At 40.1% G+C, this 60,948-nt stretch overlaps 2 protein-coding genes across 9 annotated transcripts; one reads left to right on the plus strand and one right to left on the minus strand.

Moving 5' to 3' along the window:
* Positions 1-2,684: 2,684 nt before the first annotated feature.
* On the minus strand, positions 2,685-36,817 carry IFT25 (intraflagellar transport 25). Of its 7 annotated transcripts, XM_082613986.1 has the most exons (9): positions 36,684-36,817; positions 23,717-23,943; positions 21,787-22,204; positions 20,869-20,941; positions 20,055-20,167; positions 9,600-9,706; positions 7,910-7,978; positions 4,957-5,000; positions 3,132-3,749 (listed from the first exon to the last, which is right to left on the minus strand). In XM_082613986.1, exons 5-9 carry the CDS (start codon positions 20,150-20,152, stop codon positions 3,522-3,524), a joined length of 546 nt encoding a protein of 181 aa, XP_082470112.1. In that variant the 5' UTR covers positions 20,153-20,167; positions 20,869-20,941; positions 21,787-22,204; positions 23,717-23,943; positions 36,684-36,817; the 3' UTR covers positions 3,132-3,521. The 7 variants fall into 7 exon arrangements, with proteins under 7 accessions (XP_082470115.1, XP_082470112.1, XP_082470109.1 ...); XM_082613989.1 differs by lacking the exons at positions 3,132-3,749; positions 21,787-22,204 and adding an exon at positions 2,685-2,884 and having other exon boundaries at positions 36,684-36,804; XM_082613983.1 differs by lacking the exon at positions 21,787-22,204.
* Positions 36,818-37,248: 431 nt separating this feature from the next.
* LRRC42 (leucine rich repeat containing 42) lies at positions 37,249-56,563 on the plus strand. Of its 2 annotated transcripts, XM_082614592.1 has the most exons (9): positions 37,415-37,512; positions 38,790-38,822; positions 43,375-43,861; positions 48,017-48,148; positions 49,550-49,668; positions 50,909-50,997; positions 51,170-51,283; positions 54,620-54,704; positions 56,067-56,563. In XM_082614592.1, exons 3-9 carry the CDS (start codon positions 43,389-43,391, stop codon positions 56,339-56,341), a joined length of 1,287 nt encoding a protein of 428 aa, XP_082470718.1. In that variant the 5' UTR covers positions 37,415-37,512; positions 38,790-38,822; positions 43,375-43,388; the 3' UTR covers positions 56,342-56,563. The 2 variants fall into 2 exon arrangements, with proteins under 2 accessions (XP_082470719.1, XP_082470718.1); XM_082614593.1 differs by lacking the exon at positions 38,790-38,822 and having other exon boundaries at positions 37,249-37,512.
* Positions 56,564-60,948: the final 4,385 nt, after the last annotated feature.

Raw genomic sequence — 60,948 nt, forward strand, 5'->3', positions numbered from 1 at the left:
CTGGTTGGGGAACTAAGATCCTGCACATGGCCAAAACAAACACAAAAAACAAACAAACAAAAAATGAAGCTTTATTTATCCTTCTATGTGTACCTCAGATTGACTGGGACCTCTGCTACCTGTTATCACCAGTCTCACTCCCAGACCTAGAATGATGTAGTTACTGTGGAGAATAACACTGCTGGTCATTGTGGGAGAGAGAAAAGAGCTTTGAAGTGTCTCTTGAAGGCAATTAAATGCTCAGCCTAGAATTCAACTACCCTTCATCTCATTGGCCAGAATTGGTCACATGGCCCTACCCAAAGAAGGCCAGGAAGTATATCCTACCCTGGGCAGAGAAGGCACAGATCTAGGCATTTCAGTGAGCTGCATTAATGGCTACAAGTCTATTTGCTTCCTTGTGGTGTCATTTTACTTGTTCCTCTCTCTCTTGAACTTCCTGAAAGTGAAAGATAACTCTAGTACTTGATTTGATTCAGGATCAGTAATTTTGGCAAGATCACTTCATAGGTTGGTCTACGTGCTTCATATTGCATCATATCAGGAGGCACCATGTTTAATTGTAGTAGATTCTAGCAGTAGTGGCCACCACTTCCTCCCCACTCCCAATTTAGTCACACCTCCTTATATCCATGCCCTTGGGTAGACCCCTCTTCTTCTGACTCTGGGCTTGGCCATATAACATGATTTGGGAAACAGGACAATAGCAAATATGATACAAGCAGAGACTCAAAGTGTTGGCACTTTGTGGCTGTCCCTCTTTTGCTACTTTTTTAGAATGCTGAGACTAGTAAGAAAGTATCATGTGATAACAAGAAAGCTGGCAAATCCAAAATTTGTAGGGTTGTTCAGTGACCCAGGGAAGAGCTGATGTTGCAATACAAGTCTGAAGGCCCATCTGCTGGCAGAAGCAGAATTCTTTCTTGCCCAGGGGAGGTCAGTCTTTGCTCTACTAAGGTCTTCAACTGATGGATGAGGCTCACCCACATTATGGAGGGCAGTCTGCTTTACTCAATGTCCACCAATGTTACTGTCATCTAAAAGATACCTACACAGAAACATCCAGAATAATGTCTGAACAAATATCTGGGCACTGTGACCCAGTCAATATGATACATAAAATTAACTATCACATATATGTTTCACTAAGACTGTGTTGTGGCTTGAACTGCGTCTCCCAAAAGATATGATGAAATCTTAACCCCTGGTACCTGTGAATGCAACCTTACTTGGAAACAGGATCATTGCAGATGTAATTAGTTAAGATGAGATAATACTGGAGTAGGGTGCACCTTTAATTCAGTATGACAGTGTCCTTATAAGAAGAGAAGACACAGAATATGCACTGAGGGAAGATGATGTGGAGAAACACAGAAAGAATGCCATATGACGATGGAGGCAGAAACTGGGGCTACGGTGCCACAAGTCACAGAATGCCAAGGACTGCCGCAAACACCAGAAGCTAAAAGAAAGGCATGGAACATATTCTCCCTCAGAACTCTGGTAGGAACAAACCCTGCCAATACCTTGATTTCCAACTTCTAGCCTCCAGAACTGAGAGAATAGATTTCTATTGTTTTAAGCTACCAAGTTTGTGGTACTTTATTACAGCAGCTATAAGAAACTAACATACCCAAGCACCGCGATGAAGAGTGGCCCCCACTTGCCGCAACTAGAGAAAGCCCTCGCACAGAAACGAGGTCCCAACACAGCCAAAAATAAATAAATTAATTTTAAAAAAAGAAACATAGACTGCATAGATAAAATACTATATTCTAATGCCATTTTTTTTTCCTGTGGGTTTATTTTATCAATCGTATCAGAGTTAGGTTCATGCATTTCTGTTGTTTTCAACATTTTGGAATTGCTTTTTAACTTTTGGTCATATTAGTTATTTATGTCTTCAAATTCAAGTTGTATAATAAGATATATTCAGAGAAGTCTTATATCCCCAGCCGAATCTGTCCTATCCTGTTCCTTACCTTCCCCAAATATAAAGAAAATCAGGGCTTCCCTGGTGGCGCAGTGGTTGAGAGTCCGCCTGCTGATGCAGGGGACACGGGTTTGTGCCCCGGTCTGGGAAGATCCCATATGCTGCGGAGCGGCTGGGCCCGTGAGCCACGGCCGCTGAGCCTGTGCGTCCGCAGCCTGTGCTCCACAACGGGAGAGGCCACAACGGTGAGAGGCCCATGTATCGCCAAAAAAAAAAAAAAAAAATCAAATAATATCAATAATGGTTGTCTCTGGGAAGTAAGATTATATGTTTCCTAACTCTTCTCTGAGGTCTTGAAATCAAAAACAAAATAAAATGAAGAGAAAAACATAAAAATGATTTGTCCTACAGGGCCCAGTTCAAGTTCCATGACCTCAAAGAAACCATCCCATAAATACTTTCTCTTTTTTGAACTTGTACATTGTTTACTTTTCATATTGCTCCCTTAGCCCTTTGCATCAATCAATCAATAAATTTAAAAATTAATGCACTGATATCTGAAGGGTACTATGTTAGATACTGTGGGGACACAACAATGTATTATCAGTTGTTTTCATGTATAGTCACGTCCTTGATTAAGCTGTATACCGAAGCAAAAGCTTTCTTATGACCTACATGGTGGCCGTCATTGCTGTCTGATGAACAAAATTCCTACAAAATGTTGAAGAGAAAATAAATAAAAACTGAAACAGACTGATACAAATACCTTTAATAATAACAACTTCATGTTTAAATAAATATATTGTTAAAAAATAGTGCAAGAGTATTTTGTTATAATTAAGGAAGATTTGAGACTGCTGTTCCCTCTGCAGAAACACTATGCACAGATGCAAAATGATCAAAGGCTGATACAATAATGAATCTCAAGTAAGTGGCGTGGCCATCACGTACCTGTAGGGGAAAAATCAATATAGATGATTTAGAATTCTAGTTAACTGTTAAACAAGCAGTTAGCAGAAGAAAGTGTTTGATACAAGAATAATATTCTAAATATATAATGATTTATAAGATATAATGTTCAGAAGAGAAGCCAGCCACATGTAACAGTACAGTTATTCTGATATGTAGCAGCCAAATATCAGCCTTAGTTTGAGGAAGAATAGCAGGTGGAGCTAAAAATTGCACTGTACAATTCTGATTAATTTTTTAAAATTAATTTATTTTATTTATTTATTTTTGGCTGCATTGGGTCTTTGTTGCTGAGCATGGGCTTTCTCTAGTTGCGGCGAGTGGGGGCTCCTCTTTGTTGCGGCACGCAGGCTTCTCATTGCTGTGGCTTCTCTTGTTGCGGAACACGGGCTCTAGGCACACGGGCTTCAGTAGTTGTGGCTCACGGGCTCTAGAGTGTAGGCTCAATAATTGTGGCACACGGGCTTAGCTGTTCCGCGGCATGTGGGATCTTCCCGGACCACGGCTCGAAACTGTGTCCCCTGCACTGGCAGGTGGATCTTAACCACTGTGCCACCAGGGAAGCCCTGATTAATTTTTTTAAAGTGTTCTTCTGAAGTATTTTTCATAATAAGAGATTTCATTTGTTGGATGATGCCTCAGAATACACTACCCTGAATATTACTATACTTTTACATTTATATAAAAATGTAAAAAAAGTCTCTGAAAAGCAATTTGGCAGTATATATAAGAAGCTATAAGTATGTCTATACCCATGGACCCAGTAATTCCATTCCTTGAAATTTAATTTTAGAAAATAATTAAAAAGGTGAACATTGTGGTAGCAGGAACAGGCGTAAGATGTCCCCTGTAGTATTAGTTATAATGACAGAGAGAGGAAAAAGGAAATCAGTTAACATCTGTCTCTCTGCATACACTTAATTTTAAAATTATAATTATGAAGCTTTTGATACAATACTAAATTTTTAAAAGATACAAATTTTTTCATACATACTATTATAACTATGTAATGCATTTGGTTAACAACTAGAAGAAAATAAGTATAGTAAAAGTTGTTGTGACAGGGTACTAAACTTTGGGTGATTTATAGCCTTCCATTCCCCCTTACTTTTCTCCAAATGCTCTATGATGCTGCAACCCTCCCTGATCCACAGTGAGTCCTGAAACAAAATACTCAGCAGACGCTTACTAACCATAACCCATTAATAAAGATGGAGAAAAACAGGAAGATAAAATTCAGTCTAATTAATCATTTTTCTGGTCCCCACTGGCCTCCCAGTCATTGGGCACACTTAGGTGGTAGAGAAGATAATTAACAAGATTCAAAAACTCCTACAGAATCATTTGAAACACCGATTTCATAGCAGCTTCCAGTAAGTTGTGAAGAACGAAACCTAATGGACAAGGTACCTCTTTAACCCTTATTTAGAGACACCTTAGTTAAATAAACACTACCACCTAAAAAACACATATTCACAGTTGTTTGGCTTTTTGTGTTTGTCTAAAACCAGGGCCTGACAAACTAGCAGGAACAGAGGAACTCCTGATGAGGCAGCAGCTTCCTCATCAACGGGCATTCATTCCACTTGACAAGCAAAGCCCAATGGAATGTTGTTGGAAACTGCTGGTTCTCTTTTCACCTCATCTCTCTTTGGCTTATTTGTTGCTGATCCTATGCTCCAGTTCCCTTATCTGAATCTCCCTTGTCCTTTCATGCTTAAATTAACATCCGATTTTGGCATCTCAACCTTTTTTGATTCCTATTCTATAAGGCCTACAGAATCAAATGACAGGAAAGCAAGTACATACTTCAAAATAAATGAATAAACAAAATAAAACAAAAACAAGTGAATTCTGTTCTATCCTTGCTGTCATATTATTATTATGCTGTCATATATTATTGAGAATAACCTTCTCTATTGGTTGATGAGACACAGAACCTATAATATTATGAGGGTATTTATTAACTTTATGACTATGGAGATAGGTTTAAAATTTAAATATATTGTGCTGGCTAAAGATAATGTTTATCTCTTCAAAGTATATTTACTTACCATAATTTCTTCATTTTGAAGCTGCCCCTCTGTATGTACCAGATCTAAAACACAAATTCAACAGAATTGAGGTAGGGCTCAAAATGCATGAGGACATATTGAAATTTATATTCAGCAACACATGATATCTGGTAAACTATAGTCAGACCAGATTTACCAGTGTTTTGGGGTTAAAATTCAATATAAAAATAGAGATATTTGATATAAAAGGTATGAAAGATAAACTATGAGCTATAAAATATCTCTAGTGAGTATAAATACAAGTAAATGTAAATGTAAATTACAGCAAAGGAATATAAAGTGAAGAATTGATAAAATGTGAAAGTCCTTTTTAAGGATCAAGTTACTAAGAGTAATTGCAGGCCTGAAAGGAGCCATCTTACCGTTCTCATGGGTACTGACTAGGGCTCAGTTTCTCACAATGAATTTTCACTATGATGCTGAGTTACGCCACCCATGAATTGATCTTTTCTGGTGTCCAGCTTTAGAAAACCTTTACTTGTGTAATTTTAGGACAGATTAACTTATTTGGTCATGAGTTAATCACATCAAACATTCTTTTGGAAACATGAAATATTTAATTGATATACTAATGTCGACATTATTTAGAAATTAATTTTGTTTGTACCAAAATAGTGTACATAATTTTAAAAGGCATGTAGTACAAAAAGGGAAGTTTCTGGGAAGTAAGATTATGTATGACTTTCTTTCTGTTTCCTAACCTTTCTCTGAGGTAATGAAAAATAGTAATTCCCTGCTTGACCCCTTTTCCTCCAGTCCTGCTCCCTAAATGTAAATGTTTTCAACACTTTAAGCTGTTTTTCCTGGAATTATGTTTTATACTCCTTTTCTTGATTTATCAATTTTTTACTGACTTTATATTATGGTAGGTAAAATTTATGTCTATTGGACCAATATCCTCTTCCTCCTCCTCCTGCAAATGTTCCCTCCTGCCATCCTCCCAATTTTGAAATCAATACTTGATGGTTATACTATTACCTATATAAACATTATTTACTGTTGAAATAAGTAATAAATTGTGACACATTTTCTTTCTTGGACAACTCCTCCTCTACTAGAAGTTAATAATAACCTCTTCTCTCATTTGCTTCATTTTTTTAAATTATGAAAAATTGGAAAATCTCAAACATACATAAAAAAGACAGGATATAACTCTTATATATACCCATAATCTTGAATTTGCAATTACTAACATTTTACCATACTTGATTTATCTAATTTTTTTTGCTAAAGTATTTTAAAGAAAGTCTAAGACATAATTACATTTCATCTTTAAATATTTGGTTATCTATCTCTAAATAAGAATATTTTCTTATATAACTACAATGTCATTATCATATTACAATTAAAAAAATGCTTTAATATAATATCCAGTCCATACTCAAATTTCCCCATTGTCCCCCTAAATGTCTTTTTATAGTTGGTTTATTCAAGTCAGAATTAAGTCTCTTTTAATCTTGAACTGCTTTCTCTCCCACATACACATTTTTTTCCCACACCATTGACTTATTGAAGAGAGCAGGTCAGTTGTCCTGTAAATGTCCCTCATTTTCTCATATTGCCTCCTTGTGGTTTCATTTAATTTGTTCTCTATCCCCTTTTCCTATAGATTGGAATTAGAGCTAAAGGCTTGATTATATTGAGGCTTTAAGGCCTTCATCATATGTCTGGTGATTTTTGGCTTCTGTTACTCATGAATAGATCATTTGAAAAATGTGCATAAGCCAGGTTCGTTGACTACTGGACTTTGATAGGGTGACCAGGAATGAGCTAGCCTGTGTCAGTATCCATAGATTTTCTGGGACCATTCAGTTTCTCCAAAGATGAATCCTCCAATCTCCTGGCTGGGGCTATATTCCTGGTTGCTGACCAGAGCACAGCAAGGAGGCTGGAGTTCCCACTACTCAATATGTAGGCTTCCACTTAAATCCCGTTTTCTACTCCGTGTTTCACTCACTCTCTTTACTATGCCTCGTCTCCCTGAGTCCTGAGCCTCAACATTCAATATTCCTAGTCACCTCTTGGGGGTGGTTTGTGGGAGGAAAGACTGGTCACTAGCTTTATAGGGTAGGAGAAGGTACCTAGGGTCCTTTTTAATATATATATATACACGTGTGTGTGTGTGTATACATGTATATATATACACACACATATATATACTTTGTATATAGATGTTCAACTAATCACCTTTGTCTTCTGGCCCATGCCTCACTCACACTTTCCACGGTACCTTTGCCTTCAAGTTCTAGACCTTTCTGGGATTCTGCTGGATAAACTGGTTTGCTTCTCAGTTGATATTCTCCTCGGCAGGTACTTAGGCTATACTCTACTCCATTCTGCTACAGAAGTTACTACTCCTTCATCTGCCCCCTCTCTTCTATAATATATATTGATCTCTCCCACCTGTTTTGGTTTCCTGGCTTTTTGTTTGTTTTTATTTTTCGCCCTTGTAGGTTTATGCCTCTTTTTATTCCTTTATTATTATTTTCATGGTATTTTGGGAAGGAACGGAGATAGACATATAAAGGCAATGTGCTGTTTTTAACTAGAGGCTACCGATTCTGTTGATGATATTTAAATAGTACCTACCATTAATCAGGAAGGAGAGAAAGACGAAAAACTAGTATTTATTGTTTGTCTACCATATGCCAGACACTGTGTTCTCAAAAACTTTAAATAGTAGGTATCATCTCCATTTTTCAGATAAGGATACTGAAACTCAGAAAAATTAAGTAACATGTTAACAATTACATAACCAGTAAGTGAACAAGTATCTTTGCATTCAAACCTGGGTTTTCTAGGCTCTAAATATGTCACAAGAATCATTCAAGTCATCTTTTTTCACCAAAATGCAGTCCAGTTGGAAATACAGAGTAAAGGACAATTCTCTACTTCCTCATGATCAGAACAATGTTGGTGAAACAGCACATACCTCTTTCAATCCACTGCTCAAAATCAACTGGCTCTTCAGAAGTGCTCTTTTCAATCCTCAGGGTCCGTACTGACATTGTAAATAAACAAAATTAAGTGTTAATTATCTACCTAATTCTATGTTGCTGTCCCTGTATCCCTTTTTTCCTTTGTCTGAGACCGTCAGGCATTGGTGGGACTGCACAAAGTACTGGGATCAGGAACAACATGTTCTGAAAATCACTCACTCACTGTTTTTCCATAAGTCCCTACGGTAAAATGCAGACTGTGTAACTGTAATCTTACAAGTGTTTGCAAGCATACAACACAAAGCTAGTAGGGCCTTTCTGCATTTGGAATCATCTAGTTTTTTGTTTTGTGTTTTTGTTTTTTTGTACACTGGTAAATAATACCATCTGTGGTCTTGATCATAAAACTTTATGGAGAAACTACTATGAGTCAGACATATTCATTGACTCTTTTGACTTCAATCTTAGGAGAAAGGTATTATTAACTTACTTTACTGATGAGGAAACAGGCTTAAAGAAATCAGGCAACTGAGAGAAGCCAGGTGAAATGTTCAATGATACAGAGCTAGTAAGTGCTAGAACTGGAATTCAGACTTTAGGTCTGACTCCAGAGCCTTCACAATTAATGACAGAAGAGAAAATGCAGTCATGTTCCTTCTGCACTGGTTTTTTCCTTTACCCCTAAATCAGTTCCCTTCACCCTACATCCATTCTTCCCCTTCTCTGTTCTGTGCCCTGTGGGGAGGACCCCTGGGGACTGCATCACCTGGACTCACTTGCCCACTGACTACTGGTTGGATTTGGCCAACTGGAGGCACTGGAAGGAAACTGAAGAGCAGTGGGGAAGTGACATCAGGTTGTATTTTCTCCGCGCCCTTCCCATTTCAGTGCCGTGTCTGACAGTTGTTATGTCCGTTCATGGTTACAGCTCCTGTTCGGCAGGCTCTTATGCATGGGCTCCAGCACTCACTGGGCTCCAGCAATACTATTTCCTTCCCTTGGTCCAGGGGAGGTAATGGCTTACTGCTGCAGCCACTTTCTGGGTGTCTCACCATCCCTAGTTTGTTCCCTTAACCCAGGCCATAATTCTGTAAGTAGTCCCATCAATAATGTCTCTTCATTTGAGTCATCTGGGATATATCCTGTTTCCTGCCATGATTTTGTCTGACATACTTTATCCTTAAATAAACATAAGACAGGATTAGGATGATGTTCCAGTGGGAGATATTCTTCCTAACCCTCAGAAAATGCCGTTATTAATAAAAGAATCAAAATTACCAAATGCAAATAATCAGGGTTATCAGATTTTCAGAAAGAATTTGACAGAGAACCCCTAGCCAAAAGAATCTGGAATAAAGATGTCAAGAAACCTAGTGTTCTGGCAAGCTGGCTTCTTATATTCATAACATGGTCTTTTGCCAAAGGCTTTCACGTAGTAAATTGCATGGAAATTATTATGTGCTTTGGAAGGGTTTCAAATTTGCAGTTTCAGAGAGGCTAACTGTGCTCAAGGCAGTTAACCCATACTCCCCACCCACCAACCCCAGCGATAAAACTGGATTCCATGCGGTAAAAAAAAATCAGTGTTTTGCCAAAAGTTTACATATGTGCCTTCTGCCTATGGAAAAACTGAAAGATGATGAAAATTAATGAAATGAAGTGAAATGAAAATATCATGCTTACCAAAGTAACTCTGGATTAAAAGCCTTTCAATCCTTACATGTTTGTGAAAACAAATAATGAACTCTTGGGGAAACATTCCTGTGGTGGTCCAAAATGTTTCTGGATTTCTATTGTTAATTTTAAAGAAAAAGAGAAAAGAATAGCCAAATGTTTAGAAATGTTTAATCACAAAATTCTAGTGAATAACTATTTAAAAAAAATAAACGACCACTGGAATCTTGCAACCCCTTTCTTTCTTTTTTTTTTTTTTAATATTTATTTATTTATTTGGCTGCACCGGGTCCTAGTTGTGGCACATGGGATCTTTACTTGTGGCATGCGGGATCTAGTTCCCTGACCAGGGATCGAACCTGGGCCTCCTGCGTTGGGAGCACAGAGTCTTGACCACTGGACCACCAAGGAAGTCCCACAACCCCTTTCTAACTGTTCATTCTGCCTCTAATCTCTCTTCACCTTTAATAATTCTTTACTACTACCAGATACATTTTTTTTTAAATGGAATTGATGTCACTCTTGTCTAAAAGCAGTGACCCCTTACTGCCTATGAATCTAAACTCCTTAGTATGGCATTTTATGACCCTGTACAATCTGGTCCCATCGTTAAGTATATCGTCCCCCATCGTGATATCATCTCCCATTATTGTAGTCACGTTGGACCAATTAAAATTCTGCAAATACGTCATGTAGGCTCATGCCTCTGTGCCTTAGTTCATGAGGTTCTCTTGAACCTAAAAAGCCCTTCTTCCCGTGCAAAAGTTTATTCACTTTTTGGTCACATCTCTCCAACCCCAACAAATCACAATAACTTTCTCCCTCCTTTGCACTCACCTCACACACAGCATCCATTTTTACATTAGCACTTTCCTCTTGTGTTTTTATCACTCCAGCTACACCCTCTTTAAGTCCAGTCACTTTCTCTTAGTCACCTTTATATCCCCAGCAACTATCACAATGGCTGACCCACAGCAGATACACAACAGATGTTTGTTGAATAAAATTAAAACATGCACTCAATGTTGGTCATATACTATGTAAAATTACATATATACCTAGACACACACACACATATATAGTATTGACTACAGAAATAATCACTTCTATTTTATTTTATCTGTTTGTTTGTTTGTTTGTTTGTTTAATTTTTTTTTGCGGTATGCAGGCCTCTCACCGTTGTGGCCTCTCCCGTTGCGGAGCACAGGCTCCGGACGCGCGAGCTCAGCGGCCATGGCTCACGGGCCCAGCCGCTCCGCGGCACGTGGGATCTTCCTGGACCAAGGCACAAACCCATGTCCCCTGCATCGGCAGGCGGACTCCCAACCACTGCACCACCAGGGAAGCCCATCACTTCTATTTTAATTATAAAAGGTTCTTCTTTCTTTTTTGGAGGTAAAATTTACCTACAGTGGAATTTCTCTTAAGTGTGCAATTCAAAGTTTTGATAAATGTATATGCTTATGTAACCAATATCACAAGGTAACCAGTACCCTAATCAAGATAAAGAACATTTCCATCACTTTAGAAACTTCCCTTCTCTTCCCTCCAAACAACCTCCCTTATACAACCACGGCTGATTCCTATCACCATAGACTATGCTATAGTTTGTTTATTCATTTTTTGTTTGATATTTTCATTGAATAGTTGAATTGCTTCCAATTTTTTACTATTATGAGTAAAACTTCTATAAACATTCTTGTACAGGTGTTTTTGTGGATATGTTTTCATTTCTCTTGGATAATTACTAGGAGTGGAATTGCTGAGTCATAAGGTAGAGGTATGTTTAATTTTATAAGATGATGTCAGACTTCCAAAGTGGTTGTGCCATTTTCCATTCCTAACAGAAATGTGACGGAGTTCTAGTTGCTCCACATCCTTGACAACATTTGCTATTGTCAGGCTTTTTAGCCATTCTAGTGGATGTGAAATATCTGACTATGTTATTAATTTGCATTTCCCTGATGACAAATTATTCTAAGCCCTTTTTCATGTGCTTTTTGGCCATTCATATATTTTCTTTTGTGAAGTGTCTGTTAAGTATTTTCTCATTTTTAAAAAAGCTCTTTTGGACTTCCCTGGTGGTGCAGTGGTTAAGAATCTGCCTGCCAATGGGGACATGGGTTCGAGCCCTTGTCCAGAAAGATCCCACATGCGACAGAGCAACTAAGCCCGTGTGCCACAACTGCTGAGCCTGTGCTCTAGAGCCCGTGAACCACAATTACTGAGCCCGTGCACCACAACTACTGAAGCCCGTGCACCTAGAGCCCATGCTCCGCAACAAAAGAACCCACTGCATTGAGAAGCCCGTGCACTGCATCGAAGAGTAACCCCTGCTCGCCACAACTAGAGAAAGCCCGCACAGCAATAAAGACACAACGCAGCTAAAAATAAATAATAAATAAATTAAAAAAAATTTTTTTTTGCAGTACGCGGGCCTCTCACTGTTGTGGGCTCTCCCGCTGCGGAGCATAGGCTCCGGACATGCAGGCTCAGCGGCCATGGCCCACGGGCCCAGCCGCTCCGCAGCATGTGGGATCCTCCCGGACCAGGGCACGAACCCGCGTCCCCCACATCGGCAGGCGGACTCTCAACCACTGCGCCATCAGGGAAGCCCTTAATTGTGTCTTTCGATGAGTATTAGTTTTATTTTTGGTGAAGTCCAGTTTTATTACTCTTTTCTTTTATGCTTAGTAATTTTTGTGCCTTCCTTCCTTCCTTCCTCCCTCCCTCTCTTTATTTTTGGCTGTGTTGGGTCTTTGTTGCTGCGCGTGGTCTTCCTCTAAATGCAACAAGCGGGGGGTACTCTTCGTTGCAGTGCACGGGCTTCTCACTGTAGTGGCTTCTCTTGTTGCCGAGCATGGGCTCTAGGTGTGCGGGCTTCAGTAGTTGTGGCTCGCGGGCTCTAGAGTGCAGGCTCAGCAGTTGTGGTGCACGGGCCTAGTTGGTCCACAGCATGTGGGATCTTCCCGGACCAGGGCTTGAACCCATGTCCCCTGCATTGGCAGGAGGATGCTTAACCACTGCACCATCAGGGAAGCCCTGTGTCTTTATTAAGAAATCTTTGCCTACTTTATTGTCACAAAAGTACTTTCTTGTATTTTCTTTTAGAAACTTATTTTAGCTTTGAATTGAGTTCTATTATCCATATTGAATTAATTTTTGTGTTTAGTATGAGGCAGGGGTTGAGGGTTTTTTTTATCCACGTTTATTCAGTCATTCCAGCACCACATTAAAAAGACTTTCCTTGGACTTCCCTGGTGGCGCAGTGGTTAAGAATCTGCCTGCCAATGCAGGGGACACGGGTTTGATCCCTGGTCCAGGAAGATCCCACATGCCACGGAGCAACTAAGCCCATGCACCACAACTACTGAGCCTGCACACCACAACTATTCAAGCCCGTGTGCCCTAGAGCCCACATGCCATAACTACTGAGCCCGTGTGCTGCAACTACTGAAGCCTGTGCACCTAAAGTCCGTGCCCCGCAACAAGAGAAGCCACCACAATGCGAAGACAGTGCACCACAATGAAGGGTAGCCCCTGCTCACCACAGCTAGAGAAAGCCTGCACACAGCAATGGAGATCCAGTGCAGCCGAAAAAAAAAAAAAGACTTTCCTTTTCCTATTGAATCACCTTAGTGTCTTTTCCTAAAATTAATGGACTGTCTATGGGTGTATGTACTTCTGCCCCTCCATTTTATTCCATTGATCTGTTTCTGTATCCTTAGCCTTTTGTCAAAAAGCAATTGACTTTATATGTGTGGGTCTATTTCTGGGCTCTATAGTCTGTTCCACTGATCTATATAGATCTATCTTTACAAAAATGCCATGCTATTTTGATTACTGTGTATTTATTTTAAATCTTGAAATCAGATAATTTAAGATTTCTTCTTTTCAAAATTAGTTTGACAAGATTAGTTTGCATTTCCATACACATTTCAGAATCAACTTGTTAATTTCTATGTAAAAGTCTATTGAGATTTGCTGAATCTATAGGTCATTTAAGGGAGAAACAGCCACTGTAACAATATTGAGTTTTCCAATCATGAATGTAGTATATCTTTTCATTTACTTAGTTCTTTAATTTCTCTCAGCAACGTTTTACAGTTTTTAGTGTAAAGGTCTTGTATGTCTTATTAAATTTATTTTTAACTATTTCATGTCTTAAATGTTAATGTAATTGGAATTTTTTAAAATTTCATTTTCTAAATGTTTCCTACTAGTATATAGTAATACAATTGATTTTTGTGTATTGACCTCACTAAATTTACTTATTAGCTCTAGCAGTTTTTTGCAGATTCCTTAGGGTTATGTAGATTCACATAATCTGCGAACAAAGGCAATTTTTTTTTTAGTGGCCAATAGCTCTTGCTTTATACACACACACACACACATACACACACACCTGGAGAAACTGAAACTCAAATAAATATTATGAATAGTTCAAAAGGCTACTTGGTTACAAGATATGTAAAGAGGACTCATTCCAAAGCTTATTTTTCCTTGTTGCCATCTGGAAGAGGAAGGCTCTTTGGGGAAATACCACAAGGGTGCATTGTGATCATTATCCTCATTATAATATGTCTAATAATTTTCTTAAAAAAATTTTTTTTAATTTTATACAATTTTAAAGGTTACTTTGCATTTACAGTTATTACAAAATATTGGCTATATTCCCCATGTTGTACAACACATCCTTGAGCCTATCTTACACCCAACAGTTTCCCCCTCTCCTCTCCCCACTGGTAAACACTAGTTTGTTCCCTAGATCTGTAAGTATGCTTCATTTTTTGTTATATTCATTAGTTTGTTGTGTCTTTTAGATTCCATGTGTAAGTGATATCATACTATACTGAACAAAGATAATTTTGCTCTCTTTCCAATCTTTATAACTTCTATATCTTTTCTTGCCTTATTGCATTGTTTAAGACCTCCAGGACAATACTGAATAGAAACTGTGAGAACAAACATCCTTGATTTGTTTCCAATACTGGGGGGGAAGCATTTTTTTTTAACCAAACATAGTTGATTTACAATATTATATTCGTTTCAGGTGTACGGCACAGTGATTCACTATTTTTATAGATTATACTCCATTTAAGGTTATTACAAAATAATGGTTATATTTCCCTGTGTTGTACAACAGGGGTCCCCAACCCCTGGACCATGGACCAGTACTGGTCTGCAGCCTTTTAGGAACCAGGCCGCCCAGCAGGAGGTGAGCGATGCTCAAGTGAGTGGAGCTTCATCTGCCGCTCCCCATCGCTTGTGTTACTGCCTGAACCCCCACCCCCAACCCCTGGTCCGTGGAAAAATTGTCTTCCACAAAACTGGTCCCTGGTGCCAAAAAGGCTGGGGACCGCTGCTGTACAATATATCTTTGTTGCTTATCTATTTTGTATGTAGTACTTTAAAAATATATATATTTATTTATTTATTTAGGCTGCGCCGGCTCTTAGTTGCAGCACGTGGGCTTATAGTTGCAGCATGTAGACTTCTTAGGTGCAGCATGCAGAATTCTTTGTTGCGGCATGTGAACTCTTAGTTGCAGCACACATGCGGGATCTAGTTCCCCAACCAGGGATCGAACCCAGGCCCCCTGCATTGGGAGCGTGGGGTCTTATCCACTGGACCACCAGGGAATTCCCTCCTTTCCTATCTACTTTTGAGTGAATCAAAAAAAGTTTTAATGCTGCTTAATTCCTTTATTAATTATTTAACTATACCTCTTATTTTTAGTGGCTGCTCTCAAGGTTATCAAACCTCATGACAGTCAATTTGCACTGAACTCCACTTTTGTGCCATTGTTTTAATATATTTTATACACACATATATAATAAATCCCACAATACAAAATGTTTTTTCCCATTAAGTGGTTAGTTGTCTTTCAAAATTATTAAAAGATAGTCTTTTATATTTACTGAAATATTTACCATTTCCAGTGCACTTACTTTCTTCCTGAATGTTTGAATTTCCATCTAGTATTTTATCATTTCAACCTGCAGAACCTTCTTTAGCATTTCCTGTGATGCAAGTCTGTTTGTGGTAAGTGAAAAGTCTTTCTTATATCCTATATTTTTTAGTGATATTTCAACTAGACACAGAATTCTGGGTTGACAGGTTTCTCATTTGTTTGTTTCTCCTTTTTCCCCAGCATTTTAAAGATACGGTTCCATTGTCACCTGAATTCCATTGCTTGTGATGCAAAGTTGGATGTCACTGGTACCACTGTACCCCTGTATGTAATGTATTTTTTTGCTCCAGTTGTTTAAAAATTTTTTTCTATCTTTGTTTTTCAGTGGTTTGGCTATGATATGGTCTCTTATTCATCCTGCTTGGGGTTTGCTGAGTTCCTTGGATCTGTGAGTTGGTATTCTTTAATAAAACTGGGGAAAATTCAGCCAAAAAGTAGAAACAATTCCGATATCCATCAACTGATGAATGGGTAAATAAAATTTGCCATATACATACAATGAAATTATTTGGCAATAAAAATGAATGAAGCACTGATACATGCTACAACATGAATGAGCCTTGAAAACATGTAAGTGAAAGAAGGCAGTCCAAAGACAACATATGTATTATTCTATTGATATGAATGTCTGGATAAGCAAATCTGTAGGGACAGAAAGTAGATCTGTGGTTGTCTAGGGCTCATGGGGATAGGGGATGACAATGAAATTGTGTGAGGTTTCTTTTTGGGGTGCTGAAATGGATTGTGCAGATGGCTGCATAACTCTGAATATGCTGGAAGCCACTGAATTGTATATCTTAAATGGTTGAATTTTATGGTATGAGAATAATATGTCAATAAAGGTGTTACAAAAAAGAAAAAAACAGAATCCAGGTCTCTAACTCACAATTCTTGATTTTTTTATACTATGTTTACTATTTCACAATTTCTTTTTATTTATATTTATATGGTTTAAAATTTTATTTATTTAAATAAATTAAACAATTTTTACTTGCCCTGTTTTTTCTTGGGTGCTTTTAATGAACATGATCAAAGTAATAACATAAAGATATGTAGAGATGCACTTGGATTTTAAAATAACATAACTGAATTCCTGTAATTAAGTAAAATGAAGTCATCAAAATACTAGTTTCCTTTAAAACAAGGCCTTATAGCCATTGACTGTTCAACATCTATCATCTCATGTGATAATAAAAAAAGTCATGTAATTTTTTCACAACTCTGAGGTAGTCAGGGAAGGTGGTATTATCCCCATTTTTCAGACCAGGAAACTGAGGCTCAAAGAATAACACATATGTTCTTAGCCCAAAGTAACACACATAGTTCACTTACCCAGGAATTTTAACTATAAATCTCTCATTCTTTTACATTATGCCAAAGGAACCAATTCTCTCTCTCTTCTACTTTTTCTAACTCATTTTTTTTATGTAGAATTTTTCTCCTTTTTCATTGACATGTTAAATACCAGTGGTCAAAAGTAGAGTCAAGAGGAAGTAGAAATATAATCACTTTTTAAAACTCTATTTCTGAGGAAATTGAGAATTGGGAGCACTATCCATTAGGGGCAAATTTATAGCACTGTTTTCTCCAAATAATTCTATTGTTACTTCCATTTAGATAAATCAACTTATGAGCAAAGAATAAATTTTACTATCTACTATATAAAATCTAATTGTATTTGTTGGAAATGCATATGAATTAAAAGTCTCTGATGTGCTCTGTTCAGTTATCGGGTCAGTAACTACTTTACTCCATATAGTTTTCTGTATTAAGGGTCTTTGTCTAATCTAAAAAATATTATGTACTTATTCATTAGTATGGACTGATAAAGTCTAAAATATTATGTTACATATAACAGCCAATTTTAATGATCTATAAACATATTCCCTTGAAAGAAAGGTCACCAAAAGGGTGTAAGGTAAATTGATCTTGCCTTGAAAATTTGATTTATCTCCAATCAAAGACAAGGAGTATTTTTGGAAAGATCTCTATTTCTGGCAAACGATTTAAGGTAAATCTCTATAGGTCTGTGATCCTCATAGCAGTTCCCACATTTATATCTCTACTCTAAGGCAGAGTGAGATAAATAACTATTACCTGAATTTCAGGAAATAAAAAACTAAGAAGGATTAAGAGGCACATATATTAAGTTTTTTATTCAAACCTTAAGTTTTAGAAACTGGGAGTTAGAAGACATGAGTGTTAGCTTTGATTCTGACACTTGCTTATCTGTATGATTTTGAGTAAGTCATTTTACCTCTAATCATTTTTTTCATCATCTTTATAATGAGGTTGAAAACACTTTTTTTTTGGCCTCTTACTCCCCAAGCTTACTGTGAGGGTTAAATGACATAACACCTATAAAACTATAAAGCCCTATGCAAATATATATTAACAGATGCATATATGTAAGTATGTGTGTATGTATATGTGTATAAGTGTGAGTGTATGTATGACTAATCTTTGATGGTCTAATTCACAAGCTACTCCACAAATATTTTAAGACACTGTGGAGCCAAAGATGAAGTCATAGTCTCTGACTTCTAGAAATTTCCAGTTGAGAGGGGAGACATACATTAAAAATAAATAACTATATAATAAAGGAATAAATAAGATAATAGAGGTATATATCAAATTCTACTGGAGCCCACCAAAAAGGGAAACTATCCTACCTGAGGGAAAGGGACAGATGTCAGTCAGAGAGGAGGTAAGAACTGGGCTTAAAGGAACAGGTCCAATTGCTAGAATTTTATACAGATACATGGACCTCACAATAGAACGCAAAGAGCCGTGAGATCTATGTTACAACTGGCTCTGCCTTCAATAGTTAAAACTAGTACCTGACCTCTTTAGATCTCTCTTACCACAAGTCTAAATGAAAGGTTTCAATAAGATGAACTCATAAGTCCTTCCAGCTCTAAAATTATGATTCCAAAGTCAAACTCAGATCACTGTACAAATACCAAGAAAGAGAACTCAAGAGGGTAATAAAATTGCCAGAACTATTAAAAAAGGAGTTTTTCTTGGATGGAATTGGAGGGTATTTGCTTAATGAAATAAGTCAGACAGAGAAAGACAAATACTGTATACCACTTATATGCAGAATCTAAAAAATAAAACAAACTACTGAATATAATAAAAAAGAAAGAAACTTACAGATAAAGGGAACAAACTAGTGGGGAGAGGGAAGTGGAGAGGGGCAAGATAGGGCTGGGGGACTAAGAGGTACAAACTACTATGTATAAAATAATTAAGCTACAAGGATATATTGTACAACACAGGAATTATAGCCAATATTTTATAATAACTATAAATGGAGTATAACCTTTAAAAATTGTGTATTGCTACAGTGTACACCAGAAACTTACATAATATTGTAAAGCAACTATACTTCAATTTTTAAAAAAAAATTTTTGGCTGCGGCATGCGGGAACTTACTTCCCCAACCAGGGATTGAACCCACACCCCCCTGTAATGGAAGTGTAGAGCCTTAACCACTGGACCACCAGGTAAGTCCCATATACCTCAATTTTTTAAAAAAAGAAGTTCTTCTATTAACTACTTTTTTCCTGGAATTTAAAAGTCTGAGAATGATATCTATCCCTACCTAGAACAGTGAAGAGTGGTAACTGGAATGATATCAAGAGGCTGAGAACCAAACAATGCAGGTGGATAGCAAGAAGTGAAGCATTCAGTTCAGCAAAGATGTTGCTTAGACCAGAAAGAAAATAGGCAGTAGATAGTAAGTCATACTGTTTATATTCCTATTTACCAAGAAAAACTTGGAATAAAACCATAACCAGATATTAAAATGTATACTTCCATAAAATGAGGTAGCTGTTGTTTGAAGTTTTGCCTTGTTAGACTACATCTTTAAAAACTATTTTTATAAAAAGTTCAGTTTAGGAATTCATAAAGAAAAGGATCAGGGACTTCCCTGGTGGCACAGTGGTTAAGAATCCACCTGCCAAGGCAGGGTACATGGGCTCGAGCCCTGGTCAGGGAAGATCCCACATGCCGCGGAGCAACTAAGCCCGTGCACCACAACTACTGAGCCTGTGCTCTAGAGCCCACACACCACAACTACTGAACCCGCGTGCTACAACTACTGAAGCCCACACACCTAGAGCCTGTGCTCCACAATGAGAGGAGCCACCGCAATGAGAAGCCCATGCACCGCAACTAAGAGTAGCCCCTGCTCGTCACAACTAGGGAAAGCCCACATGCAGCAATGAAGACCCAACACAGCCAAAAATAAAGAAATTAAGTAAAGAAATTAAAAAAAAAAAAAGGATCAAGACCCTAAATATAGACAACTGAATTAGCTCCAGGGATGGTACTAAAGTGGGTAGTCAGGTAATTTAGTTCACCAGACACTTATTAAACTATGTTTAACAGTGCTAGTTGTTGTAAAACACATAATCTCAGTACTCAGGGGGTTCACTGACCTAATATTAAGACTTTAAGGAAGAAAGAACAGTAACTCTTACCCATCAATTATATTTTCAGGTGGGTGTTTTTCATCACTTGATGTAGCTAAAATCACTTCAGTCCCTTCAGAGCTCAAACAAACATCAGTGTTTCTCATCTTAAAGTATTTAACCTGCAAGGAAAACAAAACAAAACAACAAAAGCAACCTTTTTATTCTCTGAATTTTATCTTGAGCAAAGGAAGAGAGAGAAAGCCTGTTGCCTAGCACAAAGCTTACCAACCAAGTTATTCAACAAGTGGGAGGGACTCTTAACATGTTTATTTACTTATGTAAACTTCTGACCTCTCCCAGGGATAACCTGTGAGATATGAGTATTTGCACTACTCTACTCCACAAAAGAAGTCCCTGACACCAACATAATTTTTCTGTTTCTAAAATTAAAAACCCTCAATAATTATATGGAAACAGTTAATACGCTAGAGTGACACGACTTAGTAGGTAAGATTTTAAAAAGTGTTTATATAGTTATAATTCAGAAATTTAAAAAAATGAAGAGTATAAAAACAGACGCTTTTTAACTATTTATCCATACACTTATCAATTGAAATAGTAAGCAATATTATTTACATCTTAAAAAATACTTTACGATCGGTTTTTTTTTGAGCAGAAATGTGAAATGAGAGAAGATAACTTTTCACTTATTTTTAAATTCTGAATCAGTCACTTGGTTCATGAACTTAAATACATTTCTGTTTGAGAGTAATATTTTAAGTCTGATAAAAAGAATAGTGAAAAGATATTGTTGAGCTCTACTATGAACCCTGGAGGGTAAGACACAAGGAAGACCATAGAAGATTAAATCAGAACTCACCGTTCTCCTTGATCAATACTGGTGGTAAGGCACAAACCAATATATAGATGCAAAGTGATGGGGAAAGCTGTATCTATAAAGAATTAAAAGACGAAGAGTGTTTGGAAAAGGAAGAAAGGCTTCCAATACACCTCACAGCCTAGCCCCAGTCTAACTTAAAAAAAAAAAAAAAAGAACTATTTCAAATAAACAAGGTAGAGCGAATATTACACTTATTAAACAGCTATGTACTGACTTCCCAGATTTGATGTTAACATTTTTCCATAGGTACTTTTTTTTTTAAAGAAATAAGTAGACCCTTACTGTCCTTATTCTCTTCCTTGTCCAGTGGTAACAGCTATTCTGAAATTGGTGAATAACCTTCCTATATTTTTATTTATTTATTTATTTATTTATTGGCCAAGTCACGCAGAATGCGGGATCTTAGTTCCCCAACCAGAGATTGAACCCGCCCGCTGCAGCGGAAGTGCAGAGTCTTAACCACTGGACCGCCAGGGAAGTCCCTGACTATATTTTTATACTTTTACCATATATGTATCAATATGTACTGTTCTTTTAAAACTTAGATGTTTTCACAGTATATATACCCCTTGCTACTTGCTTTTTTCATTCAATATTATGTTTTCAAGATTTTACTATGTTGATACATGTAAATCTACTTTATTCATTTTAACTGCTGTGAGGTATTTCTCCATTTCTCTAATGATGGATATTTAGGTCTGTTCCCAATTTTTTGCTACTATAAACAAATTTGCAATCCACATCCTTGTGCATGTATCCATTGGCAAATGTGGGAGAAGATCTTTATAATAAAGAGTACTTTCTTTGTAGAAGTAGAATTGTAGAAATTTAGAATCACTGTATCTCCAAGTCAATAACTGATCTATTTGATCTCTAAATTATAACAATTTACATTACCATTAGCAGTGTATGAAACTTTCTGCTCCCTCATATTCTCACCAACTTGGCATTGTTAGACATTTTAGCTTTAGCCAATCTCACTGGTGTGAAATGGTATTGCAATAAGGTTTTTTAAAAAAATTATTTTATTTATTTATTTTTGGCTGTGTTGGGTCTTCACTGCTGCATGCGGGCTTTCTCTAGTTGTGGTGAGCGGGGGCTACTCTTCATTGTGGTGCGTGGGCTTCTCGTTGCGGTGGCTTCTCTTGTTGTGAAGCACAAGCTCTAGGCACACAGGCTTCAGTAGTTGCGGCACATGGGCTCAGTAGTTGTGGCTTGCGGGCTCTAGAGTGCAGCCTCAGTAGTTCTGGCACATGGGCTTAGTTGCTCCGCAGCATGTGAGATCTTCCCGCACCAGGGGTCCCACCCGTGTCCCCTGCATTGACAGGCAGATTCTTAAACACTGTGCCACCAGGGAAGCCCTCAATAAGGTTTTAATTTGTATTTCCAGGATTACTAGTGAGGCTGAATACCTTTTCATGTTTATGGGCTATTCAGGCCTCTTCTTCTCCTATTTGCTTTTTCTTATCCTTTGCTCATTTTCTATTGGGTTGCTTTTTCTCCTTCTGTCCTTTTCTTTTTGATTTGTAGAAAAATTTAAAACAAAATATCCTGGATACAAGTCCTTTGTTATAGCATTGCAAATATCTTCTATTCTACAGCTTGATTTTTCTTTTTAACTTTGTTTTTTTGTGCAAGAGTTCCTCCCCCACCATACACACTTTCTCTTTTGTTTTTGAACTGTAACACACAGAGAGAAATGAACACAAATCATAAGTATATGGTGCAATAGATTTTCACAAAGTAAACACACCCAGGTAACCAACACCCAGGTAAAGAGAGAGAACATCACCAGCATTTGAGACAAGCCCTTCTTATGCCCTCTCCTAGTCACTACCCCTCTCTCCTTCCCAAAGGTAGCGTGGTTCTTATTTTTAATCTACAGATTAATTTCACCTGAACTTCATGTACATGGAAATCATACAGTTTGTACTCATTTGTATCTGGCTTCTTTCACTCACCATTATGTGTTTGAGATTTAGCCATTTGTTATGTATAGCAGAGTTGAAGTGCAACTAAGTAACCCAGCCCCCACCCAGCTCAACACTTAATCAGATCAAGGAAATCAACCCCTAAGTGGAGTTTCACAGGAAACTGGGTGTGAGCTAAAAAGCAAAGAAAGATTTCTATGGTCTTGAGTACTTAGATCCCAAAGCCCTGATGAAGGAAGGAACTGATCTCACTCTCAAATATGTGAAATCAGAGGTAAACTAAAACAATTTAAATAAAACTACAACTCGGTACAATCCCAGCATAACCCTTAGTTGGACTGAAATAATCTGCCCCTTATCCTAGCTACCAAAGAAAATGGTGTGTTCTCTCTGGGAAAAAAACATTATCTACTTCAGTGTCTACTGTTCTTTTAAACACAGTGTCAAACATGCAAAGTCATCTGAATAGCACAAGGAATTATAGCCATTATCTTTTAATAACTTTTAGTGGAGTATAATCTGTAAAAATACTGAATCACTATACTGTACACCTGAAATTAATATAATATTGTAGAGAAACTATAGTTCAATAAAAATATAAATATAAAAACATTTTAAAAATTAAAAACTTAAAATAAAGTCATTTGGAGTCCTGCCTTTGTGCTAAAGACAAAAGCGAGATCGGAGCCTAGGCTGCTTTCTCCAGTGAAACTGTCTACCTACTCCAGCATTTAGACTTCCGGGGAAGATGGCGGAAGAGTAAGATGCGCAGATCACCTTCCTCCCCACAGATACACCAGAAATACAGCTACACGTGGAACAACTCCTACAGAACACCTACTGTACGCTGGCAGAAGACCTCAGACCTCCCAAAAGGCAAGAAACTCCCCACATACCTGGGTAGGGCAAAGCGGAGAGATTCCCGCACAGAGGATCGGTGCCAACCGGCACTCACCAGCCCAAGAGTCTTGTCTGCTCGCCCGCCGGGGCAGGCGGCACTGGGAGCTGAGGCTCGGGCTTCAGTCGGAGCACAGGGAGAGGACTGGGGTTGGCGGCGTGAACACAGCCTGAAGGGGCTAATGCGCCACAGCTAGCCGGAGGGAGTCCGGGAAAAAGTTTGGACCTGCCGAAGAGACAAGAGACTTTTTCTTCCCTCTTTGTTTCCTGGTGCGCGAGGAGAGGGGATTAAGAGCGCTGCTTGGAGGAGCTCCAGAGACGGGCACGAGCCGCGGCTGAAAGCGCGGACCCCAGAGATGGGCATGGGACGCTGGAGCTGCTGCCGCCGCCGCAAGGCCTGTGTGCGAGTGCAGGTCACTGTCCACGCCCCCCTTCCAGGGAGCCTGTGCAGCCCGTCACTGCCGGGGTCCCGGGATCCAGGGACGGCTTCCCTGGGAGAACGCACGGCGTGCCTCGGGCTGGTGCAACGTCACGCCGGCCTCTGCCGCTGCAGGCTCCACCCGCACTCCGTGCCCCTCCCTGCCCCCCGGCCTGAGTGAGCCAGAGTCCCCGAAGCAGCTGCTCCTTTAACCCTGTCCAGTCTGAGCGAAGAACAGACGCCCTCCGGCGACCTACATGGAGAGGTGGGGACAAATCCAAAACTGAGACCCGGGAGCTGTGAGAACAAAGAAGAGAAAGGGAAATCTCTCCCAGCAACCTCAGAAGCAGCAGATTAAAGCTCCACAATCAACTTGATGTACCCTGCATCTGTGGAATACATGCATAGACAACGAATCATCCCAAATTGAGGAGCGAGGAGTCAGTGCTGTGCCTCTGAGGTGGGAGAGCCAACTTCAGGACACTGGTCCACAAGAGACCTCCCAGCTCCAAATAATATCAAATGGCGAAAATCTTCCAGAGATCTCCATCTCAACACCAGCACCCAGCTTCACTCAACGACCAGCAAGCTACAGTGCTGGACACCCTATGCCAAACAACTAGCAAGACAGGAACACAACGCCACCCATTAGCAGAGAGGCTGCCTAAAATCATAAAAAGTCCGCAGACACCCCAAAAGACACCACCAGACGTGGACCTGTCCACCAGAAACACAAGATCCAGCCTCATCCACCAGAACACAGGCACTAGTCCCCTCCACCAGGAAGCCTACAAAACCCACTGAACCAACCTTAGCCACTGGGGATAGACACCAAAAACAACGGGAACTACGAACCTGCAGCCTGCAAAAAGGAGACCCCAAACACAGTAAGATAAGCACAATGAGAAGACAGAAAAACACACAGCAGGAGAAGGAGCAAGATAAAAACCCACCAGACCTAACAAATGAAGAGGAAATAGGCAGTCTACCTGAAAAAGAATTCAGAATAATGATAGTAAAGATGATCCAAGATTCTATTTCCAAGATCCAAAATCTTGGAAATAGAATAGACAAAATGCAAGAAACAGTTAACAAGGACCTAGAAGAACTAAAGATGAATCAAGCATCGATTAAAAACACAATAAATGAAATGAAAAATACTCTAGATGGGATCAATAGCAGAATAACTGAGGCAGAAGAATGGATAACTGAGGTGGAAGATAAAATAGTAGAAATAACTGATGCAGAGCAAAATAAAGAAAAAAGAATGAAAAGAACAGAGGACAGTCTCAGAGACCTCTGGGACAACATTAAACGCACCAACATTCGAATTATAGGGGTTCCAGAAGAAGAAGAGAAAAAGAAAGGGACTGAGAAAATATTTGAAGAGATTATAGTTGAAAACTTCCCTAATATAGGAAAGGAAATAGTTAATCAAGTCCAGGAGGCACAGAGAGTCCCATACAGAATAAATCCAAGGAGAAATATGCCAAGACACATATTAATCAAACTGTCAAAAATTAAACACAAAGTAATCATATTAAAAGCAGCAAGGGAAAAACAACAAATAACACACAAGGGAATCCCCATCAGGTTAACAGCTGATCTCTCAGCAGAAACTCTACAAGCCAGAAGGGAGTGGCAGGACATAATTAAAGTGATGAAGGAGAAAAACCTGCAACCAAGATTACTCTACCCAGCAAGGATCTCATTCAGATTTGATGGAGAAATTAAAACCTTTACAGACAAGCAAAAGCTGAGAGAGTTCAGCATCACCAAACCAGCTTTACAACAAATGCTAAAGGAACTTCTCTAGGCAAGAAACACAACAGAAGGAAAAGACCTACAATAACGAACCCAAAACAATTAAGGAAATGGGAATAGGAACATACATATCAATAGTTACCTTAAATGTAAATGGACTAAATGCTCCCACCAAAAGACACAGATTGGCTGAATGGATACAAAAACAAGACCCATATATATGCTGTCTACAAGAGACCCACTTCAGACCTAGAGACACATACAGATTGAAAGTAAGGGGATGGAAAAAGATATTCCATGCAAATGGAAACCAAAAGAAAGCTGGAGTAGCAATTCTCATATCAGACAAAATAGACTTTAAAATAAAGACTATTAGAAGAGACAAAGAAGGACACTACATAATGATAAAGGGATCGATCCAAGAAGAAGATATAACAATTGTAAATATTTATGCACCCAACATAGGAGCACCTCAATACATAAGATAAATACTAACAGCCATAAAAGGGGAAATCAACAGTAACACACTCATAGTAGGGGACTTTAACACCCCACTTTCACCAATGGACAGATCATCCAAAATGAAAATAAATAAGGAAACACAAGCTTTATTTATTTATTTATTTTTTTTTTAGATGTTGGGGGTAGGAGTTTTTATTAATTAATTTCAAAATCTTGGAAATAGAATAGACAAAATGCAAGAAACAGTTAACAAGGACCTAGAAGAACTAAAGATGAATCAAGCATCAATTAAAAACACAATAAATGAAATGTCTTCATTTCTGTGTGAGGGCTTTCTCTAGTTGTGGCAAGCGGGGGCCACTCTTCATCGCGGTGCGCAGGCCTCTCACTATCGCGGCCTCTTGTTGCGGAGCACAGGCTCCAGACGCGCAGGCTCAGTAGTCGTGGCTCACGGGCCCAGTTGCTCTGCGGCATGTGGGATCCTCCCAGACCAGGGCTCGAACCCGTGTCCCCTGCATTAGCAGGCAGACTCTCAACCACTGCGCCACCAGGGAAGACCAAGGAAACACAAGCTTTAAATGATACATTAAACAAGATGGACTTAATTGATATTTATAGGACATTCCATCCAAAAACAACAGAATACACATTTTTCTCAAGTGCTCATGGAACATTCTCCAGGATAGATCATATCTTGGGTCACAAATCAAGCCTTGGTAAATTTAAGAAAATTGAAATTGTATCAAGTATCTTTTCCAACCACAATGCTATGAGACTAGACATCAATTACAGGAAAAGATCTGTAAAAAATACAAACACATGGAGGCTAAACAATACACTACTCAATAACGAAGTGATCACTGAAGAAATCAAAGAGGAAATCAAAAAATACCTAGAAACAAATGACAATGGAGACACGACGACCCAAAACCTATGGGACGCAGCAAAAACAGTTCTAAGGGGGAAGTTTATAGCAATACAATCCCACCTTAAGAAACAGGAAACATCTCGAGTAAACAACCTGACCCTGCACCTAAAGCAATTAGAGAAAGAAGAACAAAAAAACCCCAAAGTTAGCAGAAGGAAAGAAATCATAAAGATCAGATCAGAAATAAATGAAAAAGAAATGAAGGAAACGATAGCAAAGATCAATAAAACTAAAAGCTGGTTCTTTGAGAAGATAAACAAAATTGACAAACCATTAGCCAGACTCATCAAGAAAAAAAGGGAGAAGACTCAAATCAATAGAATTAGAAATGAAAAAGGAGAAGTAACAACTGACACTGCAGAAATACAAAAGATCATGAGAGATTACTACAAGCAACTCTATGCCAATAAAATGGACAACCTGGAAGAAATGGACAAATTCTTAGAAATGCACAACCTGCCAAGACTGACTCAGGAAGAAATAGAAAATATGAATAGACCAATCTTAAAAATCTTAAAAATCTTCCAACAAACAAAAGCCCAGGACCAGATGGCTTCACAGGCGAATTCTATCAAACATTTAGAGAAGAGCTAACACCTATCCTTCTCAAACTCTTCCAAAATATAGCAGAGGGAGGAACACTCCCAAACTCATTCTACGAGGCCACCATCACCTTGATACCAAATCCAGGCAAGGATGTCACAAAGAAAGAAAACTACAGGCCAATATCACTGATGAACGTAGATGCAAAAATCCTCAACAAAATACTAGCAAACAGAATCCAACAGCACATTAAAAGGATCATACACCATGATCAAGTGGGGTTTATTCCAGGAATGCAAGGATTCTTCAATATACGCAAATCAATCAACGTGATACAGCATATTAACAAATTGAAGGAGAAAAACCATATGATCATCTCAATAGATGCAGAGAAAGCTTTCGACAAAATTCAACACCCATTTATGATAAAAACCCTGCAGAAAGTAGGCATAGAGAGAACTTTCCTCAACATAATAAAGGCCATATATGACAAACCCACAGCCAACATCGTCCTCAATGGTGAAAAACTGAAACCATTTCCACTAAGATCAGGAACAAGACAAGGCTGCCCACTCTCACCACTCTTTTTTTTTTTTTTTTTGCGGTACGCAGGCCTCTCACTGTTGTGGCCTCTCCCTTTGCGGAGCACAGGCTCCGGACGCGCAGGCTCAGCGGCCATGGCTCACGGGCCCAGCAGCTCCGCAGCGTGTGGGATCTTCCCGGACCGGGGCATGAGCCCGTGTCCCCTGCATCGGCAGGCGGACTCTCAACCACTGAGCCACCAGGGAAGCCCTCACCACTGTTATTCAACTTAGTTTTGGAAGTTTTAGCCACAGCAATCAGAGAAGAAAAGGAAATAAAAGGAATCCAAATTGGAAAAGAAGAAGTAAAGCTGTCACTGTTTGCAGATGACATGATACTCTACATAGAGAATCCTAAAGATGCTACCAGAAAACTACTAGAGCTAATTAATGAATCTGGAAAAGTAGCAGGATACAAAATTAATGCACAGAAATCTCTGGCATTCCTGTACACTAATGATGAAAAATCTGAAAGTGAAATCAAGAAAACACTCCCATTTACCATTGCAACAAAAAGAATAAAATATCTAGGAATAAACCTACCTAAGGAGACAAAAGACCTGTATGCAGAAAATTATAAGACACTGATGAAAGAAATTAAAGATGATACAAATAGATGGAGAGATATACCATGCTCCTGGATTGGAAAAATCAATATTGTGAAAATGACTCTACTACCCAAAGCAATCTACAGATTCAATGCAATCCCTATCAAACTACCACTGGCATTTTTCACAGAACTAGAACAAAAAATTTCAAAATTTGCTTGGAAAACAAAAGACCCCGAATAGCCAAAGCAATCTTGAGAACGAAAAACGGAGCTGGAGGAATCAGGCTCCCTGACTTCAGACTATACTACAAAGCTACAGTAATCAAGACAGTGTGGTACTGGCACAAAAACAGAAAGATAGATCAATGGAACAGGATAGAAAGCCCAGAGATAAACCCACGCACATATGGTCACCTTATCTTTGATAAAGGAGGCAGGAATGTACAGTGGAGAAAGGACAGCCTCTTCAATAAGTGGTGCTGAGAAAACTGGACATCTACATGTACAAGTATGAGATTAGATCATTCCCTAACACCATACACAAAAATAAGCTCAAAATGGATTAAAGACCTAAATGTAAGGCCAGAAACTATCAAACTCTTAGAGGAAAACATAGGCAGAAAACTCTATGACATAAATCACAGCAAGATCTTTTTGGACCCACCTCCTAGAGAAATGGAAATAAAAACAAAGATAAACAAATGGGACCTAATGAAACTTCAAAGCTTTTGCACAGCAAAGGAAACCATAAACAAGACCAAAAGACAACCCTCAGAATGGGAGAAAATATTTGCAAATGAAGCAACTGACAAAGGATTAATCTCCAAAATTTATAAGCAGCTCATGCAGCTCAATAGCAAAAAACAAACAACCCAATCCAAAAATGGGCAGAAGACTTAAATAGGCATTTCTCCAAAGAAGATATACAGACTGCCAACAAACACATGAAAGAATGCTCAACATCATTAATCATTAGAGAAATGCAAATCAAAACTACAATGAGATATCATCTCACACCAGTCAGAATGGCCATCATCAAGAAATCTAGAAACAATAAATGCTGGAAAGGGTGTGGAGAAAAGGGAACGCTCTTGCACTGCTGGTGGGAATGTGAATTGGTATAGCCACTATGGAGAACAGTATGGAGGTTCCTCAAAAAACTAAAAATAGAACTACCATATGACCCAGCAATCCCACTAGGCATATACCCTGAGAAAACCATAATTCAAAAAGAGACATGTACCAAAATGTTCATTGCAGCACTATTCACAATAGCCCGGAGATGGAAACAACCTAAGTGTCCATCATCGGATGAATGGATAAAGAAGATGTGGCACATATATACAATGGAATATTACTCAGCCATAAAAAGAAACGAAACTGAGCTATTTGTAATGAGGTGGATAGACCTAGAGTCTGTCATACAGAGTGAAGTAAGTCAGAAAGAAAAAGACAAATACCGTATGCTAACACATATATATGGAATTTAAAAAAAAATGTCATGAAGAACCTAGGGGTAAAACAGGAATAAAGACACAGACCTACTTGAGAATGGACTTGAGATTATGGGGAGGAGGAAGGGTAAGCTGTGACAAAGCGAAAGAGAGGCATGGACATATATACACTACCAAACGTAAGGTAGATAGATAGTGGGAAGCAGCCGCAGAGCACAGGGAGGTCAGCTCGGTGCTTTGTGACCGCCTGGAGGGGTGGGATGGGGAGGGTGGGAGGGAGGGAGATGCATGAGGGAAGGGATGTGGGAACAGATGTGTATGTATGACTGATTCACTTTGTTATAAAGCAGAAACTAATAAAAAAAATTACTACTACTATTAGTAAAAAAAAAAAAATCTACAAACAATAAATGCTGGAGAGGGTGTGGAGAAAAGGGAACTCCCTTGCACTGTTGGTGGGAATGTAAATTGATACAGCCACTAGGGAGAACAGTATGGAGGTTCCGTAAAGAACTAAAAATAGGGCTTCCCTGGTGGCGCGGTGGTTCAGAGTCTGCCTGCCGATGCAGGGGACACGGGTTCATTCCCCGGTCCGGGAGGATCCCACATGCCGCGGAGTGGCTGGGCCCGTGAGCCATTGCCACTGAGCCTGCGTGTCAGGAGCCTGTGCTCCGCAATGGGAGAGGCCACAACAGTGAGAGGCCCGCATACCAAAAAAAAAAAAACAAAAAAAAACCTAAAAATAGAACTACTATATGACCAAGCAATCCCACTACTGGGCATACACCCTGAGGAAACCATCATTCAAAAAGAATCATGTACCACAATGTTCATTGCAGCACTATTTACAATAGCCAGGACATAGAAGCAACCTAAGTGTCCATCAACAGATGAATGGATAAAGATGTGGCACATATACACAATGGAATATTACTCAGCCATAAAAAGAAATGAAGCTGAGTTATTTGTAGTGAGGTGAATGGACCAAGAGTCTGTCATACAGTGAAGTAAGTCAGAAAAACAAATACTGTATGCTAACATATATATATGGAATCTAAAAAATAAAAATGGTTCTGATGAACCCAGGGGTAGGACAGGAATTAAGACACAGACGTGAGAATGCACTTGAGGACACGGGGAGGGGGAAGGGTAAGCTGGAACAAAGTGAGAGAGTGGCATGGACTTATATATACTACCAAATGTAAAATAGATAGCTACTAGGAAGCAGCCGCATAGCACTGGGAGATCAGCTCAGTGCTCTGTGACCACCTAGAGTGGTGAGACAGGGAGGGTGGGAGGGGGACGCAAGAGGGAGGAGATATGGGGATATTTATATATGTATAGCTGATTCGCTTTGTTATAAAGCAGAAACTAACACACCACTGTCAAGCAATTATACTCCAATAAAGATGTTAAAAACAAAAAGACATTAATGATACATGTTATAATCCTAGACTTAGGATAAAGGCACCACTAAAAAACATAAAGAGTATAGGAAGGAGGCCAACAGAGAAGAAAAAATGGGATACCATAAAATACATGGTAAATTTGAAAGAAGGTAGAAAAGAAAGAAAAAAAGAATCAAGACAGGACAAATTGAAAATAAATAGCCAGAAGGCAGATTTAAGCAAAAACACACAGATTATTCCATTAAATGTTAGTAAACTAAACACTATAAGACTGAAGAAAAAAAAACAAAAACTAAGTACTCTTTTCAAGAGACACACTCTAAATACGAAAGCAAAAGGATAGAATAAGATAGAATAAATCTTAATATCTGGCAAGGTAAATTCCCCTACTTAATTTTCAAAATTTTTTTGGTTTATGCTTTATACTTATTATAGTTTTGTTAAATTATATTAAAACATTTTCTGAGATGTTAATTATAATTCAATTCCATTACAGATTAATTGGGAGAGAAGTGACATGTTTATGATAATGAGTTTTCAAATCCATGGATCTGGAGTACCTTTTCATTAATTTAAGACTTCTTTTAAGTCCTTAAATTGTTTTACAGTTTTCTAGGAACATATCTTTGCCTCTTTCATTAGATTCACTCTTAGATACCTTATCATTTCCATTGCTACTATAAATGAGATCTTCAAAAAAATAACATTTTTTTTTAATCTTATTCTTTACAAGGAATATTTCTAACATTTCACCATTAAATGTGATGCTAACTGAAGGTTTTGTTAGACACTGTTCATTGGGTTATAGAAATTCCCTTCTCTTTGTTAGCTTTTATTTTTTAAGCACAAATGAACGTTGAATTTTATCAAATGCTCTTCTAACATTTACTAAGGTGATCATATAGATGTTTCTACAGGTTGTTAATGTGATAAATTAAATCAAGATTTTCTAATGTTATAGCATCCCCAGTTCACAGCATAAACTCTATCTACACAGCCAAGGTGTATTGGTATTTTTATCCATAGTTGGATTCAGTTTGCTATTATTTTTAGAAATTTTGCAAATATATTTCTAAGTGAAATTGGCCTATAATTTTTGTTGTTGTTATTTAGTCCATGTCTGGATTTGGACTTTAGGCTGTACCCCAAACATAAAGAAGCTGGAGAGCTTCCTTTATTTTTCTATTTGCTGGGTTAGTGGATCCTATAAGCCTAGTTAAGTGTTTGTATGTAGATTTTTGACTATTTTCAATTCAATAGTTCTTTTCAGGCTTTCTACACTTTCCTGAGTCCATTTTGAAATTTGTATTTTGAGAAAATTCTTTCTTCCTGGTTTTTATATTTATTGGCACAAAGTACATTTTCTATTGTAATTTTAAAATCTAGTATTGATAGTGTTAAAAGCTGTGGTAAGATTGGTCAAGTGTTAAAAGCAGTGGTTCAGAAAAAAGCATATATTCTAATATGCTTTTATTTTGCCTTTTTTCTTGCCAATCTTACTACAGCTTTTAATACTACTGATACCAGAGAACAGGTGTTATATGAACACTGTTAACATTTAGTTTGAAGACAAAAAAATATGGTGAATTCCTGGAAATAGAGACTGATGTACTTGGAGGTGAATTTTCAACAAAATTCTACAATTACTAAATTTCATTATTATTAAAAGGATAGCTTTGAAAATCTAAGTAAGAAAGTAGTAAAATTGGAAAGCAACAGTACCATTAATTCACAAGTTATACCAAACCTACATATTTCTTTTTGTTTGCTTGATAGAGTTACTACCTATTAGGGATATTTCTGAACATTTCAACAAAACTTCAGACAAAGCATCCCAGGACACCCTGTGGATGAGATGAATAAATATGGGATGGGTAATAGGCAGTACTTTAGGTAGATATTTATAATTCTTGGAATGGTAATACTCAAAGAATGGTGATTAATGGAACAAAATGAACTGTGGAAGACCTCTATTCTTATCCCATTCAAGATTATTGTTAATTAAGGAAGGAAAAAATATGTTTATCAGTTTTGCAGATGACACAAAGCTGTGATGTCAGCTAATATACTGGATGAAAGAATTAGCACACAAAAAGATCTGAGCAAGCTAGAAAGATAGGTTGCAATGAATAAGATATTTAATATACTCAGACTTAAAAAATCAATCACACAAGGAACGGCCTAGATCAGGGACTGGCAAACTACTACTGCCTGTGAGCCAAATCTACCCTGACATCTGTTTTTGTATGGCCCATAAACTAAGAACGTTTTTTACATTTTAAAATATTTTTTCAAAATCAAAATATTTTGTGGCACATGAACATTATATGAAATTCACAGTTCAGTGTCCACGAATAGTTTTATTAGAAATGGCCACACTCATTCATTTATATATTGTCTATAGTTACTTTTGTGCTATAGTGACAGAGCAGAATAGCTGTGACAGACTATAAGGCTCATAAAACCTAAAATATTTATTATCTAGTTCATAAAAAATTTGCCAACCTTTCATCTATAACATGTAGAGGATTAGTTGACTGGAAAGTCACTATAAGGCAAGAGTGTACTATATCTGCCCCCAAAGGTAAAGGAATGTTATTTTAAATTACATTAATGTATCTAGGAAGGAACTACATTCTACCAAAATCTTTGAAAACCAACTAAGGGCCAGGCACTGCGCTAGTAATGCAAAGACACTACGTAGTAATCTTTGACTACGTAAACCTAAGACAAAGATGGTGACTTAAGAGTTGGTTTTTGCCTTTAAGCTCAGAGTCAAGGAGAATGGACAAACATGAAACTAATAATTTGTTATGTGCAAACAGTGTGATCCACATCTAGAATACTGTGTTCAGTTCTAGGTAGTATAATTTAAGTAGGACATTGTCAGGCTTGATATTGTTCAGAGAACAGAAAGTTCATGATGATCTATAAACTGTTACATGGAGGGAGTTGAAAGAATATTGTTTCTAGAAGAGATAATTTAGTGAGAGAAATGTGACTACAAGTTTTAATATCACAACTCTTCACAAATGGAAAAAGGATTTGAACTGGGCTCAACGAATACGAACTGTAAGCAGGAATACATCATAGATGTAAGAACTTGCCAGCAAAGTAAAGATTTTTAATCTTTTCCATCCCTGAAAGTGTCCAAGAAGACGACTAGGTGATAACCTACGGAGGAAACCAGAGAAAGAACTCTTGCACTGGGGTTCTTTTAGCCTAAATGAAATTCTAGGAAAGGTAGATTAGGAACAGATAATGAAGAAACTTGAAAGCCAGGTAAAGATGGTAGGCTTTAGCCTGTAGTCCAGTAGTTCTCAATTGGACTGGGGGTGATTCAGCCCCCCGGGGACATTTGTCAATGTCTAGAGCCAGTTTGGCTGTCATACTGGGGGTGGGAGGGTGATGCTATTGGCATCTAGTGGGCATTTCATGATGCTGCTAAATATTCCACAATGCACAGGACAGTCCCCCAAAACAAATAATTATCTGACGGAAAATGTGAATAGTGCAGAGGTAGAAAAACCCTGTGCTAACCTACTTGGTGGTGGAAATGTGGGGGTTGGAGAGTTAAGGAGAGAATTTGCTTTAAAAAAGTAATATGTTTTAGGGAAATATATCTAGCATTGATGTGTAGTAGATAAATAAGGAAGAGCGTGTATTCTCCAAATGTTCAGTTCTTCTCTGACGTCACATTCTTACCACCTAAGTTGTCTGAGGAAGCAAAGATGTACTTTAATACAAAACTCATTTCATACCTCCTATAGCCACCAATACCCTTCCTTTTTCCTGTGTTGGGTGGAATTATTTAAATAACAAGTAAGAAGTGGCAGAATTTGGGTTCACTTTAAGGTTCCTTTGTTGCGCTTAATGCAAAAGAGGTACACCAATCCCGAAGAAACCCATAACACAACTCAACAGATATGATGCTTCCTTAACTCCAAAATGCAGGTTCAGGATGTAATCTAACCCCCCATCCTGGGATGCCTTACTTAACTCACACGTGTTCACTCAGGGCCTCAGTTCATCAAAGGTGGTGCACTCTGTGGTGCCATCCTCTGCATTTTGAAAACTCCCTGACCCTGGACTTCCCTGAGGCCTTATCCTCCTCTAAACCCAGTGCCACTTACCCAACCCTTTCACCTCCAGTTCACGTAACCTTTCTTTCCAAAAAGCTTTCTGCGCCAAGCCTTCAGTTCACTTTCTTTTTGTGGTCAGGAAAGAGTACCCCGTGCGTCTGGTACTCTTAGAACCAGACTCCTCAAACCCTTTCCTATAACATCATCCACGGGGAACTTTTGTGTAAATTAGAAAACGGCCATCCTCTGCCTCCCCAGGGCCAGGGCCTATAGCTTGGTATCACTTGAAAGGCAACCAGCCCTGACACTACCCTTTCACCTCCGTCCCAAACCCTTCTACTCAGTTCAAGACCATTTCAAGAGCTCCAAGGGCCCTAAACACATACTTCTGGACGCCCGGCCCAAATTACATAAAATTTATGAACCCACATCCTACATCAAATATAATTCTTAGGTATATGGGTTACGTTCCAGTTAATAGGTCACATTTGGATACATTTATTAATTTCTATTTGGAACTGATTTTCCCTTTTGGGGGTCAAAACATTATTTCTGGCTTCCAGAAAGCTCGTGGGCTGACACTAGTGTCTCTAGGACTCAGGGGAGTGAACAGACCTGCGTCATGCGTCAGTCTTCCACCATCCCGGTCACCTCACCGCCCGCCCACCGTCCGCCTCCGCGCCGCGCGTCTCCTCACAACCCCAGCCATGCTCGCTCTCTCCCTCCTCCACCAGCATCCCCCGCCTCCGTCGGCCTCGCCCAGCCAGGCTCCCACCTCCCCCGGTGCCAGCCGAGCCCGCCGAACCACCCTGCTCGCCTGGGCCTCCGGTTAGCTCTACGTGCGCTGATCGTCGGGCCTCGAGGTCTCCCTACCGCCCCGCCCCCTTCCCTTCCCGCAGGCCTCCGCGGAGTTCGCGGGCACTCAAATCCTACTCCCGGCTCTTCGCTCCACCCCGCCCGCAGGCCCTGCCCCGTCCCGCCCCACCCTGCGCAGCTCGCCGGTCCCCAGCTCCACCCCCCTTCCGCCCAGCCTCCTCAGAGATCCCAGTCGCGCACAGCTGCACTCCCGGCTCTACGCGCCCAGTCTCCCTCAGGCCCCGCCCCCAGACCACGCCCCCGTGCTCTTCCTTACTGCGCGGGCTGAGCTCCGCAGCCCCGTCCAAGGGGCCTTTCCCTAGGCAAGCGCGTGAGCACGCGCTGCTTACCCTCCCCCAGCTAAGCTGGCTCCCTGGGGCTTCTGAGACCCACGGGACCCGCCCTCGCGCGAGCACGCACGCGCAGTCCCCACCTCTCCCTGCTCAGAGCCCTAGGCCCTCAGGTCGCCAGCCCCGGGTCCGGCCCCGCCTCCAAGCGCGACCCCGCCCCTCATGCCGGGTATCGCGCAAGCGCGCCTCCCCTGCCCAGTCTTTCCCCCGCCCCCGCCGGCCCCGCGGTCCCAAGGCGCAGGTCGCCCCCAGCCCCCTCCCTTCTTCTGCACACTCTCTGTCCCACCCTCCCTAGCTTTGTGCCGGGGGCGCGGAGCCGCTTCCCCCCCTCAGCCGCGCCGCGGGAGGAGGGAGCCGTCAGCGAGGAGCTGCCGCTGGCTGCCCCAGGCAGGGGCACAGGTAGGTGGCGGCCACGGGCTGGGCCGCTCACCGAGCCCGGGGCTGCGAGTGGGGGCGGGTGTGAGGTTTGAGGGAGGGGTGGAATGGGGGAGGGGAAGACCGAGAGGGACGGGGCTGGGGTGTGGTTGGGTGAAAGGTGTGAGGGTCTAGGGTTGTCAGAGACGGGTTTAAGGGTGGAGTTGGGGTGCTGGAGTAGTGTATGGGGGCGTGTGAGACTTGGGGTTCGGGGCCTGGGTGGGAAAAGGGAGCAGGATTAGCTCGGGTGGATTTGGGGAGGGACATGCGTGGGAATTTAGAGAGAGAGGGAGAACTGCAGTATTGAGGAGGGGGAAAAGTGGGATTAGAGGAGTGCAAGGAGGAAAGGATCTAGGATGGGAATAGGAGAAGGGGTGGGGTTTGGGGGGCATGGAGAAGAAGTTGGGGCTGTGGTTTGTGAAGTTGGGCATAGTGAGCCGTGAAGGAAGGAGATTTTGAAGGTTGAGGGCAGAAGACAAGGAAAAAGATGGAGAGTTTGGGGTCCTGGGAGAGGGAATCTCAGAATGGGAGGAAGGGAAGAGTACATGGTGAAGGACAGAGGAAGAGTGCATGGGGGTTAGAGAGTGCGCGGGTGGAATGGTGTGGGGGGAAGGAAGGAGAGCCAGGTGGAGGTGGGCTTGCAGCTGGGCGTCAGGGAGCCGCATTTCAGAAGGGATGGAAGGATTGGAAGGGCGTGAGGCTTGAGAGGTGGGGGCAGGGGAGCTGGGCGTGGGTGAAGGGGGCGGATTAGGATTTTGGGTGTGGAGATTGGATTTTGTGTGAGAAGCTTAGAGTTGACAGGTAGAAAAGCTGTGAAATGTCAGGGTGTAGGAGAGATTGGCCTGTTCTAAGAGGGAAGTAAGGAGCTAGGTATGGGTGAGAAGCCAGGTAGGAAAGTGCAAGTTATAGGACAACAGAAATGAGTTGAAAACTGGATAATGGTGGTGACCCAGAACAATAAACTTGAGATTGTTAGTTGGTTATTGGTGGTTTGGAACTAGTTTCTGTTCAGGTTTTTATGTTAGAAACTTTCTTCAGAATACTGCATTTTCAAATAAACCAAGGGTGTCTGCAGCCTTGGGATGACGGCCATGGATTGACAGGTGTTTTCCTGGTGTGTGGATTTGGGTAATTTCTGCCCTGGCAGAGGAAGGAGGGGAGGCCTCAGTGTAGCTCTGTCCTGGCTCTGTTCCCACCAACTCTTTTCTCAGTTGTCCACTGTTTTTTTTATCTCCTCCCTCTCTCACCCCCTCCCCCCCCAGCTTGAGTCAGTGAATACCAGAGGGATCCAACAGGTGGGTGAGATTAATTTTTAACATTTTTTTATCCTTAAGGCTGATGTCATATTTTTATTCTTGAGAGACGGCATCATGCAGTGACAAGAGCTTGAGCTTTGGAGTGATACAACCTTGAGATTGAGTTCTGGCTCTGCCACTTACTAGTTCTGTTTCTTAAGTAAGTTACTTTACGTCTCTGAGTGCCTTCATCTGTTAAATGGCGATCCTGACTTCATAGGATTGTTGAGAATTACAGGAATCATTTAATATAGGACCTAACAGTGCTTGGCAGCTCAGTGGTAGCTCTCACACCCACTATTGTTATCATCATAGTCTTACTATGATTAATATTCCCGGGGAATTGTTAACTTACTTTACCTACTAAAGTTAGGCGTTTTCTTCTCTTTCTTTTCAAATTAGATAACCATAGACTCAGCTCACAATTTTAATTGTCTGCTTCCCTGACTGTCCTTCCAGTCCACTTGACTGGATAGTCATGAGTCTTGCTTGGCAAACTGGCTTCAAGATCTAAAAAGTTGTCAAGTTTAGTTATCAATTTATTTTATCTTGCCTCTTATTCAGAGAGGCTGAAGAGAACTGAGTTTTTAATGTAGTAAGGTTACATCTTATTCATTTGATGAAATGACATGCTTCATGGTAACTTTGGCTCATTTGTGGTGACCAAATACTAGAACATGCACTATTGTAATAGTTTTCTATGAGGTTTTATGGGTTACAAAACTGCCTCTCTGGAGACAGGCTCGGAGGCTATCAGAATGCCCTGTTACTCTGTCGCTCTAATATGAAGTATAGCTAATACAGATCTCCACTGGACATTGTTATTCTCTCACATACCAATACCAATTACTTAAATTTTCCCGTTCGTGTAGTATTTGTGCCATGGTATAGAATAAGCCCTGTCTCCTGAGGGGCTCCCTTATAATAGACAGGCACAAGCAAAGTCAAGTTACAGAAGCTTTGTTTAGAATTTTCTCACCTTTATGGTTCTTAACCTTGAAAGGCTTAAACATTAATTCAATCCTTAGATCATTTTATAGTACTTCACAAACTCTCAGGAAGCTCCTTATTGTGAGAGTGCAAGATGCACAAATTTAGTAGTAGAAATCAGAGGTCACCAGGATTTCCTGACCATGGTCAGTTCCTCAAGTATCATAGTTGAAGAACAGAGAGCCCTTGGGGTTTCTGGACAGATGATGTGGGTTTACTCTTCAGGAAATATTTGATTTTTTTCATCGTTTAGAAAGAGAACTAGCATTTGATGAGTAATTTAAAAGTAAAATATAGCCAGAACTCTGCCGTTTTTGAAAATGATCCATGGAAGCCGAAGCTGCCAGGATTTGGGGCAGCCTGGGTAAGTGTCCTCACTTTGGTCCCAAGCTGCTTGTGCCCTCTGCTGGATGGAATCAGGTTTTTCTGATTTTCACCGGAAGTGGTCATCCATTCATCCATTTGTCCATTTTATTCCAAAGTTTATGGAAGACACTATTGCAGGTGATGGTTAGGGGTACTACAGATAGGCAGACCCTATTTCGTTGCCAGGAAGTTTATAGTGTGCTGATGACTTATAATATGTTATCTTCCATGGAATTTGTCTTTCTACTTTTAAAATTAAGTCATTCTTGTTTGGGGCCATACCTGATAATCTACTTTCTGGTCTACAGGTAGAGTAGGACTCTGAATGTCCAAATCCAGAGATAAAGACCGAAAGGGATCTGCTTTATCTCCTTATCAAGATTAAACTCTGTGAGACTGAAGGGGCCAGGTGCTTACCCCTGGAAGAAAAGCTTAGAATAAGTGAAGTATCTCCTTAGCAGCAGACACTGAATACTGGCGAGAGTATGGGTTATGAGAGCTAGCCAATTTTTTTTTCTGGTTTTTAGATTTTTTTTTCCCCTCCCTGGTAGTACCAGTAGCAATATACTCCCATCATCCTCTTTGCTTCTACCACCTGCAAAAGGGTCTGGCGAGTGGGGGAGGAGTCTGCAGCTGTTGCCTGGTAGAGGAGCTGGCTCCTAGCAACAGTATCAGCAGGGCTTGCAGCTCAGAGTACTAAGTCTGTCCCTTTGAGGTCTCACCCTTCCTCTTCATTTGGTTCAGCAAATATCTGTTGAGGATTTATTCAAGCTAGGCTCTGCGTTGGGCCTGGGAAAGAAAAGAGAGATGAATCAAGTTAAGTGCCGTGTACTCAAAGAGCTCACAGCTTTGGGAATATTAGCAAGTGAACGGACAGTACACAGTGCGAAGTGCTATGTAGAAAGAGACATTGGCGCTCTGGGAAAACCAGAGAGATGTGTGCACTAGTGCAGGGGTTAGGAAGTTTTCCCAGGAGAGGGATGGTGGTTGAGCTGAGTGTTGATGATAACTAGGAGTTAGCTAGGTCAGGGAAGCAGAGAAGGATGTTCCAGCCAAAGGGAGCAGGATGTGCAAGGGCCAGTGAGACAAGAGAGCACAGCCACCTTACCTGGGTCGTATGGCTTAGCCAGAGAGTAGGGCGTAAGGAGATGAGCAGGGAAGAGTGAGGCTCTTGGGCGTGGCAGGGCCCTCTTTTCTGATGTGCTTTTACACACATAATTATCCTCAGGAGAAACATGGATCATACTGATACCCACAAACAGGATCAGTGTTTGATCTCCAGAGACTCAGCATTTTTGATCACTGACTTGATTGATTGTTGACACTTTTTTTTTTTTTTTTTTTTTTTTTTTGCGGTACGCGGGCCTCTCACTGCTGTGGCCTCTCCCGCTGCGGAGCACAGGCTCCGGACGCGCAGGCTCAGCGGCCATGGCTCACGGGCCCAGCCGCTCCGCGGCATGTGGGATCCTCCCGGACCGGGGCACGAACCCGTGTCCCCTGAATCGGCAGGCAGACTCTCAACCACTGCGCCACCAGGGAAGCCCTGTTGACACTTTTTAAGTGGCTTCAGAGCTGCATCCTAGCCCTGCATTGATGCAGAAGAAGCTGGGTTTGTTCACTCTAAAAGTCAGTCAGAGTCTTTTAGAGATGATAGCGGCTTTTGACCTATATTATATTAAGTTTTACCTAAAAATTGTAGCAATGATAATCATATACTTTCATTTTATTTAACGTGGCAATTTCTCGAATATTTTGAAACCTCACGGTTCCTCAGGAAAGCAAGTGTTTATTTCAGTTAGCGCTTGGACACAAAATGTCACCCATACGATTGCATAAATACCCTGCTGGTTTTTTTTTTTTTTTTTTTTTTTTACCCTGCTGTTTTTGATATGTTGCCTTACTTCGGAAGTGCCAGCTAACTGAAGAAGTTAAGGCACAAGAGCTAACTAAAAGCTATTCTAGCCCTTAGAAGCATCACACCTTAATAGCTTTTAGTTAGCTCTTGTGGTGGAGGTCTTTATTTGTGGATCCAAAAAACCATGTTGCTGTGGTCTGTGTAAGGTTTAGCAAAGGAGTAAACTTTAGTTCCATGAATATCTACTCAGGGACTATTACATGCCAGAGCACTATGTTGTTAGGGTGGATGAATTAAACATGATCCCTGCTCTCAGGGAGCTCAAATCAGCAGAACACGCCCAGAAATAAATCAGTAGCAGAACTGTGAGCCAAGTGCAATAAAGAAATGTGTGGAAGGTGCCAAGGTAGCAAGGGAGTTATTCATTTCTAGCCTTTGTTCTGTGTGTAAACATGTTTTAAAAAACAGAAATAGTTGGACTTCCCTGGTGGCGCAGTGGTTAAGAATCTGCCTGCCAATGCAGGGGACACGGGTTCGAGCCCTGGTCCAGAAGGATCCCACATGCCTTGGAGCAACTGAGTCCGTGTGCCACAGTTACTGAGCCTGCACTCTAGAACCTGCAAGCCACAACTACTGAGCCCATGTGCCACAACTACTGAAGCTCGCCTCCTAGAGCTCATGCTCCGCAACAAGAGAAGCCACTGCAATGAAAAGCCCATTCACCGCAACGATGAGTAGCCCCCGCTTGCTGCAACTAGAGAAAGCCACGCGTTGCAACGAAGACCCAATGCAGCCAAAAATAAATAAATGAAAATAAATTAATTTAAAAAAAACAAATAGTAAATTCCACGTGTACCATTTATAACTTGCAAATCAATAAAAAATTTTATCATTTTAATGGCTGCATAACATTCCATGGTGTGGATGTATCATCATTTATATAATGACACCCTTGTTGAACATTTAGGTTATTTTCGGTTGTTTTGCTAATATCAGCTGTGCTGCCATGACTTTCCTTGTAGGTGACTCTTTGACCACTTCTGTGATAACTCCCTTAGAGTGAATTTTAGAAATGAGATTTGAGCTGCCTTTTGAAAGATGAATAAGAGTTCACCAGATAGACAAGAAAAGGGGAAGCATAGGAAAGGGCATTCCAGGTCGAGGTAATAGAGGTAACCTCCAGTGCCAGAGTTCACAGGCAACTGGTAAGCTTTGATTCCCCAGAGCAGCTACACGGCCTGCCTGGAAGGCTCATAAAGCTCTGGGCACAGCAAGATGAAGTTACACGTTACAAAATGGCATTTTAATTGGATTTGATTTCCTTGTGCCTTGCTTTTACAGTTGCAACCAAGGCAATGTCTTACTACCTCAACTCAGAAAACCACCTGGACCCAGGGCCCGTCTATGTGCGAGAAAATGGGCAACTGCACATGGTCAATCTGGCCTTGGATGGTGTCAGGAGTAGCCTGCAGAAGCCAAGGCCTTTCAGACTGTTTCCCAAAGGCTTTTCGGTGGAGCTTTGCATGAACAGGGAAGATGATACTGCACAGAAAGAGAAGACTGATCATTTCATCTTCACATACACCCGGGAGGGGAATCTTCGGTACTCTGCCAAATCCCTCTTCAGCCTCGTCCTGGGCTTCATCTCTGACAATGTTGATCACATTGATTCCCTTATTGGCTTTCCTGAGCAGATTGCTGAAAAGCTGTTCTCTGCTGCTGAAGCCAGACAGAAATTCACAGAGCCAGGTGCAGGGCTGAGGGCTTTACAGAAATTTACAGAGGCCTATGGAAGTCTGGTGCTTTGCTCCTTGTGTTTGCGAAACAGGTGGGTGTTCTGATTACGATAGTATTTTATTGGGTGTGTGAACTCTGTCAAGCTCTGGGGCTTAGTGGGCTTGGGCACTTTCCCCATCAAACAGCCCTTGAGTTTAGAATTTCCATACACGAAGTGGTAGGCCATTTTGAGAAAAATCATTGTCTTTCTCCCTTCCCTTACCCTCCCAGACAACACTTAGGTTTACTTTGAAAACACTTTACAAGGATGAGTTGATTGCCACAGCTCCTCCATTAGGTAGTAAATACTCCTCTACCAACTTTTCTAGAAAGAGAAAATAGAAAAGACAAAATGTGATTTGCTAAATATCTCTTGGTATGCTCTCGGGGATGTGAAGATTAGTAACCAGAGTTCCCGTCTCTATTCCAGTTTTCAGACCACTAGATATTGAGCATTAGATAAAAAGCAACTTCAGAAGAATAAGTGATTAAAATTGCAAGTGTCTTAAAGTTTGGAAATTTTCAAAAAGGTCCCAACACCAGAACCAAGGTCTGTCTATTTTCTAACAAAGCAGATGTTTTCTCTTATGACCTGCCTTTGCTCATATACTTTTATTGATTTATTTAAAATTTTTATGCCACCATCGTGTAAAATGACTTTCAAGGCATCTACTAATTAAAAAGAAAAATTTGAAAAAACACACAGAAAAGAATTTAAACACAAAAAGGTATAACGTGGAACATAAGCCTCCCTCCCATCTCTCTCCTGTTTCCCTTCCCCAGAGGCAACTACTGTTATCAGTTTCTTTTACATAATTCCAGAGATATTCTGTACATATACATGCATGTATAGCTGTCCCCTTTGTATACAAACGACAGCACAGTGCTCACACTGCTGTGCACTTTGCTTTCTTCACATATTTTGAAAATCATTGACCATCAATATGTGTAGATTTTTAAGATAGCAGTATAGTATACCATTATATATATCTTTATACATTGGGGAATATACTCTGTCTATAAATTGTATTCTGTTTTTTCCTCCACGTACCATTATACCTTAAGTATTTCTCACAATAGTGAAGATGCTTTTTATCCATTTGTGATGTCTGCACACTGTTCCAGTGGTCAAATTGGATGAGAATAGCACTTCCATTCACATTTGATGAGCACATAAATTAATGTAGCATTTCTGGAAAGAAGCTTGGCAATATGTATCAAAAGCTTTAAAAATATTCATATCATTTGACCCATTAATTCCATTTATTAAGAGTCAGTCTGTTCTAATTTCTAATGTAATAATCAGATATGAGAACAAATACTTTACATAAGGGTGTTCATTTTAGTACTATTTGTAATAGTGAAAATCTGAAAGCTGAATATCCAACAAGAGGAAATTAATTAAGTAAATTATGGTACATTCATATAATGAAATAGTGTATAACTTTTAAGATAATATCCAAAGATCATTTAAAATGGTATGGTAAAATGTTCATTATATAATAAATGAAAAATAAGAATTAAAATTATATGTATGATCCCAATTTTGTTTGTAAAAAAAATAGAAAATTTTACATGTATTGCATATATGGGGGGGAAAAAAGAGAAACCCACTGAAATGTAATTTAGGTAATGAGATTGAAATTGGTTTTAATTTTCTTTATAGTTTTCCAGATTTTCTTAATATTTTTCTCCAAGGAATGTGTATTACTTTTATAATCAGAAAAATATAAGAAACATTTTTAACAATCTTTTGGCTCATATTTTATTGCAACAATTACAAATAAGACAGTAACTAAGACAATGCTGCCTTATTCAGATATAAGAGTAAGATTTTTCAGTTGTGATCGAAAACTTTCCTTCTTTTGAATCCCCAAAGGAAAATAGGAAGAAGGCAGGAGATTTGGGTTTGCATTTGCAATTCTCAGCTGAAGCTGCAGCAGCAAAGGTTTTACCAGCACGAAAGGGTTCAGGTCATGGGGAAAGAGCTTGAGAAAATAATTGAAAAATAAGATAATTGTGTAGGTACAGGCACTTGCTTTGTGGGGTTGGGTCACAAAGCTGCCTGCCAAAAAGAGAAGCCAGTGTCTTTGCAACTGGGTTTCAAACCTACAAAACTGTCTCCTCCCTGTGATTTTTAATCCCACCGGTGGTCACAGGGAGGCAAGTATTTGCCTTAAAATATCACCCTGTGTAACCGAAGTAATTATAATAGCTAATTTAATGAGGACCTATGAGATGCCGTTTACTTTTGGAACATTTTTTCTGATTTTCTTAATAGTCCTTAAAGGAAGTGATCATCAGCTCCATTTTCTAGCTGGAGAAATTGAAGCTCACAGAGGTTAAGTAAGTTTCTTACAATCATACAAGTAATTGGCATTGCTAGAATCCAAACTCAGGTCTGACACTAAAATATCTGTGCTGTTTCTGTTGCTTCTCCATTACACTCTTCTGAACTTTTTAAGGGGCAAGTTGTAAGACTAATTTTGAGCGAGACCCTAGAGCTTCAATTACGTCCTAGATAAGCATGTAGTAGTGTCTGTGGTTTTGCATGTTCGTTTCTCAGCCTTGATTTTTGTAATGTTTGTTAATCATGTTATATGTTGTTGTGTTCTTCTCAGATAACCCTTGTTTCAGAATTACTAAATATCTTTTGGTTAACTGATCAAAGGATGTGTGTTTTCCTTTCTGTAATTGCCAGTAATTCCCCAAATTCCCATTAACCGACTTCAACTCTGTGATTGGAAGATGGAAAACAGCAGCTTTATTTACAATGCAATTAAAATATGTCTGAGTAAATAAGGCTCATTTGTGTACCCAGCTGAGCTCAGTCACCAGGCAGCTTAGAGGGGATATCAGTGCCCCAGGCCATCTGTACCCAGCAGTCAGGCCAGCGATCAGCTTCAGTATATCTTATTCTGATTGGAAGTAGGAAGAAAAGAGATCTGACTCCCTTCTTGTCCTTGGATTATTCCGTGCTGTTTTTGGTAATTATGATTCTGGCAACAGTAGAGAAATGTGAACACTTTTTAAGTATAACCCCACTGATCCTAGCTTACCATTTCGCTGTGGAAACTTCTAGACATCCATGAGAAAAGTGGATGAGAAAGGCATGCTCTTGCCCACAAGCATTTCCCTGTTCTCTTGGACTCCTCTCCTGTTTCCTATCACTTCTAATCCCTTTTCATTTTTTCTCACTGACATCATATGAAATAGATGGACAACTAGAAAGCAGGGTGGAGGCCATAGCCTGGGCTGTGCAGTGTCTTTTTGATCTTCTTTTCCTCTCTAGAGGCCTCCTGATACTTCCCGATAGCAGTTTGGCAAGGTGCCCCAGTGTAATTAAAGTGTTCATGCTCTCAGGTTTGCCTTAATAACCATCTAGTTTAGAGTGAGTTCTTTTTTTTTTTTTTTTTTTTTTTTTTTTTGTGGTACGCGGGCCTCTCACTGTTGTGGCCTCTTCCGTTGCGGGGCACAGGCTCCGGACGCGCAGGCTCAGCGGCCACGGCTCACGGGCCTAGCTGCTCCGCGGCATGTGGGATCTTTCCGGTCCGGGGCACGAACCCGTGTCCCCTGCCTCATCAGGCAGACTCTCAACCACTGCACCACCAGGGAAGCCCTAGAGTGAGTTCTTATAATAGTCATGCTGCACATACTTTTGGAGTAAAGTTAGCAGGATAACAGCGGCACAGTGACGTGGGCAGCTACTCAAACTTGTGTTTGAATAGAAAAGATAAAACCTGACTGTCAAATATATCTTGATATGTTCTTGGGGATGTGCAGGTTAGAACCCAGAATTCTTGGCCTGTTCCAGTTTTCAAAGCACTAGATACTGAGCATTAGACAAAAAGCAACCTTAAAGGAATGAGTGATTAAAATTTTGAGTGTTCTAAAGTTTGGAAATTCTCTGATAAAATCCCAGCACTGACACCAAGGCCTGTCTGACTTCTAACAAAGCAGATTTTTTCTCTCGTGTCCTGCCTTTGCTCATATGTTTTTATTTATTTATTTAAAGTTTTTATTCCACCATCACGTAAAAAGATTTTTAGCTTAAAAAATTCAACCTGTGCCTATATAGTAATTAATAAAATCTGCTTATTACATGGTACCTTGTCCTGATGGAATGTTGATGTGTCACAAAGCCACAAACGGTGATGTTTTAAAAGAAGGAAAAGAAAAGCTGTTGATTGCTCTCCATGCCCCACAGATATCTGGTGATTTCAGAAAAACTTGAGGAGATTAAGTCTTTTCGGGAGCTGACCTGCCTGGATCTATCCTGTTGCAAGCTTGGAGATGAGCATGAACTTCTAGAACATCTCACCAATGAGGCCCTGTCTAGGTATTGACCTGCCACCATTTGTAGATGAATTGTTTTGTTTCTTTTTTTTAAGGATGATCCAATGGGATCATCTTGAAGAATGTTGATTACTTCCCAATCCTGTGTTTATTTGCTAATTATTTTTTCTAAAACGATTCCATCTCCATTTACTTGGTACAAGCAGTATAGATTGGACAACTCTTAGGAAAGTAAGTCACTAGGTTCTTTACCTAAATAAACTTTATTTCAACATATAGTACTTGACTACCTGTGTTGAAAAATGATTTTGCCCTGGTTTATTCTAGCAAGAGATGAGAAGTTATACAATTTCTACAATCATTATCATTTTCTATTTTAACTGCTAATGAACTATAAATTATTTAAAAAGTGAACTATTAAAAGACAGCCAAATAAATCCTTTTCAAGAACCATAATTTAAAGAAATCATCCAGTTCATACCATTCACAAATAGTCCGACTGAGCTCAGTATGGCCAGCAGAGAGAAGGCCAGATGGATTCCTCTGTGGTTTAATAAACACCCAGAAGGATAACAGTACTACAAACCTGAGTCTAACCTATTTCTTGGGGCCTGCCTAGGACAGTGACACCTACCTACTGCCCTGTACAAAGGTTTTTTTTTTTTTGAATTCTATTTTATTTTTTATACAACAGGTTCTTATTAGTTATCTATTTTATACATATTAGCGTATATAATGTCAATGGCCATCTCCCAATTCATCCCAGCACCAGCACCACACCTGCACCCCCACCACTTTCCCCCCCTCAGTGTCCGTATGTTTTTTCTCTACATCTGTGTCTCTATTTCTGCCCTGCAAACCGGTTCATCTTGTACAAAGGTATTTTTGTACAAGGTTAGTAAAGGTTCGGATTTCTTGAGTGTGGGACAGTGGAACACATTAATAACACCAGTTACAGGTTAGCTGAATGGACTGGGTTATGTCTGTACCTTATAAACCCAATCTGAAAATTGGATTTATAAAATAATTAGAATGAAAGAATGGTGCTTTGCATAAAGAATTCTCATAGGAGTTCTTAGCAGACTTTCCCAGTATATTTAGAGTGGTTTTGGTTTTCACACAGCATTTGTCAGGAATGCAGCTTTTGTGATAAACAAGTGTATTTATATCCTTAATGAAGTCCCTGTTTACCTCATTCCACCATATACCTTTAGTGCCCTCTGCCATCTGAGACTAGTACTACATGACACTTTGATCTGTAAGTTAACCCTCACTTAGCAACTGAAGTAGCACCAAAATATCTTTAACTCTGTTAAATGCATTATGTGTGAAATAGAAGAGGTTAGAAGATATATTTTTGAATGAAATTTTTGAAAGTATGTTCTCATGACTAGACTTTCTCAAATGCTCTTTAAGTAATTTACTTATGGACTTTGTTTTCTAGTGTAACTCAACTCCACCTGAAGGATAATTGTTTATCTGATGCCGGGGTGCGGAAAATGACGGCACCGGTTCGAGTGATGAAAAGAGGCCTTGAAAATCTAACATTATTAGATTTATCTTGTAAGTTTTATTAGAAGTTATAGATGATTAACTTTGGAAGAATGGACTTAGAAATCAGTTAGTTCTTCCTCTTTGTTTGAGAGGTGATAAAATTGAGGGGAGGTGACTTTCTTAGGTGCCACAACAAGTTAATGGCAGAGCAGGACCTAAAGCCAGAGGCTCTTGACTCCTGGCCAAATACCTTTCCTGGCATGGTGCCACCTCTGTAAGGTAGTAAAAGCCCTTACAGATTCACCCATGCCACTTACTCTCTGCAGACAGGGCAACCTTTCATCATATTCACAGCATATATGAAGGACGTTTGGCTCATTTTTACTTTCTCTGAGTTGCTGATCTATAGTGTCTGTCAGCTAGGTCATTTTTTATCAATAATTGCTTGGTGAAAATCAGGATGAAATTCACAGTTTTGATAACTTTCACAGAATGAACCAGTTATTGACTCCAGTAGTAGAAAGATGGTAAGATCATTTATGATTTAACTGAGCATTTATTAAATATGTGGCAGGATCGTATGGTGTCAAAAAAATAGAAGGAGCAGGGGTTTGAGGTCAGAGGACACTCCTTGCTTTGCTACTGTGTGCCCTTGTGCAAGTTATTTAACCTCTCTGAGCCTTGGTTTTGGCTTGTGTGAAATGAAGATAATAATGCATGCCCTCCCTTCCTCCCAGGGAAGTCTATTCATTTCACAAATATTTTTTGAGTGTCTACAATGTGCCAGGCACTGTGCTCATGGTCTTTAGGACTCTGTGCTAAATGCAGTACTCTCTGATATGAGAAGGTGATATGTAAGAAAGGATTTTAAAAAAATGCAGGTTAGTAAGACATTAAGAGTCTCTGTGCCTCAGTATCCTTGAAAATCTTTTTAAAATAAATCTTTTACTTTGGAGGTAAAATGGCTGTGAACAAAGTCTAATATACCATTCTAATAACATGTTTACGTATGTTGTTTTCATATGGTTCCAAATTAAACCCTTTGGAATAACTATCTGGTTCATTCATTTTTCTGCTAACCCCCAGCTCCTAGAAAGTTAAAGCTGTGAAGGATCTTAAGGATCATCTAGCGTGGCTCCTTCGCATTACAGTAGGAAAGATAAGATTTCTATATTCAGTTTACTCTGAAAAGCTTGTTCACTCAGTATTTTCTATTTTATCATTGTGAGCCTTTTTTCCTGAGCTTATTGTTGGCATTGTAGCAATACTTATAACTATAACAGAATACTATCTATGTTTTGACATTTAGGTAACCCTGAGATCACAGATGCAGGAATTGGATACCTCTTTTCTTTTAGAAAACTAAACTGCTTAGATATCTCTGGGACGGGACTCAAGGTAAGACTTCTACTCCCTTCTCTTACTTTTCCAAACTTACAATTTGATATTTTGCTTCTGCTAATTGGCATTTAGAAAGGACTGGTATCTGTGATGGTGTTTATTTCCTACTGAAAGCAAGTAAGAGTTAACCAGATGTGTGTGCATTATTGTTCTGGTTTTCCCTTACTAGGACGTCAAAGCTGTCAAACACAAGCTTCAGACCCACATAGGTCTCGTTCACTCCAAAGTGCCTTTGAAGGAATTTGATCACAGTAACTGCAAGACAGAGGGCTGGGCTGACCAGGTAAGGCAGATTTTTCTCTCCTACAGTTAATGTGGCTTCATTTTAATTCCAAGTGTCTTATTCAACACTTGAACGAATGTTAATCCTCTTGGTATTCCTTGGCTGAATTGTCATCTTCAGTCGAGTCTGAGATACTGATGGCCTCGTAACTAACCCAGTTACTTAAGAAAAGGTGTTAGATGCCAGTCCTTAAATCTTATGCTCTGGTTCCTAGATTGTGCTTCATCCATATGGGACCTAGAAGAAAACGCCTTCTTATAAATGACTCAGAAAATAAAAGAATTCTTGCTTGCTATGCAAAAAAGCAGTATGACCCAACTTCACAAGGACAGATTCTCTTAGCAGTGTGTGTATACTGGAAAGAGAATAAGTCACACTGATAAGAATTCAAATCTAACTCTTTCTCTTTTGGGGGGCAAATTTCTTAACTCTTAGAGCCTTAGTGAAGAAACATCTTTTTTTATCCTGAACTCTCCCATTTTCTTTCTTTCTTTTTGAAGTTTTAAAAATTTTATTTTATGTACAAAGAACTAGGACTGTTTGGAAAGGTAGATGTCCTGGATGAACCATTCAAGGAAGTTCACTTAGTCCCACTCAATGAAGCCAATATCCTCCGAGTACTATCAGAAACACTGGTGACATGTATTGAGGCCATATTTCCAGATCAGACCATGCTAGTTTGAGCAGACTGAGCCCTTCCATTTTCAGCTTCTTAGCTGAACTTTGATGCTCTCTTGTCTTTTTGATGGTCTTCCTTAAGTTGGTAAAGTACAGACTTAAGTAGAGAGTCAGAAGGTAACCAAGTAGTAGAGTACCAGTAGATGCCAGCCTCCCTGTGGCTGGTGCCTTTCTCCTTCAGATAATTTAAACCAATGTTTATTGGTGGAGGCCTAGAGGACCCACCAGACTTTTTGATCTAGATCCCTCCTTGGCTCCAAGCAATAATGCATGGTGGTGGACTTATCCAACCACCTGATTGTAGCATCACCTCCCTATAAGTAAGCAAGAAGGGGTGCTGGTGAATCAGTGTTTCAGAAGAACTTTGAAGTTTGTGAAAATGCATGCTGAAATAATTACAACAGTTCATTGCCAGACAAAGTTTATAGTGCTGGAAGAATCCTAGATACATCCAGTAGACTTGGGGCAGGTGTGGGATGGTCTTACAAGGGCTTGATGTAGTTTGGTTATGGTAGCAGGTGACATGGTGGAAAGAGCATAGGCTGTAGGGTCAGAGGCCTGAGTTTGGGATCCTGGCCCAGCAACCCAATAGGGATATGACTTAAGGCAACTTTGAGTCTCTGTTTATTTATCTGTAAAATGCAGAAACCAGGACCTTTCTTGCAGAGCTAAGGATGAAGTAAAATACCTAACAGCCTGGACTGAAAGCACCATGCAGTCTCAGCTGGGCCCTAGGACTTGGCAGCAGTGCTTTATCTATCTTTTGTTGATCCTTATTGAAACTGTTTCAGGCTGACTCCATCCTCCTCCTGCCTCATTCTCAGCAGGTGACACAGAAAAATGAGGCCATCTAACAGGAGTTCCTTTACTTCCCTCTGTCTCAAAATTTCTACAATTCTGCAACATACCCCACTTCCCTCCTATCTAAGGGAACAGGTATGCCTCTTTATTCCAGTGATAAGCCCTTTAGTGGCTTCTTTTCCTTTCAGTTCTGTTCCCTGAGATCTCCAGCTTACTCTGTGATATTTTACTAATAATTATTTCCCTCTACTGCCCCACCACTACATCTTCAATCTCGCTCTCTGTTGGCCATTTTCTTTCTGTGTATAAACATGTTACTTCTATTCTAACATGTTCTTCATCCCCCATTGAGGTTGTGGGTTGTTTTCTTTTCCTATCTTCCCACCTCCTCACTGCCTACTCAGTTCTTAATCCCTTGTAAGCTAGTTCTGGCCCCCACGGCTCTGCTGCATGTGTCGTCTTGAAGGTGGTATGTGGTCTCATTCTTCACCTTCCTTGGCTTTTCTGCAGTTCTGATATAAACATGCATGCCTTATGCTTTTTCTCTCTGGCCTTCCTGCTCAGTATCCCCTAACTTTCTCGCTTCTCCCTTTAGCTCTTGCTGATTCCTCATTTCCTCTTCTCCTCTTATCTTCTGTCTCCACCCACTCTCCTGGTGATCTGAACTGTTCTCAGAGCCTTTACTGTCCCTGCGGGAATGATATCACCTTCTCTTACACGTTAGACCTGTTCCTAAATATTCTCCATAAATCCCTGCCAGGCACCTCAAATTCAGCTTGTCCAGAACCAGGCTTGTCTTCTTCGTCCCCATCCCCAAACAGCTCTTCCTAATTGACATTCTTATTTCTGTTAGTAGAAGCACAGTTTTCCTTATTGTCCCCTGAGCCACCAGATTCAGTTCATCTTAGCATTCTTTTAGATCTGTCCCCATTTTCCATGCTCAGGGAGGTATCATAGAGGGGCTGACAACTAAGATTTATTGAGTGCTTCCTATATTCCAGACACTGCTAAACCCTTCATGTATGTTATCTCATTTAATCCTCACAACCGCCCAGTGGGCTATGTACTATTATTAATCCCGATTTTACAGATGAAGAAATTGAAAGACAGAAATTAAATCACTTGCCAAGGGTCCCCTGGCTAGTAAGTGGTGGAACTAACTCTGGAACAATATTCTTAAACTATGTGTTGTGCTGCCTCTGTGACCTGAAAATGTTTGTCTTGACTTTCTTTTATGATCATTTCATTGCATACCATGAGAAGTGTTGAATTTAAAGTTCTTGCTACTTGTGCTATATGTGAAATAATTGTTTACTTTATTTGTGTGTAGTTTATACTAAACCAAATTTTCAAAAGAATTTATAGTAGCTTGTAATAAAAATACATTTGTAGCAGTTTAAAAAAATGGAAACTGATCATGAAGTGTCATGAGAATATGGAAACATGGTCCTTTCACACACGTACAAGAGTGAGTTATAGTTGGTATAGTTAAGGCATGAAAGTGAGTCTAGGAATGTGTGAAAAGTATTATGACTAAGGCTTTAAATTTTAGTATTTAGTTTAAGAATATGCAGTTTATTTCTAGATTGGAATAGAGATGAAAATAGGGAGTCAGCTTTGTAGATTTTTTCTGAGTCATGCAAATATGTATATCCAGCATGTTTGTATTCTGACCAACTCATGCCTTAAAACAGAAAATCCAGACTTGACTTGGTTCTTTTTCTTATCACCATCATCTGAAGTAAGATTACCATGGGGGTTTGTGTTTATGGAAAGAGAGGGGTGGGGAACAAGGAAAGCTTGAGATTAAAAGCTTGAGATTTTGTTTGGATTCAAATCTTTCCAAATACGTTTTAGATTGTTCTGCAGTGGGAGCGTGTGACTTCGGAAGCTGTGAAGCCACGAGGTTCCTCGGAGCCTGGAACAGCAGCTCAGCATTTCTGTGAGAAATTCCCTTTCCTTTGGAGTGTTTTGCCCTTAGGTTATTTGCCCTTAAAGCACTTAGCTCATCTTCACTCAGTGGGAAAATTAATTATGATAGTATTGACTTAATTAGATCACTGAGACTTGTATTCTGTCAACACAGCTTACAGTGTAAGTTTACACTTAGCTTTGAGTACTAGCACCAGGAAAATAACTTATTAAATGTATGTATGCATGTACATATGTGCTTATTGACATCCCATCTTGTTCCAGAAAAAATTTGCAGTGGTACAAAAGTAGATGGATACAGAACATTAAAAAGGAATTAAAAGTGTAGCCAAAAGGGACAAGCAACCCAAGTGTCCATTGACAGATGAATGGATAAACAAAATGTAGTATTTACATACAATGGAATATTATTCAGCCTTAAGGAGGAAGGAAATTTTAACACAAGCTATAACATGGGTGAAATTTAGAGACATCTGCTAAGTGAAATAAGCCAGTCAAAAAGACGAATGTTGTATGAGTCTTCTTATGAGATTCCTAGAGTGGTCAAGTTCATAGAGACAAAGTAGAATGGTGGTTGCTGGGGACTGAGGTGAGGAGTGGTATAGGGAGTTACTGTTTAATAGATACCAAGTTTTAGTTTCCGGATACCACGTTTTAGTTTCGCCAAGCTGAAAAAGTTCTGGAGATGGATGGTGGTGATGTTTGCACAACAATGTGAATGTACTTAATGCCACAGAACTATACACTTAAAAATGGTTCAAATGCTAAATTTATGTTATGTGTATTTTACCATACTTTCTTCTGTAAGGAGTTAAAGGATGAAATCGAAGTGAAGGAAAAATAAAGGTAGAAAAATAAGAAAAATTCAGGGCAAACCAAAAAATACAGGATAAGGTTGTATCATTTACTAGAGTTGTGCCGCAAACTTGGCTGTTTTTAGAAGACAGAGTCAAGTCCAGATTTTGAGTAATAATAGCTGACGTTTTTCAAGCTTTTACTATTGTGCCAAGCATTGTGCTAAGCACCTTATGTTACTTGATCTTTACATCACCCTTATGAAATAAGTTTTATATCCCTCTAAAGATGAGAAAACTGAATCTCAGACAAGTCACTTGCTCAAGGTCATTTATCCAGGAAGTGGCAGATCTGAGATTTGAATCCAAATCTGTGATACTCGTGTGAGTACATACCTTCAACCTGTGCTGGTGCATTTGCTGTAAGTTACTTTACAGGGCACTCAAAAGGGAATAAAATTAATCCAAACCTCACCCTGTTTGGGCCTCTTGTCACTTCCCTTGGATCATCTTTCTGGACTTAGGCAGCCGTTAGCAGCGGCATAGGAAAGCTCATTGCCCTTCCGTCACCCTTACAGATGGGAAGCGGGCTCGAACAGAAGCCCCAGTGAAGTGTCACCTGGCAGACGCCCACATGAATTCTTCTGAGAAACTCCAGTTCTATAAAGAGAAAGCCCCAGATTGCCATGGACCACTGTTGAAACACGAAGCCCTCTCAAGCCAGGAGTCAAAGAAGAGCAAGAAGAGAGCTTTCGAGGAGCCAGAGAAGGAACAGAGCAACTCTTCACAGTCTTCAAAGCAGAAATATGTGTGTCTTGCTGTGGAAGACTGGGACTTGTTAAATTCCTATTGATTGGCGGATATAAGTTGACCTTTTTTCCCTCCAACTCTAATGTACGAGGAAAGGGGGCTGATGATGTTTTCCTTTTTGTTTGAATTTACCTATGGCATTAGCATAGCAAGCGGATATTTCTACTTTTGTGGTGGGGGAGGGGAATGCTATGGAAGTATGTAATAATTTCTAATGTATATTTTCAATACATAGTAATTTTTTCAAATAAACGTTTTTGCTGTCCTTAGGTTCTCCTTGTGAAAAATAGACTGGAGCCACAGGAAGTAACACTTTGGTTTGGGACGAAGGCCATGTGAACTAACGAGGCAGCTTAGCGTCATTTGTTACTACTCCAGTTTGGCCCAGCCTCAAGTTAAGTGAGTTTTTAAGGTCCGGAGCTTATAGGAACTAGAATTTATATTTCTGTCCAGCTGTAAAGCCCACTCTATTACATGGCCTTCTTAAATAATAGTTACCATTCATTAAAATCTCAAATATTAGGTCTATTAAGTAAACCACCAAGAATCTTCACAATAGTTCTGCCAGGTAAGGATTATCACCTCCATTTATCAGATGAAGAACCTGAGACCAATGACTCACCTTAGACCAGGGCTTCTCAAGCTTTATTGTGCATGTAGATCACCTGGGGATTTTTTTTGGCCACGCTGCGTGGCATGTGGGATCTTAGTTCCCCAACCAGGGATCAAACCCACGCCCCCTTCATTGGAAGTAAGGAGTCTTAACCACTGTACCCCCAGGGAAGTCCCCTGGGGATCTTTTTATTTTTTATTTTTTGGCAGTACGCGGGCCTCTCACTGCTGTGGTGGAGCGCAGGCTCAGCGGCCATGGCTCACCGGCCCAGCCACTCCACGGCATGTGGGATCCTCCCGGACTGGGGCACGAACCCACGTCCCCTGCATCGGCAGGCGGACTCCCAACCACTAGCGCCACCAGGGAAGCCCCCCCTGGGGATCTTTTTGAACTGTAGATTCTGATTCAGTAAATCTGGAGTTGGGCTTGACATTGAACATTTCTAACAGGTTTCCAGATGATGCGAGCGCTTCTAATTTGTGGGCTACACTTGGAGTGGCAAGGCTCTAGACCTTCATTGTCCAGTACCGTGGCCCCTACTCACATGTGGCCCCTGAACACATGAAATGTGGCTAGTCCAAATTGGGATGTGCTGTAAAATGCATACTGGATATCAGATATCAGAGTCCAAAAGTATGAATGAAAAAATCTCCATTTTTAAGTATTGATTAAATGTTAAAATGGTAATTTGGGGGTTAAAATATTAATTTCATCTGTTTTTATTTTTCTGATGTGGCTACTACAATATTTACATGGCTTGCATTCGTGATTTGCATTATATTTCTGTTGAACAGTGCTGCTCTAGACCATATTCCATCCATAAAAGGTGAGCTTAAAGCAAGACTTACTGGCAAGTAAAAGGAAGGGAGAGAATGCCTCGAGGAATTGAGAACATCGTTGTGGTAGATTTGACATCTGGAAATGCTCTGGAGTTTAACCAGGATTTTAATAAAAGATCTTGGATCTGATATGTGTTCTATTTGCTATTCAGAGCTAGTCAAGGTGCTACTCTGTAAGTGTGGCCTGTTGCCCAGGATCATCTCAGAAGTTCTGATTTTTTGAAATTTATCCAATGAAAAAGCAGATTCAGTGCAGATTGTTTTTTTTTTTTTTTTTTAATAGTGTTTTTATTTTTACTTGTTGACAGTTTGCTTTATTTATTTATTTATTTTTGGCTGTGTTGGGTCTTCGTTTCTGTGCGAGGGCTTTCTCTAGTTGTGGAGAGCGGGGGCCACTCTTCATCGCGGTGCGCGGGCCTCTCACTATCGCGGCCTCTCTTGTTGCGGAGCACAGGCTACAGACGCGCAGGCTCAGTAATTTTGGCTCACGGGCCCAGTTGCTCCGCGGCATGTGGGATCTTCCCAGACTGGGGCACGAACCCGTGTCCCCTGCATCGGCAGGCAGACTCTCAACCACTGCGCCACCAGGGAAGCCCCAGATTGTTTTTTGTTGTGGAAGTAGGGTTGAGCTTTAAAATGTCATTTGGGTGAACAGGAGCACAGCTTGCCAAATTCCTGGTACAGGCAGCCTTACTTGTCAAACTTAGCATATATTGTTAGTCAAACCTGAGTCTAATTTGATCACCCCCGACTATCACCACCCCCTTGTTGCTGTGGTGCAATGCTATGTCAGAAAGTGGCATCTGATTACTCTTCAAACACCCCACCTGTTCTGATCATTTTGGAGGGCAAATCTTCCTTCAAAGCAACTTATTATTACTTCTCTTTTATAAACACAGAATACTTCTGAAGCTAAGATTTCATTTTCTTTAATCCTTTTTTTCTTTCAAGGTTCTCATTTTCCTCTGCTGGTGAGTCCTTTAAGCAAATATTTCTTGTTTGATCTGAACAATTCATTGTAGTCATTCAGATGGAGTTATGAAAGTCTAGTCTTTGTTTTAATGATTGAAACAAATGATGAAGGTCAAGAAATTATGACTAGTATAAAACAGATGAGGTAGGGCTTCCCTGGTGGCGCAGTGGTTGGGAGTCCGCCTGCCGATGCAGGGGACACGGATTCGTGCCCTGGTCCGGGAAGATCCCACATGCCGCAGAGCGGCTGGGCCCGTGAGCCATGGCCGCTGAGCCTGCGTGTCTGGAGCCTGTGCTCTGCAATGGGAGAGGCCACAACAGTGAGAGGCCCGCGTACCGCCAAAAAAAAAAAAAAAAAATAGATGAGGTAATCTGTGTGTGTGTGTGTGTTTAACTTACATGTAAGATTAACTTTTTTTTTTTTATTAGAATTTCTTGTTTCTTCTTAGAGTTCACTTTCTGACTCATTGTGAACTTCGGGCAAGTGACTCAGTTCTGCTAACACTCAATTTACCTCTTTAAAACTAGGCCACCTACCTATATAATGCTTGCAAGAATGAATAAATCAGTGTTACTCAAAAGTATGGTCTGTGGACCCCTGCCCCAGAGTCTCCTGGGGTATTTGTTAAAATGAAAATTCCTGTATGCCACCCATATTTACTGAATCAGAATCTTTTAGTTTGTTAGAATTATGTAATAATCTGACATTAAGCCAAATTTTCTTTTCATACATTTATTCCAAAAAATGCTGAGCCATTCATTTATTCATTTGAAAAAGTATCCATTGAACATTTAACCTGTGCCAAGTGTTGGGGATTCAGCACTGAACAAGATAAAAGATGGTGTATGCCTTCAAGGAGCTTCCATTCAAGGGAGGTGAGACAGACGTGTAAGTAAACAGGACAGTAAGTCAGCAAGCTAAGTTCACATAGAGATAAAGTGGAGCTGGTAATGAGATACTGGGGGATGGGGATGGGGAGAGTTCGGTTTTTAATTAATTTAGGGGGTTGCAGAAGGCCTCTGAGGAAGAGACGTTGAGCTGAGAAGTATGACAAGAAGGAGCTAGTCATGCAAACATCTGGGTCTGAGGAAAGGAAAGAACAAGTGCAAAGCCTGAGATGGGAAATGCTTGACACATTCTAGGGACAGAAGAAAAAGAGTGAAAGCCAGGTGGCTTGTGCGTAGTGAAGAAGTCGTAAAAGGTGAGTTTAGGAGAGAGACAAGTGGCAGATCATCTAGGCCTTGTGGGTCATGGAATTTGAATTTTACTTCAGTGTAACAGAAAGCCACTGATTAAGCATAAATCACATGTCATCTGACTCCTCTTTTGAAGAGTGAACCTTGGCTGCTCTATGGGCCCAGTGTGTAGGGCATGGATCGCAGTGGGGGCAAGAGTAGAGCAGGGAGGTCCAATCAGGACCATTAAAGAAGTCCAAGTGAGAGATGATGGCAGCTAGGACTAGATAGTAGCGAAGGTAGTGATGATGAGAGGTTGGATACAGGGGCTAATTTGGAGGTCGAGCTGATAGGTCATGTTGATGCATTTGGTGTCAGGGAGTAAAGGAACAGAGGGAGTAAAAGGTGACTCCTTCCTAAGGTTTTGCCTGAGCAACTGAATGGATGGTAAAATGCAGGAGAGGAGTAGGTTTGGGGTGGGTGGGGAAATCAAGACTTCTGTTTTAGACAAGTTTGAGAGGCCTAATGAGTTGCACAAATAGGCAGTTGGACACATGAATTGAGCTCAGGGGAGTGATGACGACTGAAGATATAAAGTTGGGGTTCTACAGTATAGAGTTGATATTTGGAGCCCATGACTGTATACGATCACCTAGGGAGAGTGTAGATAGAGAAGAAATACGGGGCCTGGGGCCTTCCCACACTTAAGATCATGCAAAAGAGGAATGGGTGTTGAAGACAGAGGTAAAACCAGGAGAGTATAAGCCTAGAAGTGAAAATGTTAAGAAGGGAGTGGTGAGTTGTGTCAAATACTTCAAATTGGATGAGGACAGGTGATTTGGCAATTTGGAGGTTGTTTGTGGCTTTGATTAGGTTTGGGGGAGAGGTGAATGTTAAAAACCCAACCGGAGAGGATTAAAGAGAATGGGAGATGAGGAAGTGGAAATAAGAACCACAGAAAAAATTCCTCAGGCTATGTCTCTTTTCTATCTGTACTATGTAAAGGAGTATAAATTCCAAATTCTTGTAGTAACTGGGGTCTTGGGGTCA

Source organism: Mesoplodon mirus (genome assembly GCF_964341445.2).
Source record: "Mesoplodon mirus genome assembly, chromosome: 3".
Lineage (NCBI taxonomy): Eukaryota > Metazoa > Chordata > Mammalia > Artiodactyla > Ziphiidae > Mesoplodon > Mesoplodon mirus.

Excerpts from the sequence above, each read along its gene's own strand:
- IFT25 (XM_082613985.1), bottom strand. The coding sequence starts at position 20,152 with ATGAGAAACACTGATGTTTGTTTGAGCTCTGAAGGGACTGAAGTGATT. Across the intron at positions 9,707-20,054 it reads CCTGAAAATATAATTGATGG|AAATCCAGAAACATTTTGGA; the intron begins GTAAGAGTTACT and ends AATTAACAATAG. Across the intron at positions 3,750-4,956 it reads TTCAAAATGAAGAAATTATG|GGGACATCTTACGCCTGTTC; the intron begins GTAAGTAAATAT and ends CTAATACTACAG.
- LRRC42 (XM_082614593.1), top strand. The coding sequence starts at position 43,389 with ATGTCTTACTACCTCAACTCAGAAAACCACCTGGACCCAGGGCCCGTC. Across the intron at positions 48,149-49,549 it reads ACCAATGAGGCCCTGTCTAG|TGTAACTCAACTCCACCTGA; the intron begins GTATTGACCTGC and ends TTTGTTTTCTAG. Across the intron at positions 50,998-51,169 it reads TCTCTGGGACGGGACTCAAG|GACGTCAAAGCTGTCAAACA; the intron begins GTAAGACTTCTA and ends TTCCCTTACTAG.